At 37.3% G+C, this 72,089-nt stretch overlaps 2 protein-coding genes across 2 annotated transcripts in view; one reads left to right on the top strand and one right to left on the bottom strand.

Moving 5' to 3' along the window:
• The window catches only part of LOC139689118 (protein obstructor-E-like), a 48,426-nt gene extending 31,608 nt beyond the window's left edge, over positions 1-16,818 (top strand). Inside the window, exons 2-4 of the mRNA XM_071586288.1 lie at positions 11,218-11,442; positions 13,154-13,342; positions 15,055-16,818. Coding sequence (XP_071442389.1) covers positions 11,218-11,442; positions 13,154-13,342; positions 15,055-15,440 — 800 coding nt within the window. The 3' untranslated portion in view covers positions 15,441-16,818. The remainder of the gene's footprint in view (positions 1-11,217; positions 11,443-13,153; positions 13,343-15,054) is intronic.
• Positions 16,819-21,756: 4,938 nt separating this feature from the next.
• LOC139700555 (protein obstructor-E-like) lies at positions 21,757-66,661 on the bottom strand. Its single transcript, XM_071599087.1, has 5 exons — positions 66,552-66,661; positions 29,704-29,925; positions 28,707-28,901; positions 27,718-27,925; positions 21,757-22,188 (listed from the first exon to the last, which is right to left on the bottom strand). Exons 1-5 carry the CDS (start codon positions 66,640-66,642, stop codon positions 22,167-22,169), a joined length of 738 nt encoding a protein of 245 aa, XP_071455188.1. The 5' UTR covers positions 66,643-66,661; the 3' UTR covers positions 21,757-22,166.
• Positions 66,662-72,089: the final 5,428 nt, after the last annotated feature.

The raw sequence follows: 72,089 nt of genomic DNA, 5'->3' as shown, positions 1-72,089 counted from the left end.
TCCATTCACGTCCGCCCCTCCTCCGTCCGTCCCGCTAAACCCCCCTTGCCCCCTTCAACCCCTCGGGAGCGAATCCCCGCGCCTTCCACCCCCCCCCGCCTCTCTCGCGCCAGTTTCCACTTTTCGGAGCCCTCGTTTCTCCAGAATCGACGACTCCCAAGTTGAGCCCGTTTTAGTGTTGGTGGCTGCGTACGAGTGGGAAAGTGCGTGCTAGTGATCATCACGCTTCAGCCGCGAATCCGACCTTTCGAATCGGGGTCAACGAATTTCATTCCAATTCGACAGAATGTGCATAAAAATAAAACCACGGGTAATCAAACTGAAGGTTGATTTGACAGAGGTGTGAGGGACCGGGAGTGACATTCAAGGAAGGCCTGGTGGAGAAATTCACTCTTTCTCCTGATGAATTTAAAATTTCTGTATTAAAATTTGTACAAATGTACGCTACATTAAAAGCGAGCGAGTATACATGATTTATAAAAAGTACAAGCATCTCATTTTTCACAACACCCTGAAAGCCAACGATAGGGCACGTGGCGGAGGGTGTTAGGATACGAACCATGTATGAATTAAATTGCCATTCGCAAATAAATATAAATATACATTTACAGTTGCAAAAATACACTGACGGACACAACTACATGCATAGATACATCATTTAATGATGTGAGAGTTTGAGCAAAACTGTTTAATTCTTTTTTTAATTAAAATTTTAGGGGTGATTAAGTTTGATTTTCTTACGGCAGTGTAACGTTTGAGGTACAAACGAATTTTTTAAATCTCCCTGTGGTGATATCTATCACTATAATTTCACACCGATTTCAATCCGCCAGGTAACATGGGACATTGATACCTCGCGCCCTGTACCGTTTTTGAGTATATAGCTCTCTACAGATCAGAAATATGGAACTTTGGAAAAGAGGATCAGCGAAGAATAGAAGATTTAAAAAAATGGTACTTGAGGAAATTGCTGAAGATTAAATGGACGGTTAAAGTGAGGAACGAGGAAGTAGTATTTAGAATAGCGGAAGAGAAAAGTAACATATGAAAAACTACGGCGAAGAAGAGCCAAATGGATTGGACACACCCTGAGGTACAATGTATTAGTTACGAGCAGAGAAAATTGAAGAGAAGATACCGAGAGTAAGACTAAATAACAAGTACATCAAATTAAAATCAAGTTAAAATTAAATTTAAAAGGGCGTAAAACAGAGGAGCTGTCAGGGGGCAATGGCAAATAAACACTGCATAGAGAAGAACGGAGGACTTCAGTAAATCAATCTTAGCATAGAAATACTGATGAACGATGATGACCTGTTTACCGGTACCTTAACAGTTTCTACAAACAAGTATAGTGAATTTTCTCTGAAATAATTCCGATTACTTTCATAGCATTAAGTGAAATCTATGGAAAACAATTCGACATTAAGAGGAATTAGGCGAGTGCGCGCCAGGTTAAGGACGAGATACCCTTTAAGGCTTTTCCTAATAATCTTGACCCCCCACGGGCAAAAATTGAAACAGTGCGTGGTGCCTTCGCACGGGTAATGGCACGATCATCGGCCGGGGGTTGTTCCCCTCACGACTCGGAACGGGCGGCGGTGAAGGGAAGCCGTCGGGAGGTGCTTGAGGGACGATTTCGACAGGAATGCGGGTCGCAAGTCAAACGATCGCGGGGGGCGGGGGAGGGGGTCTTGGGACTTTGATATCGTCAATGTCGGAGTGAGAGGGTGGAGAAGGGCGAAAGGCCTCTTTACCTCTCCAATCTCAGCGAAGAGAAATTATCGTTCCCCTTAAGTTTCCCGAAATGCAGGTCATCGTCATTAGCCTTCGGTCTAAAGATCGATAACTTCGGCTTCGTACTTTTTCTACCCAATGCGCTGCTGAGCATGACCCATTAAATCCCCTGAAATCTTTTCCCGTGTAAAAATATTAAGTAGAAGGCATATTTTTGAGATATCAAATTTTGTCATCCTATTTGTAAGAGCTAGAATCTCATGAATGCGTTAGACTATGGGTAGCGGACAAGAGGCTGGGGGAACATGTGCACGCAAACCGTGCCGTCAAAGCATATTCACTTTGCCCTCCCTTTAAATTTCCATTTTCTTCAAACTCCTCTCTTCTTACCCTTTTCCTTGTTCCTTCCTCTTAAGAATGACTTTTCAAAAGTATTTTTCCACCTTCTATTCTCTCTGGTATTCCAAATTACATGTATCATCCTTTCAATCTCTTGAGAACCACTTTAATAGCTTTAGTTTTGCGTACGTGTAGTTTTTATGAATCAAATGTAGGTGGTAGTTGATATGATGATAATGTTTTTGATTATAGTTACTTTAAGTAAAATCAGTGCATTTAAAACTGAATGCAATTCATAATTTCAGCAAATGTAAATTCAAATAAACTGCGGGAAGTGTCACGACAGTAACTTTTAACGCAGTCATACGCGAATGCTCATTTTTATGCATAAAATCATTCGCCTTGTAGGTGGCGGTCACGTGCGGCGTGCCATTTAACTCAAATAGGTAACTTTTGCTATCCTGATGTGGATTAATTAGTTAGAATTACGCCAGTCGACGTAGCAATGCATAATCCACTACGGTGACGGTAGGACCTGAAACGACGGACCCTGTCGAACTGAAATGGAGACTTGAATGGGTGTAATGTGGTGATTGCAGATTGGCCAATGGTGCTCCCGTATGGGCTGAGCGAGGTTTCCTCGTCAAATGAGACTTGGCTGACGCGACGTCATCGGTAGCAATTCGCGCGCCCGCAGCGACACCTCGAGACCTCAATCTGTCCTTCTGCAGAGTGACTGCCAATCCCCCTCTCTCCTTACACGCCGCACCTCCTGCTGCCCCACTGTATGTACCTACCATCCTACCCCACTCACGAACCCTTCCCCCCGCAAGTCTCACTATCGCAGCCTTCGTCCATCCTCCGGCAAAGTAGTGGCCGAAGGAGAAGGAGCGATACGCAGAAACTGTGCATACACGTACACATCTGGAGAAAGCATACCGTCTCCCGCACCAAAGACGGCCGTTTTCCGTTGATCAGGAGAAATAAGGAAAGCAGTGACTCGAAGTCGAATTAGTGGAAAGGGCTTTTATTTTTAGCGAAGTGAAGTATTCCGAGGTCCGAGGGTTCCACATGCCACTATTCTCTACGAGCCATCAAAAGACATTAGGGCCAGAGACATGAATCATACGCAGAGACATCCATGGGTGCTTATTAATGCGTGATGTTGCCTCTCAGAAGAAGGCTAATTTTTTATCACTTTTTTTATTACGCTTCCTCGCTGGCTCAAGTGAGCATCGGCCCGGCAAGTCGGAAGATCCGGTGTTCAAGTCCCGGTCAAGAAAATATTTTTGCGCTGGTAGTCTGCTCGATTCTGCCTTCCCCAACTATACTTTGTACGTCTTTTATATACAGGTATGTTCCTATACCTTTTCCTTACATTTATTTCCATGTGAATATGTGAATAATATTTGTTTGCCAAATGATAGGTTTTCGTGTTTCAATGTATGTGTGTGTGTGTATATACACATATATATATATATATATATATATATATATATATATATATATATATATATATATATATATATATATATATATATATATATACACACACACATAAATATATGCGTATATTTAGGAGAACGATTATAAGAAATTACCAAGATAAATTATGACCAAAATGGCTCATATGAATGTACCAATCATGCAACCAATCACGGGTTTAAAATATAAATTGAAAAAAAGGGATCTATATAAAATGATTGCATCGCGAACTTTTCCGTTTAAAAGTAACTCCTCAAAGCTCAGTAAACAGTACAATATTGTCGTCTTTTCCAAAATAATGCTTATAATTTTTACTATCTACATTCTACCGATGAAATTAAAATTTATCTGGCATTAGTAATTGCCTCTAATAATTAACACTATTTCCGCCGCGAATCGGGAAAAAAGAATCCTCTAAAAAATATTACTTTCAAAACAGGATGGCTTCTTAATTTTTTCGGTAATCCATTTTCTCGTCACTGTAATTTGATTTATTCAATGAGTGACAAGAATCATAGAAGAAAATGTCAACTATCCTGAATTTTTATGATACCTTCAAAATGAAATATTAGTTAATATTGAGTCCTTCTGAACATCTGTCCCGAGAGGGTAAAAGTAATTCAATTAGAAATTGGCAAAGAGAAACTTTTAACAACGCTGACACAAAATGCTGCTACCCCAAATGATGTAGGTATTCTTTTATCGTCAATCTATATGCTAAATAAACGAGATAAGAGGAGAAATTATACCTTTCATCTCACCAACGTATGACCATATCAAAATCCTTTGACACCGCTGAAAGTCTTGGAAAAATTTAATATATTTCCTAAATGAATCATGTTTCCTTCCATTATGTATGTTTCTACTCAAGCGCAGTGTATTTCAATGATTTTTCCTGAAATACCACGATTAAATAATGCATTTAATGTTTAAAGTTATACAAATTCAATTCTTCACATTTTACACCATTGCCAAAAATTCTTATCCTCAAAACAGGAATTCTTAATAATTTGTGAATGAAATGCTTCACTGTTATCACTTGTGAGGCAGTTTTCATATTCTTGCAACCATCCAATCGAATACAATCATGGATCTAAAATGTTTCTCTGATTTCAACGGAAGAGCAAGCTAAAGTAAAATGACGTTTTCCCTTCAACAACGGTGACAAATCTGGCTTCACCACAATACCACTTCACCAAAAGCAAACTCTCATTCTAAGTGCCAAAATGCTGAAAGACAGCAAATAGTTCTCTTCAATAAATATTATTGTTGGTAGGATATACTGCCTGAAGGGGTAGAATCCCCCCCCCCAATTATGCTAACGGCTTTGAGTTTTCAATGCCATTACAAATGAGAATGCTTCTAAAATAAAGGAAAAATATTTTCCGAGGGTTTCGTTCTCGGTGAGTCCGATGGGTTTTGCGTTTGACTTATATAAAATACAGTCACAATGTTTTAAAAGTCAGCGTCGAAAGTAGGAAAACAACTCAAAAGTTGTGATTGCGTTGAAACTACGAGCGTAAATTAAGCGTCATTTAAAGAAAAATACGTTCACAACAGGAAATATTAAATAGGAGTTCAAGAAACAAATTGAATTTCCCTAATGGAATTGAATACATTGTGTTATATGTAGAAATCATTGGCAAAGAGTGGGACCAATCTGCAAGAACAACATTTCAAACAAAAATTTATTTCATTCAAGATAATTCGCCGTGGAGTCTCCTGTTCATTTACAATGTACTTCCAAAAAACTGTCAGTAACTTTTCATTGGTGGTAATAGAGCGATCGGAAATTGCCACAGTGGACAATCCAAGACTTTTGAAATACTACCTTGATCAAAAATTTCCCGGAATTTATTCAGAAAATTAAAAATACAAGTTTATTCATCTAAATCTATATTGTCCCCTTCAAAGTAATCCCCATCGACTGCAACACACTTATGCCAGCGCTTGATCCAATCCTCGAAACATTTTTTATATTCGGTTTTCGGTATGTCCATCAGTGCTTCCTGCGATTTTTCCATTACTTCCTCTCGGCTGCTAAAACGCGTTCCCCGTAATGGTTTTTTAACTCGATTGAACAGAAAGAAGTCACAGGGAGCCAAATCAGGTGAATTCGGTGGCTGTTGGATGGTATTTGTTGCATTTTTCGTCAAAAAATTACGAATAATGATAGCACTGTGCGACGGTGCGTTATCATGGTGCAAAATCCACGAGTTTTCTGCCCACATTTCTGGTCTCTTTCGGCGAATTGCTTCACGCAAACGTCTCATAACGCCCAAATAATACTCTTTGTTTACTGTCTGGCCTTCTGGCAAAAATTCATGATGCACTACACCGTTGTAATCCATGAAAACCGTCAGCATTGCCTTCTTTTTTGACTGAAAACGACGTGGTTTTTTTGGTCTCGGCTCATTTGGTGAACGCCATTCACTTGCCTGATGTCTGGATTGCGTGTCGTACTCATAAACCCACGTCTCGTCTCCAGTAATGATCCTTTTGATGAATGTGGGATCGGATTCAGCCTCGCAAATCATGTCTTTTGCGACGTCAACACGGTCTCTTTTTGCATGAAATTGAGGTCTTTACTTTGCTGCTACACGACGGAAACCCAAATCATTAACCACAATGTCTTGGGCGGATCCATAGGCAATGTTCAAGTCCTCCGCTATTTCTCTGATGGTTAATTTGCGGTTATTGACCAACATTTCTTTTACTTTATCAATTTTTTCACCGACTTTCGATGTCGATGGTCTGCCACTGCGTTCATCATCTTCGATTGACTCACGACCACTTCTGAACCGCTCGTGCCACTGGTAAACGACCGTTTTTTTTAGAGAATCGTTGCCGAAACACTTTTCCAACATTTCCAACGTCCGTGCGCCACTAAATCCGTTTTTTACGCAAAATTTTATACAAGTTCGTTGTTGCAAATTTAAATCCATTTCTGCAATTGTAAAAAATCGCCAACACACACAGAGATAGATGTACTCTTGGCTACGTAACTTTTGCAAATGTCAAGTTATGACACTAAGATTTAAAGGGAATATCAACAACAGATGTACCAATTTAACAAAAAAAACAGAACTCAAATCGGAACGATGGGAGCGCCACACGGTGGTTATTCCGGGAACGTTTTGATCAAGGTAGTAGATGGAATCGGTTCTCGGACAGACGAGCGATATCAATTACTGAGACAATCGGTTAAACAGTTGATTAGCTCATTTTTAGGAGATCAGTTAGCCAGTTATGCATTAATTTTTAATTAAGAAAAATACTTCATGGCATACTGAAAAACCATAATTCACTCAAGATAACTTCAAATTAAATTTCACCCGTTCTGACCGTCCCATCAACCAGAAACTAGCCATAGTTTATAATATTACCAGAAAAAGCTAGTCGCTACTTGAATTTATTTTTTATGAAATTTAACTCAATGGTTATTGGATTAAATATGCATATTAAATACATATAATAGGTTATATCAATTCTCTACACAAACCCTGTCCACATGACTTGCTTATGACTTAAAATTAATTCCTTTTTTGGTTTACTAGTATAATGATTCAAGTTGCATGATGCTTTGAGTATTTAAGAGCCAAGTTATGCGGGGCTTAAGATTGGTGGCCGATATTGAGAACCCGAATGCATCACAAACCCTGACTTGACTGATAGACTATGCTTTTTGGTTGTCCTAGAGATAGCTCTTGGAGCCGAAGTGATTTTAACGTGCAATCTCCACTTTTGAATAGTTTTAAGAAGGACTTAAAAATAAACCATATACTCGTAGTTATTGCCGCAATAAAATTAATAAATCTCAAACCTCCGTTTCACCATCATCATAAATGGCACCTATTTGTTCTGCTCATTTGATTTCATCGCCAGCAATCGATCACCACGCTCGAAGCGAACTTGAGGCATTCGATTTTCTCTCAACTGTCAATTCGAATCCGCATCCTTTCGTCGAGAAAGCTGTTTATCGCAGAGCAAGAGGAAAAAGACTTCGATGCTATAAATAGATAGAACGGTGGTGCTCCACGAAGGCGCATAAATCACCAAGAGGAGAGGAACCCCACGGCCGTCGATGGAGGAAGAGGAGGTGGTGGTGCCCTTCTCCCTCCCACCCCCTCAGGAAGGGTGGGTAAGATGGGCGGGATACTGGAATAGGGGGGGGAAGGGATGCAAAGGGAGGAGTGCGTGTTTGGAGGTGAAAGAGCCAAGGCTGATCTCTGGCACTATATAGGGAGAGGGGTTGTAGGTTGAGGAAAGAGTCGAGGTGGGTAGGGGGAAGTGGAGGAATAGGGTGGGGTTGGCGGGAAGTGAAGGAGGAGGGGCAGAGGCACCCGAGATGACTCCTATCGGATGCATGAAGGCGATTGCGACACGCGGCCGTGTCGAAAGAGAATCCGATGAGGTGGATGGGAGACGGGGGTGGCCTATGCGGTGGGGCGGAGGAGGAGGAGGATATAGACAGAGAGGCCCCTAGTAGAGGAGGAGGGAAGGGGCGTGGGAAACGCTGTCGGCGAGAGAGAGAGACGTTTTGGTCGTGTGAGAATGAACCACCAAGAGGTAGAGAGAGAGAGAGAGAGTGAGTTTCCTTTCATTTTTCACTCTCTCTCTCTCCCCCACGACAAGAGTAAAATCTCGCAGTTGAGTCTAAAGCTTGCTTCGCATTGGTTCCCAACCAATCGCTCCCTTTCGGTTCCGCTACGTGCTTTGAGATTCGAAATCCGGAGATGTTTTCCTCCTCCACCCAAACACCACTTCCCGCTTCCCACGGGTTGTCACTACGTGTTCCCAAACTCGATGATTCGTGTTCCATGAGGTTTGGAATTCGGGAGACGGTTGCTTTCCACGCGGAAGATGCCGCCGAATCTACTTCGACGATAGGAAACGATGGTGTATATTATTACAAGAAATCCATTCGAATGACAGCCTAAAATAAAAAAGAATTCCTGTCAGTTACAGGCCAATTTCTAAGTGTAAATGCTCGTTCTCACATCCTTCGTTTCCCTTAACGCGTGTCTGTTTGATTGAAAAATTCTTATCAATAAATTATTGTATGACCTGTACGGAATAGAAAGTTTCGATATCGCCATGACAAAAATTAAAAAATCATAATATTGATAAAAAGCTCACTAATTATCATCTTTGACATGACATCACTTATTAAAACTCGATATTTTCTCAGCAAAACGTTGCACGACTAATAATGGGCTAAGTTGAGAAAAGTAAATCAAAGAGGTATAACTAAATCAAGTACACGAAGAGAAATCATCAGTCTTTTGACGTTTGGACGAACTACTGTCTTTTTTACGACCTAAGATTCTCTGAACATAATAGTTGTCTCTTTTTCATGAACGTCTTCTTAGCTTAAATAACTTAAGTTACTCCTCGCATGATGTCAGTTGAACTTCTTCCATCCTGAGTTTATTGGGTGTTCAGCCAGATTTCACTTGCTCTAGTTTCACTCCTTGGATTGTGGTGTAAAAAAGTAAACTCATCATGAATAATGGTATTGTGTCTTCGTGTATCCAATGCAGCAAAGGAGTCAAACTTACGCTTGATTGGTAAACGGTAGAATCCTGCTATATTTCACTGAGACATCATTTTCAAAGTTTTATCGACTGTAATTACGCGCTACTTCTTACTCGATCGCTTTAACTACTTATGGACTTGGGCCCTTCAAAAACAGTTTTTGCCCACCTCATGCACATTTCCCTAGCCCCATTCAAATGGATCAAATTGAAAAATACGTATACTTTATGAAATCATTTCTTGAAAACTTTTCCCACGTCATCAGATCACACTATGACAACTCACAAACAGCGTCCATTCCATTATCGTAAAATTCCATAATAATTATTCCATAATCCTACCTTTTTGAAATCGTTTCATCCATGAATATTTATGGAAAGATCCATCTAACAAATTATTTGACTTTATTAAGCAAGTTAAGCGACTTATTGAGTCTAGTTCTATAATTCTATTTGATTATCCACTCAACATGTCTCTCCGCCATTTCCATACTTCTGCGTTCGTCCAAAAAATCTTTTTGGTATTTTATTTTTGACTACTTCCAGCCTTTCTATATTTTGTCCATTACATCGCATTAGCTCAAACTATACTGCTGATTTAAAAACTTATCACATCCATGGAATAAGAAGTTAAATTAATGGCACAAACTTAGCAGTTTTTTAAACAATCACTTTAGGCTAAGGGAGAAAATATCAGTGCTATAAATTGAGTAGTTTCAGGCGTGATGTGGTGGAATTCGACCAAAATAAAGAACAAAATTTTCCACTAGATAAGTTCAATAGCACGACCCGGTTTCGATAAATTACATAATTTTATCTTCACACTTTATTATCAGTGCTATGTTACATTTCAAAGGAGTAAAACTTGGAAAAAGAATAATGATCAACGCAATACGATTAATGAAAATATATTATTGTATCACTCTGAGTCTCAAGGAGATGTAATGATAGTTGCTCGCGAATTTTTCCGGATGAGGGAGAAGAATTTTATTCTCTTTACGCTGATGACGTGATGCGCGTGGGATTCACGTGGCCTACCGATGAAGACGCGTCGCATCGGTACTCCGTCAATTTATGCGATATCAGATGTGAGTCAACGCGAAGAGCCTTTTTGAGTGAAAGGAAATGCCGGGGAGTGCGAGGATGGCATGGGCTTTTAAGTTGGAGGGTGGGAGTTGGGAAGGGGCATTGGAATCCTGGCACCTGGCTGGAGTGAGGAGTGACAAAGAATGTCGCTGGTACAATGAAGTGCGATGACACCACCAATGCAAACAACCCAGGTTTCGACACGCGATAAAAAAAATCAGCACGAAGACGCGGCAAAAGCATACATGTGTGTGTGTATATATGTATATATATGTATATATATATATATATATATATATATTATATGTATATATATATACATATATATATATATACACACACACACACACATATATATATATATATATATATATATATATATATATATATATATATATATATATATATATATATATATATATATATATGATTTATATATATATATTTGATTTGATATATATATATACTATATATATATATATATATTTGATTGGAGAAATGAAATGGTGAAGAATGTGTTAAAGTAGAAGAGAGAATGTAGTGACAGAGGTCGTATTTTAACGGATTATCACAGTAAAAGGGCGTCTGAATTGAACAGTAAGCATGAGGACGGTCTTAAAAATAAAGAGAACATGGACAAAAGAGAGGGAGTAAAAATATTAATAGGTATACCTTTGAGGCCGGTCTGGTTAAATCCAAATATAAGCTAAGGTGAACGTTTACTTAAATTGGAGATTACTACAAATCTGATTTTATCAAAATATTTAAGATTGCTCATTAGAGAGAGTAAATTTTGTAACCTTAGCAAAACAGTCTGTCAGCTACTGATCTCTTTAACGGTCGGTATTGGACTTAAACATACTTAATTTAATTTAAGCTTAATTTTAACGAGTCATTCTAAAACCTAGTATGAGCGTCTTTTTTTCCTTTTATGTGACCCCTTAATGTTATTTCTGGCAGAAAAACTCCCCGAAGCATTTGACTTACCATAATTTTATTTTAACCCGCTGTCTTTCTTCTCTCCTTGCCACAGTGTCCGCACAGAAGAGGGAGGAACCTGAGGTCGACCCGTGCAAGGTCAAGGGTCGTCTGTCTCCGGACACCACCTACTGCGACAGGTACTGGGAGTGTGTCAGCGGTCAGCCTGAGCTCTACGACTGCCCCAACGGCCTCGTGTTCGCCGGGAAGCACAGGGGTGTGACGGAGGGATGCGACTACCCTTGGAGGGCAAACTACTGCGAGGGAAAGCAGTTCGCAAGTGAGTTTCGGGGCGGAACTTCTCACTCCATCTCATTCGGGGTTCGGTACTATCAGACTTGAGTGGTCGGAGTTTGGCAATGCCCCCACTACATACCATTCCCCTCTTCTCTCCCGACCCAAAACACCCCGCTGCTGATGACCTCAGGGCTTCACAAAAGCGGGACGAGGGGTCATAAAGGATTAAGAGGGCCCGTTTGAATTAAATTCATCCAAATTTTGTTTCGATTTTAATATTATTGTGGTCTCTTCTTCGTCTCTGGTGTATTGAAGTTTTCAACGCAAACTCTGTACTATTACGGAACGTTTATAGGTTTCTCTTTTGTTAGATTATCGTTAACCATCACTGAGCAACGACACGTCAGCACAGTAGTGGATCTAGAAATTCTCTAAGGAGTGGGCCAAATTTTGGAAATTTTGAGAAATAATTTCATAATTTTTTTCTCTACGAAGAAAGTTGACAAATTATGTTAATTTTGAAACTAGTCCAGCTAGTTTTGATACCACAGCGCACCCTTTAAAGGATAAATGTATGCAAGAGGGACGATATGTTATTTAAAAAGTAATGTCGGGAGTATAAGTAATTTGTACTTTCAATTTTATTTAAGCCAAAACTATTTCACAAATGGGGAGGGGAGATTGTCCCGATTGAATTCTCTTATGACCCGACTAAGGACGATAAACGTTTGAGAATAAAATAAATTGGCATAAAGAAGACGATAAACATAATGAGCAAACTGTAGAAACTCTGCAATCGGATCTAGTTTGCCATCAGTAGCCGAAGAATGTGGTGTAGGTGGTCAATATTTTGTAATAACTTTGGCATGAATTACAGTTTAAGTATTCTTAGATTTTATTGAAAAGATTATTTCGATTGAGGTTAAAATATATCATATAAAAAGGTGACTTCTCAAAACAATTTTTTCTTTAGTATTATATCGTTCAATGCTTAAGTTTTTGGGTAAACACTGAATGTACACCTCTCCATTTCTTTACTTCGCCTAACAAGGCAGAACCTGGCAACCAGTACTACAAAAAGCATTTCTTCTATTCCTCAAACTTTCTCCCATTTGTTTCATCTAACAATATTATCCTTTTCCTACGCCTTCCTTTCATTCTCAACCTTCTCCCCACTTATCACAGTCGTCAACATTCCATCGCAATTTGAAATGCTCTGCATCCACCTTTCCTGCCTCTTTTGGATTTCTCCCAATAATCCTCTCTTCCCTCCCATCATGCCTTGTGCCTCTTTGCTTACTTTTATCTCTGTCCTTTTTATCTTTTCCATCCTTTTCTATGCCCTCATCTCCTTTAAATATACGCTAACTATCTTGTTCCAACGACCAAGTTTCCGCGACGTGCAAAACATCGCTCAAAATCAAAGTTTTTACGATCTGTCCTTAACATTCTAACTCAACGTTCATGTCATCAACTCCCTCTTTCTTGTGAAAGCTTCTTTGCTTAACTAAATTCCTCATCTTCTTATCCGCTGCTACTTTTATCTTCTTGGATTCAAAACGTTCAAAGATGGATAAACTCTTCTTTCTGCTGTAGTTTTTGACCTAAAAATTTTAAACCTTTAGACTTTTAGCCATCATACGATGTAGTGATACGCTCATTTTTTAAGACTCTTTCACGAATGGGTTACAGTTTTGTCATGATATACACTTTCTGGTCGTGGTTAACGATATCCCCCCTCTCCGTTCAATCAGATGGACCCATCTCCACGGAGCATTGCGACTGGCTGTACGGCATCTTCGGGCATGAGACCTCTTGCACACGCTACTGGACATGCTGGAACGGTACCGCTACCGAACAGCTTTGCATTGGAGGACTCCTGTACAACGAGAACACCCACTCCTGCGATTGGCCCGAGAACGTGGACGGATGCCAGAAGCACCGTGAGTCTGTGGTTTATGACGCGACGCGACTGCGTCTCGCGGGGGGGTGGGGGTTGTGTGTGAAGGGGGAGAGGTTTATGTCTCCTCCCCCGAAGGTTGCAGGACCTCGATGATGACTGCCATGAAAATGAATTATGTATCCTCAATGTGTTTTCTCAATGGAATGGCTTGAGCTCGACTTCTATCGCTTTTTGTTTTGCCATTGTTTTGTGCGCCTGGGAATGGTGAGCTCACCCGGGGAGGGGGAACAAGTTAAGAGGCATAAATAACCGTTATAAATTCCTATGTAGTTGCGGTTTGCAGGAATGATCTTAACCTTGAGGATTTAAAAACCTCAAGAATTCAAGTGAAGAACGATTGTTTGCAGACAAGGTTTGGTGTTGTGAGCATTATATCTTTCGAGTCCTCCAAATGTACAAATTATTATTGATATTTATTTATTTATTTAACAGATTTTTACTGAGGTGATATTGAGATAATAGTAGTCCCTTCTTTCCCCTAACTCCTATACGTACATATAGTAAAGACAATTATAAAAAAACACCCAAGCCCTAGGTGGTAGAAAACCCACTTAGGCGGGAACAGAACCCACGACCTCTGAGTTGGTAGGCGAGGGAGTCAATCCGTTGCCACCGGGGCCAGAAAGAATGGTTAAAAAGACAATAAGAATGATTAAAATGGAATTTCCCAATGGCTCTTCTAGTGATCAATCTTTGACTGTCATAGAGTAATTCATTCCATTACTTTTTTAACAGAGGAAGTCATTCGAACAATGAATCAATTTGATTTTCCTTTTAAATAAAATTTTAGAGATCATTTAGTTTAGCAAGAAATGGTTTTGACATACCGCAAGTCTGATAATTTATGATTTTCAAGCCTCGCAACATATTCGATTAATAACCATAAACCTAAAATGAAATTACGAAGTAATCAGTGGAAAATATAATCTGATGACCTTTAATAGTTTTCAAACCCATAGTATGGTTTTAAAATAAAGTACAATTGAAAATAAAATGGCATAACCCCTTGAGAATAAATTTAAGCACGTATGTTTTGTGCTCTTGTCGAGTTTTTTAATTTAGCGCACGTCCCATAAATCTATCTCCAAATTTAAAAAAAACTTACACAAATGAGTGTGGCAATAACATCTATATGCGAAACATAATCGTTCAAAAACTTTAAAGTGGAAAGCCAAATTAACAAATTTCAAGTGAAAAATCTTCAGATATTATAATACGTGATGCCTAGCAACGTTGTCTACAATATAAAATTATTAGTGATGCTTTCTTTTGCCGGATAAATGTTGTACTAAATGTGTAATACGTCTCATAAAATTATATCGTGTTTACGAGTGATTAAATACAAAATTTCACGATTACCACCACAAAATGTCGTTTTGTGTCGTAACTTTAAAATTAATTTGTTTAGGTGGTATTTGTGGACGTTTGTCTTGAAATAAATACGTTGATCATGAAGCACCATCAAAATAACGAAGATATATATATATAGTTTTATAAACTATTTCACAAAATTTAATTCACGAGTAAGCATAATAATTTTGCTTTCAATACTTGACCGAACAAATGGAATGGAGCCGTGAAGGCATTAATTTCCCTCGCTTCAATTGGTGTTGCAGTCACTTTTTCATATAACTCTTAAGTGGTCCAGAACGGATTGTAACCGTGCTTAAAAAACTTTTTTCCCGGACACAGCTCTCTGCAACGACGACGCAAACGGTAACGTTCCACTCGGCAAGTCCTGCAACCGCTACTGGCAGTGCCAAGGAGGATACCCTCGCCTTCAGAGGTGCCCGGCCACCCTCGTCTTCGACAAGCGTTCCCTGAGGTGCGTCGTGCCACCCACCGAAGACTGCGAGGTTCCCACCACGCCCCCTCCCGAGGAGGAGGAGGAGGCCCCAAGGGGACGCGGCCAACAGCAGGGCGGCGGAAGGTTCGACGACGAAGAAGAGAACATCCCCCGACCCGGACAGGCTCCTGGCCCCAGGAGGCCCCAAGGAGGCGGCGGCGGTGGCTTCCAGGTCCCCCAGGGTGCCGTCCCACTGCCCCTGAGGCCCAAGCAGAACTCCGGAAGGAACTGAAGGCCTCTTCCATATTTCCCTTAATCAATCGATCAACAACACTCGCCCCCCCCTTCCAACATAAAAAAAGCCCAATCTCCCTTTCCACTCCCGCCCAAAAAACACAAACCATCCCATTGAGACATCGCTTAGATATCATCCATCCTCATCCGAGAAGTATAAGGCAAAATGAAAAAAAAAAACAAATTCATCCCGCATGGTGCACGCTAAATCCCGAAGCACTGGACTCTTTTGATGAAGATGAAGTTGGAGGGGATAATGTGTGCGTGAGGAACGCGTGTACTTTTAAAAAAAATGAAAATGGACTCGGTTCTAAAGGACACGAAACCTGAGGGTTTTATTATTTTTTTGTTGCCGCTCCGTTCTGTAAGGTATATTCAACAGCCCTTAGTCTTTTAAACATCCCTATCCCACTACAAACCCTTAGACGTCCCTTTATCATCTTTTGTGGACGCGGGAGCTCTCGTCTCTTATACTGTTTAGATTTTTGCCCCGTTAGCTCGTGAAATTCCATGGTGCAGGCCAGTTAAAGTTGTCAATTTACATAAATTTTCGTGCCTTAAATGTCGGCATCGCTTCAAAATTATTCTGAAGAATAAAATTAGGGCGATTCGGCGCTCAAATTATTACGTATCAGTCTTGATATTGCTCTGAAAGAATTTGTCGTTCATTGATTTCGTTATGCTGCACAATTGAGCCGTGAGATGACGCTGACAAACCTTCTCTTTCGTTTGAGGACCAATTGGAAAGAGGACATTATCAACGAGATACAGTAATTTTCAAGATGTAAACATTCACGTCCCAGACATCTCTGGGCATATTGTGCATTCGAAATGAAAGAGCTCCCGTGGATCACCCCACCTTCCCATGTAAATAGTTTTCAATGTTTCCCACGTAAAAAATGTCATTTTCGCGCATCTATAGTCGATTCGTTTCTTTACCTTATATTCTATCTTCCTTATAACAGGCAATTTTGTCTGCCATTTTATTTTTTTTGAACGGAAACAATGAACACTTTCCTGAGAGATTTATCGCATTACTTGATAACTTATCAATTATGTTAGTTGCAATTCCACACGGTATTTTTTTATTATTCCCGATAAATTTTTAACCTTCAGCAAACGACAAGGCGTTCTTTTTTTACATTGCATTGTCTACCGGAGGTTTAAACACGTGTCCTAAAGGGATTAAGACATTTCGGCAATGAAAGTCGAAGAACTCAATCGAAATTACGTCGAGCAAAAAATAAAATCAGATGTGGCAAAAGCTCGCCTTGTCGTATTGAACTCGTTAAAATTCATCGTGAAATATTTTTTTAATGTTTTACCATCCCAGAAACTACAATTCTGTAATTTAAAAGATTAAAAAAATAAATCTATTAATTGTTTTATTTATCCAGTTTGAATTGCATAAGCTGCTCATGGTGCTTGATATTATTTATTGTCCTTATGTTCTCAATATTGCGTAAGCATATCATTAAGTTGGTCTCAGCAGTGGTAGAATTTGAGGGCAATAAACGGTTCACCTTTCATTGTACACTGCCAGTATTTGGCAAGAGAAATGTTTTATTTCTGAATGAAAATTTACCAAGAGCAAAAGAAATTAGTTCAGGTCGAAAAATAGGTATTTCAAAATTAATAGTTATTTTTTTGTAATTTTCTACAAGCTACCCCTTTCGAATACGTCAGAACAACGGCAGGGATTCAGTTAGCGATACCTGGAGTTGTTAATAAGCTCTTAGCTTACAAGAAAAAGTCTAATGGCAGTGTTCAGTGAAGTTATAATGAACTGGCATATTATCTGGATTTGTATGGTATCGAATATTTTTTATGCTACTGTGTTTTTTTCAATTATTGATCGATTTGAAGTTAATGAGATGTTTGTGAATTAAAATTATGTCAGGATTTTGAGAATTTCGACTGAATCGCACATTTTTTTTAATATAGCAAAAATTAATCATTGTTTCATTTCTGTAGATATGGCTATGTTAAGATTTAATTTAAATTCATTGTATGACTGGATTAATTCCCATTCCATCAATATTTTGACCAGAACTGAGTCCAATTTTGTCCGCATTAGGAGTATCTAAGGACGATAATATATTGGAGACTGTGTTGTCATGTGTTGTGTTAATACAATGGTTGTTCATGTATGTACCATAAAAATAAAAATTTTCAATATAAAACCTTAAATAATTAAGAAAAGGATCAGCAAGTGTGCACACCTTATGTTTTTCTATAATACGTCACCTAATTAGACGAATGATGACAGCGCAAACACCAGTAAGTGACAGCAATGTTATACTTTAACCAATGGATGACAACTTGTCCCAACAAATAGAGTTTGCATTCATATAATTTCTTTGGACCATGGCGCCAGGAGAATCATCCTCTTCTGCGATCCCTGACGGCGATATCCAGAAGCAGAACATTATTACCTTTCTTTTATAGATTAGAACATCCTTATTCTAAAGGTGAGGGATGTATGTAGGTTTAATAATAAATGGGTCTATTATTCATTTAGCCGATTCAGTGAGAATTTTTAATCCTGTAATATGGATGATCGAAGAATTTCGTGTTTACAACCGTAAATAACCTTTCCACAACAGTTTTATTAAGTTAACCTCTCCCAAAAAATGCAATTTCAATCAAGAAAATCTTTCACATGACTGCTTTAACTCTAGTTGATCTCGGTATTTTTAAGTGGTACTATAGACAATTTTATTAAAATAGATCTTACTTTTCAAAATATAATTTTTTCATGATATTCTACCGATAAAGGTAGGGTTTCGTTGGACTCACGCTACTCAGCAGTACAGTCATAATTCTCTTGCCTCTCCGGACAAAACACAACCCGACATCAAACACTATATTAAGCCCTACTTCAATTTCGTATAACTCTTTCCTCCCCTTAATAAGTCCAACTTGCCTATACTATTCCTACCCCTTCCTCGTTTACGTAACGCTCTCCCTTCTACCACAGTCTTCAACACCCATTTGTCAGTCAAAATTATCTGCATCCATTTTTCGTGCCTTCGATTTCTCTCAAAAATCATCTCTCACCATGCCTGGTGTCCAATTAATCATGTGCGTTTTCTCTTCTGTCCGTTTCATCTTCTCCATCCTTAACTGCAAACTCACAACTCAAAAGTCTCCAATTGTATTGTCTTGTTTCAATTACCATTTTTCCGAACCGTAAAAAAACACAATTAATATGAAAGTTTTGCAGAACCTTTGCATAGCATTATTATTCAAAGTCTCTGCCATTTATTTCTTTCTCCTTGGGCCGATCTTTCTTTTTCTTAAATTGTCTTGGTAATACTTTCATTTTATTCTGTCGATCTTGGAGTCACTTTGACAAAGTAACTTATTTGATCTCAAGGAATTGATTTAGAAGAAATAGTATTTTTTAAATTTAAAGCCCCGATCGAAAATATTCAAAGCCTAAGGTAAGTAATTACAATTAGATAAATAGTATATATATATATATATATATATATATATATATACATACGATGGTATAAACAAAGGAGTTTACCTCAACCCAGTGGACTGCTGCTGATCGAAAAATACCGCAATGACCAAATTGTACCAAAAGATGGCGTATTAAAAGGTGTTGCAGTAGTGAAAGAAGTTTTAAAAATCACGTTCAAAATTTCTCATTTGATCTCACATGTTCCTTTTGATTACAATAAATTGTAGATAATCGTAATGGAAATTTTCATTTCCAAATTTTTGGATAAAGAAGAAAGCAATTTAATTTTTAAAAAGTAATTAAAAAGCAATTTAATTCTCACCGCTACTTTCAATCTCAAGACGAAAACAATTTTGAATCACAAATTTTCTGTTTCGCAGTTATTCGTGGCACCCTTTGATGTACTTGAAATTAATCAGACTTTTCATAAAGCTACTTACTACAAACAATATCTTACCTTTGGTTGCAAAAACTTACCTCATTCATTGAATTCAACCTCTCCATACTCACGTCAATAATTATATCGTTTTTGATCTGCACGAAACGCAATTCCTCAATGCATTCTATTTTATAGAAATTCAACTGAAAAAATGCATTTATATACGATGCATTATTCAGGTTTCATGGTAATATTAAGTGATAACATAGACAGCCCTAATCAATATATCACTCCATATCAACACTACATGCCTCTAAGGCTTTTTTAAATATTTTTTGGGGTTCATATGTCTCAGGGCAGAACAAATTAATAAACTCAGGAAGCCGCACTCTCCCCAATCCAACATCGTCATTGGTGTTGAAAGCTGGTGACTTCACCGTATTAGTTATCTGTCGGATATAAATGAGTATTTGAGCTCTCTGTTGTAGGCTCGTTAGAATCGTGGTCTATAAGTTTAGAAAAAAAACGAATCATAATGAAATTTACTCTCACGCATTCTTTAATATGATTCTATTGTACACGTTAGTTTCCAGGCTTGATTATGAATTTCAATTTTGATGGAGAAACTCCATCGTTTATATCATCGCTTAATAAAGGAGTACCTACAGCTATATGCATTGCTACGTATTATTGACAGTTCTTTCTTGACAACGTTTATATATAACATCACTTTAAACCCCAAGGTGGGAAATTTTCAATAAAAATTAATAAGATAATTATCTCCTGGGAGATATTTATTTTTCAATTATTTATGAAAGGAAAATCATGAGACATGAATATTTCTGTTCAATGTTCTGAACATAATCCTCTAGAATTAGAAATGCTTTCATTACACTGTTTGCAATTAATCATATTTTAAGTATTTTAAACATGTTATTTATATCACTTCATGCATGAATGGGGAATTTTTTGAGGGCTTCTAAGGTGGGCTTGTAGGTGATTTGACTAATTACGTCACCACACGCGTTATCCAAAGAAAATAAGAAGTAAAATAGTGGGAGTGAATCTAAGTAATCATTAAAAAAATGATGTTTTCATTACCAGTATTTAAAATAACAAGGACTATAACTTACCTCGTGTGAGCTGTAATTTTTCTTTTCGTTTCAATGACTGAATTGAGTCGATAACAACACCAAAGGATAGTGAGACGACATTGGGTACAAATTCTCAGTAAATATGGACAAAGCATACGCGTCATGATCCCCCATTCCACACACACACCCACACAGGAAACTAACAACTCTGTTATAACCAATGTATCCAAAATAGAGGGACACAAATAAGGAGAACCAACAACATTTGTGAGAGCTTTCCACTTTCTAAACCGGAAGTGCTGGTTATGAGATTCGCGCCATTCACACCGTTGCGTAATCGTACAAACGCTGAAAAAATAATTCGTTGGATGTTTTAACATGGAAAGTGAGAACGGAAGCTGCATTAGGCGAGAAAGGTTTGGGAAAAAAAATTTAAAGTTATTGAAAGTTGACGCATGATCAAAACATGCAGCCCCACGCCATATATCTGAAGTAGTCTAGCAATAATGCTAGCGTTGGATTAGGTACTAGGAGGGATTGACGGAAACGGTGGATATCTTCTTAGCTAATGAACGAGCAACTTCTGAGAATATTTTTTACCATTTGGTATGGATGGGTAATTAGAGCTATATAGTCATGAAGGGAAAGTTCAAGAGAAACCTTGATTCTGAGATTCACTTGTTTGTAAAGTGGTATATTTAGGTGCATAGGTTGCATGCATTGATGAAGAACTGAAGATTTTCCGAAAGTTCAAGGTAATTTAGGCATTCAGAATACCAACGCGTAACATTCAGCAATGTAACCGAAAAATCACAGTAATCAAACCAAAGGTTGATTTGACAGGTGTGAGTAAAGCTCACCTTATACTTATGTTCTTGGGAATGCGAAATTTCCCTGTCACGGCTGTGATTACTCAGGAACAGCTTGGGTAAGCTGAGGGTGCCCAGAGGCGTCATACGGGAGTCGAATCTGGACCCTCCGGTGGTTTATACAACGCGTTTTACCCACTAGTCTATTACACCCCTTAATATTGCATAGTTACTGCTATAGATATCCTTAAAGTCATATTAGCAAATAACGACAACTCTGGCTAATGAGAAAAATTAAACCATTATTCCATCTGTCGTAATAAAATTCTAATGCCAGACCATTTCAAACAGAAAGACAATTCTGAGGCCATCATAAATACTAAATCTCTAGCATAACACAAATTAAACATTCAACCATGCCCTCTGTTGGGCTTTGGTATTTTGAGGCCATCAGAAATACTAAATCTCTAGCATAACACAATCAAACATTCAACCATGCCCTCTGTTGGACATTAGCATTTTTTTCAGGAAAAAGAAATAGTCTCAATGAACCATTTATTTCGGAAGTTTTTTTAGATTTTTATTTAAGTTTTCACGTCCAAACGCCAGAACAAAATGATTGTCAATTAGTGCTAGTTTCAATCATGGTACAACTTAGTTCTTGTGGTGGATAAAAAATCAAAAACAAATGAAATCTTGAATGCGTAATATTAAATTGCGTTCGGATACAAATTTTGTGTCTGAATTTCATAAATTTCCGTCCAACTCAGAGTATAGTTCTATATCATGCGATTTAACATTTTTTTTATAAATTGCAAACCGACCATGGCTGGCAATATGGTGATCAAATCCCTGCAGCAGTCTTGGGAACAGTGTTGAATTATATTACTCTGATTCAAAATATGATGCTCAAATTTTGAACATTTCTTTTTGCCCTCAGACAAAGAAGAAACATTTACCGCCGTGTTCTTCACTTTTTCACGAAGTTTCCGCTGGAAAAGAAAGAGATCACAGTCATTAAATATTGATTTATTAAAAAAACAACAAGAATATGTCATGTAATTTAGGCAAAATATATGTTAATAGTATAATTTCTCAATCATTTTCTTCACAGAGTTTTTATGTACTTGCATGTAAGACCTGGTCTTTTGAGTCAAGAGGATGAGAGAAAATTGGAGGATCTTGAGTGGCGGGTGTTTGGAGAAGATTGAATAAAATAAGTTGAACAGAGGAAAGAAGACAAACGCCGAAGATTTTAATACGGTTGGCGAAGAGAGGAAGTTGCTCGAGGCGAAAACCGAAAAAGGCATACAAAGCGGTTGGAGAGAAAAAAAATGAAATGTAATGGGATACTAATGGATGTGTTAGAAAAACGCATGTTCAATTCGCAAAATAGAAGAAGGGGGAAAATATTGGCTTTTAAGCAGCATGAGGTAAGTCTAAGTTGGAAATTATTATGACGGAAATAAGACAGGAAAAGTATGAGGAAGTTCTCGTGTCATGTAATCAAGAGGTGTAATACTCTTTCTATTAATTAATATTAAATATATTATGATACCATAATATTTTAAGCTATTAACAACTAACTACACTAAGAGAAGTTTGAATATGCTCAATACAATGGACCGCAAAAAATACTAGAAACCCAGAGAAATTTTCATTACGTTTATTGGGACACATTTAAAGAAATCGGGTAGCAATTCCGAACAAGTTACTCATTATAGATTCTTTCGTCACAGAGGACGGATTTTTTAACTATCACATAGGTACCTTTCTTAATGTTCCTTGAAATTATTCGTCTCGAGACTTGTAAAAGTCCATCCCATTATTCTTTATATAATGCCATGTTACCTTACGCATGTTCAATCCTATTAAGTAACTTCATACAACTCAACACTTCAACTAGCAGCAGTTTTTAGATCATTTCTTCGTTTAAATATTTTGATTTGACATGCAAATAATTTGCATAATATTTAACGATGAACTAATAACATAACAAGCAAAAAACTATGAAACAAACAAATTTGTTTGTTTCTCTCAGAAGAACCACGGACAAACACTGATAAATGTATGAAAAAAATGTCATCAAATAGTATTTTGGGGATAAAAATGAAGGGATAAAATTAAACGCAAATAATAGGTTTACTTAACCCATAAAAAGCGGTCACTGTGTAGATAATTTGTTGCAAGAAGAAAGAAATAAATACGATAGGAATAACAAATGAACCCTTTCCTCTCTTTAGGGAGTACTCTTCTGCCATATTATGAATTTTGTTTATTTAATGTCAATATTTCACTAATTTTTTTGTTATAAACCTGATTATGACTTCTGGAGCAAGAGAATGGCTAAGGTAAAACATTGATATTTAGGTCGTGGACTGGAAAAGGTGGAACAGTTTGCCTATCTAGGAAGCGTTTTGAACCTACGAGGATCAAATAAATAGAAACATAAGAAGATATATTACAAAAGGAAGTAAAGCTTTAAAAGGAATGAGGGTGTTGATGGCATGGACATTTGAGTAAATGTACTAGGAAAAGATTGGTGAAAACTTTGGTAAGGAGCGTGGTTTTTTTAAGGTTCGGAAACTTGGTCTTTGAAGCAAGATGATGGACGTACATTAAAAGCTATTGAGATTAGGGTGCGGAGAAGAATGTAAGAAGAAAAATGGACAAAAAAGGAAAACGAAAGAGAAAAAGCATAGAGGCATGGTGAAAGGGGAGGAGAAAGGTTTGTCGAGAGAAATCCAAAGGAGGCAGGAAAGATGGATGCAGAATATTCTGAAGGTGGGTGAATGTTGAATACTGTGTTAGAGGAAATATTGTTAGGCAAACGAACTAGGGAGAAGAAGAGAATATGTGCGCTGCCTGACATGGAGAAGAAAAGAAATATAAGGGGTAGAAGAAACGTTTATTATTACAGAGAGGGGTGTCAGATATGTCCCTTGTTAAGCGATGCTAAGAAATATAGTTTAATGTTGAATACTGTGTTAGAGGAAATATTGTTAGGCAAACGAACTAGGGAGAAGAAGAGAATATGTGCGCTGCCTGACATGGAGAAGAAAAGAAATATAAGGGGTAGAAGAAACGTTTATTATTACAGAGAGGGGTGTCAGATATGTCCCTTGTTAAGCGATGCTAAGAAATATAGTTTTCAGTCTGTGCCCATCCAAAACCTACCCCAAAAAGTAAAGCTGCCAAATGTTAATACAGCCAAATGCTCTCTTTTAATTTGAGTTTCATCAACAAACCATAAAAAAATAATCAAGAAAAAGCGAACAGAAGTTAAACATATTTCACCATCACTTAACTTTGTATTTTCAATACTTTGAATTCGATACAGGATGACGACCTTATTCCTAAAAAATACATGATACATCTTTTATATCAGGTGCATAACGGAAATAAATTTTCTGTTGGTAAAATTTATTTTCATTAAGCATGAAAGCTGTTCGGTTTTCAATTTTTCTTTTAACTCTATCACGTTCACAGAAATTTACTTTTATTAACTTACTATTATAATATGTTATATGTCTTGTTGCTCAGTAAGTATACAACTGAAAATAATTGAATGGTAAGTCATGGAACCTAAATATCAATAATTTTTGATTCATCATCATATGTTTGAGTATAAAACTTGAATATGACCGAAAGTTGTTCTCTACTGCTGGCTCACACGAAAATCAAAGAATATAAAAACTCTCTTCTATTTTGTCCCTAACATACAATTGCATTAACAACAACAAAAATATATATAAGACATTGTATTTCACGTAATTTCATGCCGCAGTTTGCTCAAATACGAGTTCATAGTAGAGAACATTGTCGAAGAATTATCCCAGCTTTAAATATTTATAATGTTTTATGACCATTGATATTTCAATATTTTTGCGAATACAAATGTCAGCATTGAGCAGTTTTTCCTGCCATATATGAATGCACTTTTTCTGGACTTAGTCTTAATATATAAAATACGTATAATTCGAATATAATGGTAAAAATAGGTAAAAATGAAAATTGGCACAAATTCAATCCGCAGAAAAAGAAAATTTCGGAAAACGTGAAAGATAATACGTACATAGTCAGTTCATCCATATCCAAGTAGTCTTAAACACTTAATAAGATATTTTTGCAATTCTGTACAAATAAAACAGTTCAATTTAATTTTCTCTTAACATCTTGATTATGAAAAGGATTTCAGTTTACGTTTCATCATAAATTATGAAAATACATACTCGATTCCAAAAGGGATCGAGATGTTGCGGTGGCTATCGTACTGACTTCCCACCCATAGGGCTAGGATTCAAATCCCACTGGTTGAATATTTTTCAGAGGTATCTTGATCCCTACTTGAGGTACTTTGTGGAGGGCACTTTGAGTGAGTTCGCCACCCGTCGGATGGGACGTTAAACTGCGGACCCCTTGGTGCCTTTCGTATGGAGTAAGCTAATACCGACGCCGCGTTTCTCTCCACCCTTCATCCTTTCCTGTCCATCCTTAATGGTACAAATGACCTCAGCTGTCATTCGCCTCCCCTAAAATACTACTACTCGATTTCAAAGTAAATCACTAAATAAGTGAACAGTATTTTTTACAAAAAAAATAAATGTATTATTTTGTTTGTTTTTGTGAAAGAATACAAATTTTACTTATTCAGTGATCATAAATTTTCACGAAGTAGAGCCTGACTGAAACAATTGCATTCAAATGTTTAATGACAACTATTAAGTGTCTCGGTCCCAGACCAAGTTTCACAATAGAAATAATTAATAAAAGTATGTCCAAATTTAATGCTTTGACACCACATCTATAGCAATGGCAATTCATTTGGCCTATTTTGTACCACAATGATCTCCATACCCATAAAAAAGGAGAGAAATGAGCCTCGATTTCTCTCAAAAAAAAGTTATCCGAGGAGTTTACATTTTTCGAAATTTAGGTTTGAATTAGTGGGCCCGAAGAGTCTAGCAAAAAAAGTATTTTTAGTCATTTACTGTATGTACTTTATCTCTACTGCATATACTGTATGTTTGTATTTTAGTTAAGGATAAAAAATGCAATGGAACTATAATTGTTAACTAACAATGTATTGTTAAAGTTATATGATTTTTCCTTGCTCTATAATGTTTTTTCTTTCTCATAGATATCTAATTCAATTCCGATGAGATCTCTTAATTTCATGATCCTTATCAGCAGGCTAAAATAATGACATGATTGTTGATTTGTACTCAAATGTATACACATATTACACTTCCATATATACAATCACATAAATTTAGTGATATCCTGAAAAAAGTAGAGAATTACATTAGTTAAAGAAGTTTTACAAGTAGGAGGGAAGTGATGGAAGGGACGTTGAGAAATAATTCTAAGAAAAGACTCTTTAAAACTTTTATATGGAGCCTGGTTTTGTACGGCGCGGAAACTAGAAGCAAGATGATAGTCGTAGATTGGAGGCTTTTGAAATATGGTGTTTAGAAAGATGAAAAAATGGATAGAAAGGAAAAGACTGATAGAGTGGAGAACGTTAGGAAAACGAGGTAAGGGTAGGAATAGAAAAGGCATGTTGGACGGAATGAAGGAAGGTAGGAAGTATGCCGATTTGAAGGTGGGTTTATTTTAGTATTGATCTTGGGCTGTGTTTAACTAGAATTAACACGGAAATGTATTGTTTTACCGTTATATGGCCTGTACCCGTCCAAATCCTAAATCGGTTGAACAAAAATGGTACGGTGGTACTCAAAATATTCTCCTTTATTAGGCTAAGATTTTTTTATGTCATACTTTTCAACACATTGTAACAATGTTTCATTATACTATTGGCAAGTGGCGGCCTAAAAGACACGTTGTTTTTGCATGCCGTTTTATGATTACCGACAGACTTCTTAGCATATAACAAAAATTATCGAAAATTTGTTGAGCGTTTGACTTTTTGATTTCAGCTTTTGAACGTCCTAGCTACAGTTATAAAAGTATTGTGGAAAATAAACTCACTTTGTCGAAATCAGAGAGGTATTTGAGGCAAAGTGAGATAAATTTTCAGCTCAATACATGCATAATTAGTGTTAAACGTAGTAAAAATGCAAAAAGCAGTTTGGGAGAAAAAGTATCCATATTCAATATAAATATTGTTAGTAGTAGTTATTAGGTTATCAATTAACTATCTGAGGTTATTATCGACAACAGGGTTAGTGGATATTTTGGAAGGAGAAGGGTTTTCAGGGAATGGGGAAAGAGTGAGCGTAGAGAAACATGGAATTGACATCAGCCCACTCTATTTAGCGAATACTACCTTCTGACTTCCCTTGGCCCGTTTTTCAAAGCTATTCAGTCGAATGACAAGTTCTCTGAAAGCAGTTCTCAGTTTGCCATAAAAGCTTAAAATTTTGCACGCTTTGTAATGAAAAAAATTAATGACAGAAGTACTAATTTTTAGCATTGAAAGTCCCCGCATTTAAGAATCACATGGAAAGGTAAACTTCGAGAAATGGGCCTAAGAGTATAAGTATATGTATCTTCCTCACCACTTGGGCACGTTCTCGGGGTCGTCGCAGGTAAGAGTCTCAGCATCGAAGAGCTTGCCTTCGCCGCAAGTGATGAGCCTGGGGTGTCCATTGACGCAGGTGATCAGCTTGGAGCAGTCGCCGGGGACGGGGAATCGGGGGTACGGCCAGAATCGGGCGGCCGGGGAGTGAGCTGGCACCTTCTCTGGGCAGCGGAATCCGATGATGGCTGTAAGGGGTGAAAGAAGGACATTATGACAGTCATCATTGATGAAAAAGTCACTCCAATGTTGAATTTCAGCGTCAATATATTCATTTTTGGATATTATTAAGAAGTGCTATTGCATAGAGCATACATTACATCACACCCACACTGCTAAGAACTTGTGAAATTATTTAAATTTAACTTTTTAACCAAGTAACATAGATTAATTACACTGAGTGAATTAAGAAGACTAGGTGGCTTAAGCATCGAAAAACTTTGACATGAAAACACATTATAGTTAATTGAATTAGTTATTATTTCATATCTGAGTTTCTAAGTCTTCAATAAATGCATGATTTAGCAATTTATTAAATTAATTTCATGCATGGATCAACATTTGCCCGATAAGGAGAGGAAATAATCATTTATCCTGTAGAATAGATATATCAAAATCGAGAAAACATTTTTTGAATTAAAATTGGAAATTATTTTCATGTTTAAGACTTTAAACTGTCATGTAAAATATTTCCAGAAGGACGTGGACATGCAGTCAACCTATAAAAACAATAACGGTTTTTTCTTCGTGATTCACTTAAGGAAATTCATTGAAATTTTTCTAACGATTGGAGGCTGTTCCGGTTCTTCTCTGTTTAATTAAGGGGTTTTTAAAACTCCGGATATTGTGAAACAAAATGATATTACTGCAAATACAATTATAAAAAATTCATATTAGCCAATGTCTAATCCTATGATTTATAATGGACTTCTTCATCTCTGTGTGTCGAGCGTGTCCGTCGGGACTAACCCTCGGGGTTGCAGGTCTCGAGCATCTCATCGGGCCAGTTGCAGCCGTGGATGCGGTGGTCGTACACTAGCCCCGGCTCGCATGGTGTCTGGTATGGGACGCCGTGGGCGCACTTGATGTAGTTGCTGCTGCAAGCTGCGCTCTCTGGGTAAACTCCAAACTTGAACTCGCATCCGGGAGCGTTGATGGGAACGACTGGACGGGAGAGAAAGAGCGGAGTCGTTGAAAGAAAAACATCTCGTCACAACTAAACGCATTTTGCATCACAACAATCATCCCATCATGAAAATATTTTTCCCTTGTCAAGACGTTGACAACTTTGTAAAAGTAATTTGTGATTTGCTAAGTTGGACAGAGTACACTGAGCTTCTTACGGCCTTTATAAAATCACTATATTAAATAATTTTTCCATAAGCCGTAAAAGGTTTTTTTTCACCACACTAAAACAAAAAAAGGGGAAAGAATATTAAGATTGGTGTGTTGATTTACTGGGAAATCGAATCCCTCGCCTGGGATCAGACAAACATTCAAAATTTTAGGACGATCACATTTACATAGGAGTTTCCCGAATTGATTCACAAATGAATTAATCCAATTGCCAGGGTCCGTATTCGGGTTGTTAAGTTGTAACGCAGAGTGCCTGCTGCAATTATTAGACAGATAAAGAAAGGTAAAATTTTAAAGATAAATTATTACCAATAGTTTATTCTTTGAGCTACAAGCTTTTTGAGATCATAGTAACAACATTTGTGTTATATTTATGCAAAAAAAATATATTTAAATGATATACTGACTTCTACGATTACTTAACCATAACCATTTATGAGAAAAAATTAACTTTTTCAATGCTATTCTAGATTTTATACATACTTATGACATTATCATGTCCAAGCTGAAATTTTGAGAAAAATCCATCCTAATTCGTTAACAACCGAGTACTACATCACGAAATGGGCAACGTAAATCACCTCCCGTACGAATATATAACAATTCTTACGCTCAGCCAGCCTGTCCCCGCATTCGACGGCCCAGTGGTAGTTGCAGTGGTCGTGGACATTGCCCTTGCCGTCGAAGAGGAGACCGTTCTCACAGACGCCGATGCTGGCGGTGCCGTTCTCACAGCGGATAAAGTGGTCACAGAGCTGCGGGTGAGGGTACGCCTGCTCGCCGAAGGGCTCTGGGCAGTGCTGGGCCATGGAGCAGGCCACCAGGAAGGCGACTGGAAGGGTTAAAATATCAACGTGAATTCAAGGGCTGGCACACAATGTCGTTCTTGCAAGAGCCGTAAAACTGAGAAATATAATTAGTTAGGGGCAATGGGAGACAGATTACAATAAACTCGGTAAATTTATGGACAAAGTATAAGGTTACAGGCAAAGGTTTGTATAAAAAAGTTATTTCGGAAGTTTTCGTAGGGTTTTATTGAAATTTGTTAATTTAAGATCAATTCTGCTATGAGGATAACTTTTAGATATACGATAAAACCTATGTCGACAATACATGTAATACAAGTAATCATGTGGGACATTAACGAAGTTTCTTTTATTTTAACTATGGAATTCCACGACGCTAAGTTAAATTCCATTTAGATGATGCATTAGTTATATATACAATATTATTAACTGTATTAGTTACTTATAATACTTTGTTTTTTGTTGATTAAACGTTATTTTTTCTTACTCTTAACCTTACTTACAACAACGTAATCTGCCTATATACAGCCGCGAGAGAAATTTACGTAGGCAAATATGTTTTGGTAAGAAATAAATGAAAAACCTTAAGAGAGAGAAAATGAAGATCTAAATACGATCTTGTAGTATCAAGGGAACAAATATAAATCGCTGAAAATGAAATTTTGATTACATAAGCATACATTTTCAGACTCATCCTTTTAGATAAAGAATAAATGAAAATATATAAAATATTAGTAATACTTTGACGACCAAACTACCAATGATGGAAAAAACAGAAAAACCAACGCCATATTTATTCTCAACACCTAATACATCACCCATTGATTTCCGTAATTTACTGTAAATTCCATATTTAAAAGTTGGAGCACAAGATAATATCATTAGATTTCTGACTCCATATCTTGTACCAGACTTGTTTTCTAAATTTTCATTGAATCTTTTTCACGGTGTCCATTACTCTATGAGGAAGAGTTTCGTAGATACGTGACCACAAAAATATTGGTTACTGTTCTTGAATGTCTACTTTGAATAGATTGCAAATTGAATACACTAGATCTTGAATTTAAATTAAAATGAGAAAAGAAAGTTAAGTATTTTTCTCATTTTAGAACGCATAAACAAAAGGTAAGATATGAGAGGAATACTGAAAGAAGAGAGAGAACTAATTGTCTGATTTACGTAAACCTCTAGTTAAATGAATGAGTTCGGAAATATTGAACTAACTGCATGATCAAATAAAATAGTCGAGATTTTGGTTAGCTATAATTATAGCATTATTAATTAAATCCTTGTTGGGTTGGATGAGAAATAAAATTGGAGGGCAAGTTAAGTTAAAAAGTTAGCATCGGTAAATTAACGTTAGCACTAATCACCAAAATATATACACTAGTTTTATACATTTTTCCAAGATTTTGCAGTAGAAAGTCACAAAATTGTCCATAAAAAATATGTATCCTAAACTTTGTACCAAAAGACACAGAAATAACAGGGCAATCGTGTATCATTTGGGCGCTAGAAAAAGTTTTACTCTTGGGATAAATTCAAAATTAATTTTATTTACTGCTGCATATTTTCCTCTTTTAGTCAACGCGTACTAATTAAATAAAGTAGAAAAAGATCATATTTAGGTGGTATGAGTCTGATAATAAATATAATTCTATGATAGTGAGGCCATATATTTATTAAAAGAGTCTAAATAATAGATGCATTCTTTTCCGTTGAAATGTAACTATGATTTCACCTATCCTTAATGTTTCTGGTAGAGTTATTTCTTTGGTGTCATTTGCAGACGAAAGTTTGAAATAATCTGTCAATTTGGCGCTTGAGAACTGAATTCTTCCTTCATATTCAGGTCTATGAATATTCTACGAAAAAGTTAATCTTACAAATCATACTTAAAACATATCCATTAAAGGGCCTACATACACACATTACACTTCATATTCCGTGAGGACAATATTTTTTGCCAATTCAGATCATTACGGTGATTAAGAGCACATTCACCCAAGAATTTTATCAATATTTTATTCTTCTAGAGCAACACTATTAAAAAAATTAATTTCGCTAGAATTTTGCGGTCAACTCACCACTAGGGGCGAATTCCGACCGAGATACGCAGCCCTGATTCTGAATTCCATTTGTTTAATTAATTATAAACCGATCAAAAAGTAGTTCCCTGGCCTTCCGTTTGGCGCCACTGACTTAGCAAACGGCCCAGCTCTCCTTTGAGCCTCGCGGAATGTGAAAGGGCCGAGATCGGCGGCCTCCAAGCCTCCTCCTCCGTCTTGTGAAAGGACAAGCCAGCAACGCGCCTTCGCCTTCCGCCATTCTCTCCTGCCATTCCCGTCCCTAATACCCGTCGGCCATTCGAGAGATTTCTGCACCTTTCCGTATTTACCTCGTTTCCTTTTTTTTCCCCTTGACTTCTGTTTCCCGCATGAGCGACTGATAGACTTTTCTTCTTTTTATGCGTTGCTCAATCTCCCGCACTCGAATGTTGCAGGCGTTGAAATCACAGGCTGTGCACAGTTGACAATTGAAATTTTTCGGGCGAGCGATTGAGACGAAAAGTTAATATAATGATAACTTTCCTTTTGCTTGCATGTGGAAGCTGAAAAGTGATGACTTGGAAGATGTCTAGGTTGGACAGCGTAGCTCAGAGTGGCACACACATTTGTACTCCGCGTGTATATTATCGGAACACTCATCGCCCATAGCGTGCAAATATGCATATCTTGCAATAGGAAAGGTATATGGAGATTTAGCAGTTGTCACGGATGCATTTAAATGAAAAACACCTTGAGTCTAGCATGCTTATTCTTCCAACGATAACTACTCAAGTTGTTTCGTAGACTGGATGATATGCTAAGTGGGTAGAAACAGATGTATAAATAATGACCTAAACTTCAGTTTGATGTGATGTTGCTTTATAAAAGCAATTTATCATTCAATAGTTTGCTATGAGTTAGGCTTTATTTCAATCTAAGTATGCATTCATGCCACTCTTTCGTTTGCTATTAAGAGTACAAAATGAAAGTGTCGCATGGATTTGCAATGCTTATTCATGAATATAAATGGTATAAACCGGTAAATGCTTCATCCATATTGACAACTAGGTGAAATATAGAGTCCAATATCTTCAAAGAGTCAGAGCTGAGGTCCACAAATACAATCTTGCCCAATCGAGGACCCATAGATTTCCAGTTTTACTTAATCAAATTCATGAATAATGCACGTTTCAATTTAAGTAATACGAGAAGTAACATTGCCAAATCTCCACTTTATCAAAAAAACATTGATTTTTAAAGGAAATTATTGCAATACCAAATTAATTTTGCAAGATTAGTGTAGTAAAATATAGTGGGTACAAGATATATAGCTAGCTTCAATCAGGAAGCGTACCTTGAGCAAAATCGAAGTTGGGTAGAGATTTTTATTGAAACTTGGATCGCTCTATTTGGATGCGTTCCAAAAAATGTCAAGCCTGAAGTGACCCCTTTTTCTATTCAAAATAAACACTTATTATGCTATAATTTTTCTTTCTTCCAGTTCATTTCTTTTTTTCTTAATTATTGGCAGATAATAGATAAATAATCTCTTTTTATCGATTATGATGAGGTATGGGGGACTCTGGCTCTTATACAATTTTCGACGAGTCCTTTTTTTCCTATCATAGTTTCAACAAAACGTATTTGAACGACGAATGAACTCTCCTTTCGCAAACTTTCAAAATGGAGAAACAATGCTATTATTGTTCACCCAACTAACGAGGCATTTGATTTAAGGTAATAGTTTATCCGTTTTACCAAACATACTGTACACACTACATAGAGATAGCCATTTTTGATTCTCATTTAGGCTTTTTTTCTAATTCTCTGAGCTGAATGAATGAATGCGCTCCGAGTCGCCCACGTACATTTCATCACGCTCGGTCTCCACGCGAGTTGAAAATGAAAGTAGGATCTTAGCAATCCCTCCTTATGTCTCTAGTCCTTTCTCTCTCTCTCTCCCGTTCTCTCTATCTCATGCCGTCTCTCCTGCTCCCCTCTTTCCCTGACGAGAAAAGAATTCTACGCTTTTAAAATATTCATTTTCACATGCAGTTCTTGGGGACGTGGAATGTTTACTAAGGTTAACTCCCAAGTTTTCTCCTGAGCAAACGTCTCTTGCTTAGTAGTCGAAAGTGGAAGTCGTGCCAACTCGCCCGGGCGCAGGCTTTTTAATGCTCGCGGGCGTGGCTGGCATGTCTAACGTGCTTCATTGTCGAGTCCTCGGTGCATTTGAGCAAATACGGGCTTCAGTTGACACACAGGAAAAGAATCCTGAACGTCACTAACAATGTCATTTGACCTTTACTATCCTCGAAGATGTCATCGCTAAATTCTTCAAATAATGTGGATCGGGAATTCGCTGTAAATTAACTGTGATTTATCCGAGAAATTGTATAATTAATGGATAAAAGGATGACATTTTCCCTTATATTAGAGCCAAGGTTTGAAATTATATTGTGAAGTGATAGAAACTAGTACATTTTTTTATGTTTTTAGCAAAATTTTCAACAGAATAGGAGAAGCATGAAGAATCAATTTAAGGTAACTTGCGTTAACGTCAGTAAATATTCCACGTCCTCAAAAAATGAATGTGAAAATGAATATTCTTAAAGCGTAGTATTATTTTTCGCCAAGGAAATCGTTTTAATAGCAGAAATGCTAAGTAATTTCAGTTCTCTTAATGATCCTGCAGTTCCACGAATTCCACGAATGGTCAAAAACCATTTCCTTTCTTCTTATGACCTCCTTAAAGCACAGCATTCAAACGGGTCGTGGGTAATCTTAATAGTAAGTAAATCAACATCCATGACAGAACAATACAAAATAATCTAAAATCACTTCAAAAGACATTACTTGAAATTTCGTTCGATTTTTATATGCCTGATACTTATTTGTATGAAAAGAGTAGTAAAACTTAATAGGTATCCTTCTCTGCGTTTAATAAATAAGCAAGAGGACTGTATGATCCGTCATTCTTCGTGGAAATAATTATCCCGGTCGACGAAATCAGACAAGACCGTCCCTTCTGTCAAATTATGCAGCAGTTAAATCCATTGAAATACGTGGTGGTTACGGGGAAATTAATTTTGGAGAAATTATGTTTCACTTAATTGTTTATATGCAGTTTTCTTTACCATATTTGTTGGGAACTGAGCATGTATCGGGATGTTACTAAAGGAGTTGAAATACATTTTAGAATTGGAATACATGGCTATCAAAACGCTTTCCTGTTCACTCGGGCTATTATTGCATGGCGTTGGCACATAATACGACATGATTTCATTAAACTTTGGAGCTCAAAGTAGTAATTAATAAAAAATAAAAGAAAATGAAGACAAGAAATCATCACTCATAAAACTTCCGCATTTAATCATACACCACATGTATTTTTTCTCCATGCATGACATCATTGCAGGAAATAAGATAGAACTTAAATTTTATCATGTCCAATGAGCAATGAAATAAATGTTAAAATAATTAAAATGAACATTTTTAGGGATTTTTTCATTAACTGCTATTTTATATATATATATACATATATATATATATATATATATATATATATTTATATATTCATATATATTAAGAAATATATATACATTGAAAAAATATATATATATTTATTCATTTACATTTTTATAAATATATATATATATATATATATATATATATATATATATATATATATATACATATATTTACATTCGTGATCTGCTTGATCCCACCTCTCCTGTGTTTGTCTTTTATGTGTGTTCCTATCCCTTTTCCTTATATCTGTTTCTATTTAAATATATATATATATATATATATATATATATATATATATATATATATATATATATACATATGTAAACATGTATGATGATTAAAACATCTTCGTTCCAGTAGTCATACTTAGCATTTAAAAGTCATAAAAGAAATTTAACATTCTTGCACAGTAAAAAAGATTGTTTTTTTTAAACATGATCACCGTTTGTGAGAAAATCGAAATGTTAATAATTACAATAAAGCATTAAAGCGCAAGCAAAGATAATCTTCTTCCAGAAGAAACTAATACCGACAGTATTTCTTATTTGAACATCCAAGTAGGACTTATCAAAGCCTCGGCACGGAAGTTCACTAACAACAAAAGCGGTTACGCTATCAGAGCATCAGACAAAAGAAATCCAGAAACGATTGAAACATAATCCCGCTAAAGTATAACACAAGTAAAATGGACAGTCCGTGCAACAAGTTAAATTTATCAAGTAGTCTGATAGGGACAATTTGATATGATTTTTGGTTAATCGAAATGCCATAAGGGTGATAAAAAAAACTACCAAGACGAAGATGTGGAAATCCACAATTGGAAGAGTGGAGAAATAGGTTTAATAATGAAAATTCAATCGGTGGATGAAGTTGAAAACTATTTTTCTATTCTATTTTCTATATACTTATATATATATATATAAATATATACATATATATATACTTATATACATATACATATATATATATATATATATATACATATGCATATATATATATATATATATATATATACACATATATATACATATATATATACATATATATACTTATATATATATACATATATATATATATATGTATATATAAATATGTATATATATATATATTATATATATATACATATATATATATATGTATATATATATATATATATACCTCGTTTCTTTTTCCCGTTTGATTTTTCTTTATCTCTCCTTGTCTATTGAAGCAATACCCGATCGAGTAGAATTAGGCATGCCTTTCCGTTGCTCCAGATAGACACATATCGACAGCACAACTTTTCCTTTTCTCGTCCTCTACAGTCGGAGTCTAGGAAAAAAAACTGCTTTCTTGCTGGTTTTTTCGGGCACAGCGGACCGTAAAGAGGAAATGGAACGACACGATTCTACTTGGTGAGGAAAAAGAAGGGCGAAATCCGAATCCGAAACCCCTAATATTCCGCACACCCAATTTTTTCGCGCCGTTCTCATATTCTAACCCTAATAATAACTGAGGATGTGGTTTTCCTTTCAAAATAACATGCCTTAATGCCCAAGTGTCGCACTACACTTTTTGCGAAGAGAGTTGACACAGAAAATTCACGGAGACCAAACTGATAAGTTAACTCAAACGCTTACCACTCCTATGGAAAAGTCGGATGCGATGTGAATGCCCAATTCTTCAGCAATTGGAATATTTAATAACAATATTTGAATTCGACGAGAAGGTCCATTAAATACAGTCGATTTGAATCGAGAAAATTGTGGAGATGAAGGGTACGAAGAGGGAATCAGCAAATATGCCTTAACCTTGGAACGGTAGGAGAAGAGGGAGAAATAATCAATTACCTGAAACAAAATTCACCAATGCCAATAAGGGCTTAGTAGTATTCACCACAGAGAGAGAGAGAGAGAATAATCATGGATCTAACTAAAAGATGAAAAAAAATTACACAAGAAATATTTCAGCAAAATATTTTCGGAAGAAATCCAAAGGAAGCAAGAAATTATAATTGAAAATTGCAATACATTTTGATTGGCGGTGAAATGCTGAACGTTGTGATGGAGGGAAAGACATTGAGCAAGCGAGGTTTGGGGTAGGAAAAGGATAGGCATGTTGGGCGGAATGAAGGGAGGTCTAATATAAGGGAAATTGAAGAACAATTTATTACAGTGTAAGGTGTCAGGTTGTGTCTCTTTTAGCGAGGCTAAGAACTGTAGCAGTGTACCGTCTGCGCCCATCTAAATCCATTCATAAGGAACTTACAGCGAGATGTCAGGCATATGCAAATTCGAAAAAATTCAATTTGTTGCTTAATCTACCAAATGACGACAGTAAAAAATGGTGGCAGGGATGCATTACATACTCTAATGGCAGTGAAGGACTGCCTCCAGAAGAATGATGGATTAATATAGCAAAAATACATGTCGTTCTTACGAAAAAACTGATATCATGTTCGCTATTATAAAATAAATGCAATAGCTTTATCATAGAAGCACCTACCTACCTTTGCTTCAATGATAATAATCAATTTTTGAAAAAAAAAATTCGAAAACGCAAAGTTTCAGAAACTGACCTTTTAAAACTAGTCCATTATAAATTTTAGAGAGCATTTCAAAGATTAATAAGAACCTCTTAGAGTGCTTAAAACCTGTATATTCACTTCATATCTGTTTGCAAAATACGCACGAATAGGTGTTACGTTACTCTAACCAATCTTCGTTGTTAATACATGAATTAAAGCTAGCACTAAAATACGTCCTCGAATCTCATGTAAAATTCCTAAGTAATAATTATATCGGGAAATAATTTTGCTAACCAAATGCCTATTGGTTTAAGGCACCCGTAATTAGGCGGGTATATATAGCGCGATTTTTATTCGATAATATTCAGATAATGAATTTTTATAAATCAATATTTATGATTTTTCATATCTTCCTCGTGGAGAGTGGTTGCATTTAAGTGTAAGAGCTACATGGCCCAAAGGATAATTATGATCTGAGGGTAATTAAGAGAGCTACGGGGAGAAATTGTGTAAAGATAACCGGATTTGATATTGCCACGTCGATGGCATCACGGTGTCTCTACGTACAATATCTTGAAATGTAGAACAGAAAACTGCCGAAGAAACCCGTCGTCTCATGTAACTGAACTCGGCGGAATCTTGATTTTGGAAGACTGTGCAATAAGCGTCTGACTGATCCCCCCGGGGGTATTTTGCTTGGAAGCAAAGAGGTGGATTTTAAAATTATCTCATTTAATCAATTAAAACTAGGGATTGTGTTTAAGAAGGTTTTTACACAATGAATTTTGACATGTCATCTATTTTACCAACCCCAACATTCAACTCTAAATGAGCATTTGTGAGAGTGAAATTCACCACGCGTTGAAACCTTACGGCATTCATACATGCTAGCTCTTTCACTGCGATTTTCAGAAATTTAGCGAAAATTACTGAACACAGATACCAATTTTGCACTGTTGGGTGTCCAGAGTCGACTACCGGATTTTGAAACTGGGTCATTCCGGTTTTAAACCAAACGCGCCGCCCACAAAAACTACCATTAAGTCACTTGGCAAATGAAAAATATAAATTGTTTGTACATCGATTGAAATATATACAGTTTAAAAAAATTAATTGATGAGATAACCTAGCTATGATGAAAAATTTAACGTGCCAAAATTTAATTTGACCAAGTGGACCGAGTCTGCAGACAATCTCAAGAACTGGGGCTCATAAATTTGTATCGGAGTAGAATTTGAGAGGAATAACCCTCTTTCATATTGGAGCACTTACGATGATTTCCAGTCCAAATATCCCTTCCCCTTTCACCCCTACCGCCAATTTCCCCCCCTCCCCAAAACCCCGTTCTCCGTTTCCGTGACTCCAGATTGCTCCGAGCGCCATCTCTGCCTCCCAATTCTCCATCCCTCCCTCCCCCCCTCAGTTAACCCCTTCTCCTATCCACGCAAAACCCATATTTTCTCCCATCCCTCACTTTCCCTGCCAACATACCCCTACCTCCCTTCACCGCAGCACCGACCACCCAGCAACTCCTCCCCAAGCGGCCCTCCGCAATCTCTCAAAGACACCCGCCACGTCCCCTTATCCTGTCGCCCACAATGCAGCGCGGCACCCAGTGCCCCAGTAACTGAACCGTTCGATTCACCACCCGACGTCTTCTCCGAACCGGTTTCTCGCTTATTACGATACGTGCTCAAACGTATTAGCACTCGCACAATGGTCTGGGAGCACGCCCAATCGTTCAGCGTCAGCGTCTACAGCCTCCATTCCTTCAACTCCCCCCCCCCCAAAGATCCCGTACCCACCGTCTCGCTCTTTCATTCTGTTGGGTTCCGATCCACTTCTCCGTGTACGTACATTGAGTTACGATGAGATCGTGGGTGGGATGGCCGTGCCTACACGTCAAGAATCCTACCGGCTTCCTTCAGGTCTTTAACCTCCGTCCGTCTATTTTCATAGAATATGTCAACCGGCAAATCTTCTTAAAAAGCTGTACCTTTTTGGGTTGTCAGTGGGGTGTTGAGTGACGAAAGAAAAGTTTGCAAACATGCTGGTCTAGGCACTTCAGTGTGTTCGGATATTGGTTTTAGTTCTTGGCGGAGCTTATAAGAGTATAGAAGTCGTTGGTACTAAAAAATAAAATCGGCGTTGCGAGGCAGAAAGATTGGCAGAATTAGTGATGAAATATCTGCAACAACAGTATTTTCACGAGAAATTTTATACAAAGAGAAATCTCCAATTCTTTTCTTTACATAAATCGCTATGCTTAAGAACTTTCATGGCCATTAACTGTTAAAACGGCAATGCATAATGATTCTTTCAACTCCTTTATAATCGCTTTGTTGTCTGTTTGCGTCTCCAAAATAAACAAATCGTTCATCCATTGTTGCCGTCAACGCATAATTTCACAAGTGTACTTTGAATATTTATATATATATTTTTCCGATCCATAGTGTCTCCCATTTATTTATTTTCTTCATTTCCGTGATGATATTAGAGTTGTTTCTCTTAAATGAAACCTATTTTTCATTTGGTTGTCGATTCTCCCATTCGCGGCCGTGGTAACAATGTCAACAGTTATAGCATTGAAAATAAACAAGATGGCGTGTTTCATTGGCGGAATTTCCTATTTTCGAAGCTTTTGCTAAAGTTACCATGAATTCTAAATAATTTTCATTCTTGTGTGACAAAATTACATTCAAGTTCTGGATTTCAGCGATGGGCTACGAGGGAATAGCCTGAAATTATTATATACTTGTACGTAATTACCACCTGCTCTATTTCTACAAGACGTCCATTTAACTTAAGGCAGATATGATATTAGTTTTGAGCAAAACATTTTAATTTTTTTTCTGAAAATGTGACATCTTTCTTTCTCATTTCATTTACAGAGTCCACTTAAAAAAAGGAGTACTCATTGAAGGTGAAAAATATGTGCATTAATAAAAAAATAACCGTTTAAAGTTTATTCTGACAACAGAATTGACCCTAGACCTCTACAATTACGAGAGGTGATCTAAGTGGTGGTATTCAGCCTCAACTATTAGTACGGTGAAATTAAATATGGGAAACGTTGACAGATGCGTCCATTAGCTGCACAAGAATTTTAAATTTACTCCGTATTTTCTTCCTTTTCTCAACCAGATAAATGTTCACGCCTTCGCGTTAGTGTGGTAATACATTGACTAGTTAAAAAAATACGTCATTTCCATAAAGGTCACGTATGGCAGGTAAGATGGATGTGCTTCGTACATCACCTCCAGATACTCTTGACCAATAACAATCCCTTCCAGAAGATGAACGCGTCCTTGTAGTAACTACTATTAAAATGTTCCACGCTGAGCTAAGTGGACGTCGCCTAGAACTTTCGCCATGGGCCGTTGCAACTCATTTCCCCAGATCGCGACCTTGCAATAAATCTCAGACACCTTGCCCATTTTGCTCTTAATCCTCCCAAGTTCGGTTGAAATCCCTACATTGTGAGTATATGGAGTGTCTAAATACTCCTTAAGTCCTGAAGCATCTTAACCTGGCTTTCAGGAAACTGTGATTTTATGGAATCACATCTACTTCTTCATCATAAAGGTAAAGATTTAACCTTCAATTTCTCCCTTGCATCCCATTAATTAGATACATTGGACGTAATACTATAGATCCTAATGCCTATTCCCGTTAAAATCCTCCGGTTATAGAGACTGAATTACTAAACATAATTATATTATCATATAATATAACTATATTATCATATTAGCAAATATAACAGATTGTTCAATCGTCGAAGGAGGTAGTACGATATAGAAGTTGTACCTATAGCACTGGGTATTGAGGTAAATCCCTGTTACACAACATTTACCTGAAATCTTCTAATCTTCTTTTCTCTACTGTTTCTCTATGGTCCAACTCAGTTGGCGGGAATAATAGTTCAGCGCCCGAAAATTACGGACAATTTGATTCGTCTCTAATTATGTTTTGTTACCTCCTATGTTCTAAAGTTATCATAAGCATACAAGCATGCTTCTGATTTGCAGCACACCTTAACACTTACAAAATATTACATTAGTCTACACCAAAAGGCAAAGAAAAAATATGATCAAAAGATAAACTGGAATTAATGGCAAGAGTTCATATCATCTTCAAATTTGCTGCTTTGTATCAGATTCACTGGAAATATAGAAAGAGTAAGAAAATAACAGTAGGCAAAATATGGATGATGAAAAAGTTTTTATATCACTAAATCAGGCACATGATATTAGATTAAGCATAAGAGAGCAGGTCTTACATATTATTATATTCATTTCATTTTTTCATATTCATTTAAAAAATTAAAATATGGTGCTTACATGTGTAAGGACGGCTGATACATGAACGATGGGAGTGGCTACAAATGTATGATTGGAGGCCAAGTGACAAGTTAGCTTGGAGAGCTACTGCCAACCAATTCTTAAATTGATTAACCATTATGTTGATTATAATTGGTATGTCATGAAAGCTTTTACGAAGTGTTTAAAATGACCATCTGAATGCACTAAATTCATCTACATGGTGCATTAATCCCCTTGTAACATTAAGAACTATGACTTTAATAACACATTGCTCATATAATAAAATCTTACTTCTTAGCCAAATTCCAAAGAAACTGCGGGAGATGCCGCAACAGTAACTTTTAACGGAGTCATCCGCTAATGTGCATTTTAATGCAACAATTTCAGAGCGTAAAAATCATTCGCCTTGACTGGGACTCGAACCCAGATGGGTTCGAGTCCCAGTCAAGGCGAATTTGTCAAAGGGAAAACACCATACGTGTTTAAAGTTGGCTTTAACCTCGTGGACAGTGGCGCCTCGCGCACGACTACGAATGCATGTGACATTGTATGTACGGTATTTCGTCATAACATCTAGTTCCTTTAAAAGCCCCAAAATTTCAGAGTTTAAGAGGACGCCTCGGTAGCTTAAGTGGCTAAAGCACTCGACCGGATATTGAGGGATCTGGGTTCGAGTCCCAGTCAAGGCGAATGATTTTTACGCTCTGAAATTCTTACTTCTTAGTTTTATTTAGTCTACCCATTGGGAGGGAGGGGCAAATAATAACTGTACAAATGAGACTTGACTAAATAAAATGAAATGACAGCCATATTCTATTGATACTCCAAATTGACTTTGATTGGAATGAAAGTGCACAAACACCGCTCAAAAAAACGACGGGATACGAATTTATAGGGAGATTTACCGGATTAAAAACATCGATACGATATTCACTCCCGACCATTCGTGAGTATTTCGCGATATATCAATTGTATTCGGATGACGAATCGAAATCAAAACCTCTGGGGACATATGAGTGCTCCTATTTCTTCATCACCACCACTCTTTGATAACTTCCGTGTTTCCTAAAGGGGGGTGAGGAGTGAGAAGAAGAGAGAGGGGAATACATAATTTTTGATTCGATCCCACCTTCTCAAGACAATCCAACTTCGCATTCACCCTGCCCTCCGATTCGCAGCGCACGCGCTCACACCGGGACTACCCTCTCCCCACCCCCTCCAGAGCCCAGCGCCATTCACCCACACCCTCCCGCATCTGTCGAGGGACGACGCCCTCGATCAGTTGGCGACCACGCCCAAAGAGCCATTTACACGCCGTCTCTTTTTAAGTACTCGCTCTGGGTGAAGGTGGAAACCGTGCTTGCTCCGCGTGCTTGCACCCCGTAGAGAAGCTGGTTGAAGTGAGCAGACGGTGACGCGGAATCTGCGTTGCCGAGGGCAACCCACAGCGAAACGTGATTGTTTCAATATTTTTGTTACAGTGCTAGAAAATAAATTGATTGCAACTCTTACTACACTTGAATCCATTAAAAATTAAGCTTTTGTCAACATATGGTACGAATAAATAAATATTGTCACTTTTTAGCAAACAGCCCTCGTAATTGGGCACAACATGAGGAGCGATAACTCGCCAAAGAAAATATTTGAAGAAATAAAAAGAAGTACAGAGGAAAGTTTTATGGGTATAAATCTTGACAGCTCGTGATGAAGGACGTCAGAATATGGGGAGATGATGAAATGGAAGGAATGGTAGAAAACGGGATAACTCGGGATGATATTTCAAACAAATCACCGGGTATTCTTAATACAGCTTATTTTAATATTAATAGTGTTGGTTATAATTGTGTATGTCAAGACAAGTATCATAAATTATTTGAAATTACAATTTTATTCCACAAATTATACATGCAGCTCCTTAAAATAACGTTCCCATCCTCTCTGTGGCATACTGTTAACTCAAGAACGTGTAATGCATAAAATTAAATTCTATATCTTAATTAAGTTGGCTCTTCACGTAAACGGACAAAGAACAGCGGAAGGACTAATGCCTGATTAAATGAAATAAGATCATAAAATATTTTAGGAAAATTTCGATTATAACAAAAACATTAGTTCGAGTAGTTTTTTGCTGGAATTCACGGAGAATTTAACGGCTGGAGTGATTTCATCACAATTCGCTATCTCCTCATCTTAATCCTCCTCATCTTAACACTCCTCAGCCCATCAGCTTAGTGCATTTTTGGTCACTCTGGGGTGTTTTTGCCTGACCCTTTCCATTCTCGCGAGAACCCTCTTTTGGAGCTGTGAAGAGGGGGGAGGTTATTAGAGGAGAGATACATCTATCCCTTATTTGATGAACGTGTTGTTTCAACCCTTGTGACATCTGCATCTAATCTACATGGAACCAAGCAAGCCAACTTTAGGGTAACTAAAAGGGTGATTAAACACCAGGCATACAACGTGAGAAAAATAATTTGTTCTTTATCTTTAGTTAAAATAAATATGCAAAATAATTCTTATAATGTAGATGATGATAACTACAGGTACATTTGCCATGAAATTCAATTAATACACTACCGCATCTAAGTCATGTATACTTCTGATTACACGTCTATTTCTGATTAAAGAACCGGCCATCTCTACTACTCTCTATCAGTTATAAATGAAAACCCACTGACTATACCTATCGCAAATTGGAGAGTAAGATATTTTAAAAAGCGAGAGTGAAATAGCAGAAATGCATGGTACACGTAAAAACAATCTGTTTGCAAACTACAATAAGCGAATGTGGTAAACTGCTTGCAATTTACCTTCTGTCGCCAGGATTTATTCATTCGTTTAATTTAACGGATTTTAACCACTTTACTACCAGTAATAGTTGACCTAAGGGGTAAATAATGATGATTATCTTTTTTTACTTTTTCAAATACTGCTTGATACCAAGGTACCTAATTGTTATGATTCGTGTTACTGACTTAGGCAGTCTCTCTCTTTTCATTACCATTCAAAGCCTTCGCATAGAATATTAGAAAACGGAAATCAAATTGTAGTGAATCTTTCCTCACACTGCCCTTGAACATATTCACTGTAGTGGCAGAAAGACTCGCAAAAAAAGTAGTGCAAAGAAACGGGAAGTTCTTGCAATACGTGGAGGTTAATACATATGCTCGTTACGGACCATCCGAAACCCACCTTTAAGACGTTGGGCCTCTTGAATGAATGAAGGGGTAAGATAATGAAATTTTATAATTTTTGTTGGTGAATAGGTCACTCATAAAACATATATTTGAGATGCATCTTATCTGATGAGAAAATATAGCAAAACGATTCCTTGTGCCTCATAATACGAGCAATAGTTTCAGTGTATTTCACATAAACCTTTCTTCAGAAATGGCTCGCTGTGAGTTGTGCAACCGGTGCTATGAACGGGTGCGTCAAGCACGTAGAACTTTGTTGAATACTATAATTTTTCTCACGTAACCCAAACCCAATTTTGTATGAAAATAATAGAAACTGATTTGTTACACGATGCTTACCTTCACATTCACCATAAGTCAAACTGCTAACATTTTGGGACCTATTCTGATGTGACCCAACCTTAAAAAAAAACAGATTAAAACAAAAAAGATTGATATAAACAGCTTAGCGGTTAGAGTTTGAAAGTGTGCATCAAGTTGTTTGAAAAATATGGCTAGATCTATGAAAATGACGTAGAAATAATTATTTCATGATGATTTCTCTTACATCTGCATAATTCCATCTCCCAATCAAATTCACTTTCAAAAGGATAAACAAATTCGTAGTTCGAATGAATGAGGCAATAATATTACGTGTTAACGTGTTGCTCATGATAGGTATGTCCTTCAATGCACACTTGGAGAACTCAAAATTCCGTACTCATACTCTTTACCACACAATCACATAGCAGTTTTTTCCTAAATGAACTGGCTGACCACATATTAGTAGAAATACGTGAAGAATGAAAAGGAAAGCCTAGGGAGAATTATAAATCGACACACGATAAATCTCACGTCAAAATACAGCTGATTAATCTCGCTTGCCATTGCTCAAACATACTGTGCAATTATTTCATGAATTCTCTTCGTTACACACCAGTAACTGGAGCGAGTAATGACGACTATATATCTCGGAATCCATCAGAAAACATATCTCGCTAGACGTACCTCAACTCGTTTCAAATAGCCATAGCATAACATTTCTTACAATATCTATTTCCTTTTTTTCAACTTCTTAATATTATTCTCAAAATATGATCACGATATTATTTTTAAACTTCATTTCACTTCGAAATACATCATTTCTTTAAACTGTACCTATCGTAATAAAGCATGTGCACTTTAGCATGTAAAACTGTCTTTAGAAATCTTTTTTTTCTAGATAAAATAAACTTCGTACTATTCCTGTCGCTCTTGACGTGTCTAGTTATTCCTATGTTTTCAATGATTAATGACTGATTTTTAAAAAAAGTAACATGATCCAGAATTATAACAGCAGTGTCAAACATTAAGAATAAATTAAAATATTTATTCTTTTCAATTACATATAGAGGTAAGAGTAAACGAGATAATTATTTGGATATTTGAAAAATTTACATAATGCATTACAAGCCTCTATATTTCTATATGGCACTGCAATTACATTTCGGTGTCTCCTTATAATCAATATCATTATTTCTAAACTTCCTCTGTAATTATTATTTACGTATTCATAAATGACGAGGGGTTAGCTGGAAGAAGGGAATATCTAGCCTCATTCTTACTAGAACAAAAACGATGATTTTTAATGCTTGATTTTTTTAGTTGAAACCTTAGCTAGCTAATCAAGAAAATGTTGTGACATCATTAAATTTATTTCCTAATTCCGATACCATGCTCACGAGTGACTCAAGAGACAAGAGGGTGGAATTGAAATAAAGTTAGTAGTATTTCCTTTCATTTTCATGCCACCGTAGCGGAGTACTTGGACTGTTTTTTTTTAATCCATTAAGAGGTCGGGCGCCCGCTTCCTGGCCTGACCCTTTATTTTTTGCGACGTGGATTTGAGACAAAAACGATAGTAATGAAGTTAAGTGATGGAATTACAGAATATGTAAGACGCAAACAATCGAATGAATAATGTTGAAGGGTTCACAGCGGGAGTCGAATGGAAAACAAATCGACAAATTACATTTGAAAACCATCAAGGCCAATAGTAGAAAACGCCATCTGCAGTCAATGCGGTACTATTTGTCCTGGGGCACGGAGAAACACGCGTCAGGAGATCGCTGATTAGCGCAGAATCGGCCATGACACAATGCCCTCGATCCTACATAATCGTCCAAACGAAAAGGATTGACTTTATTTACTTTCGAAAATTTGTGTTTGGGTGTCAAAATCATGAGTTTTCTTGGAGTTACGATATTCATAACTGAAGGGGATGAAAAAATTACGCTTCCTTAGGCTATGGTTATCCCTTCGCAGTCCCCAAGAAGCCTAACACGTAATCCTCCCCGGGCTGGGCGGGCAGTGGGTCTGCGTCCTGCGGGCGGTCATCGATCAAATTTGAAGAAAGATAGGGAAATTTCCTTTCGCTCGAGGCAAAAAAGAGAGGTAAAAATGAGACGAGATGAGGGTGAGGATGGGGTCGGAAAGACTGGGCACTATCTTCGGCATGAATGAAGGGAAACGAGATAGGTGGGTCCTAAGTTGACTGGCAAGGGGTGTACAACCCCTAATCGATAGACTTCCGCCTGCTCACGAAAATGTGAAAGGAAATCCCGAAACTAAGGAATTATACATGGCGATGAATTAAAAACCAGAATGTCAATTCCCAAAAACAACAGTAGAAAAATTATTTATTTTATCTTTTATTGCGATTATTGTCAAAGAAATGGTCGCAAAGGTCGGTTTTGATAGGAGTTGTTAGGATTCACCCTCATGGCTAAACCATTTTGCAAGTGATATTTGCTGCTCAAGAGAAGCAGTTTTTCCCCTCCTGCAAATTTTTCGGTGTATGCATGTGTGTGTGTATATATATATATATATATATATATATATATATATATATATATATATATATATATATATATATATACACACACACATTCAAACACAAAATCCCGCCAAACGGCGAATAAATACCCATTCACATGGAACAGATGTAAGGAAGAGGGATAGGAACACAGTACGAACACAGTAGAGGTGGGGATGGCGGAATTAAGCAGATCACTAGCGTAAAAATATTTCCTAGACCGGGACTTGAACTCCGGATCTTTCCACTTGCCAGACGGATGCTCTAACCTCTTGAGCTATCCAGGAAACGCAATGTACACTGAAATCTGCAATGTTTTAAGCAACCGAGTGCCCCGAATTTTTAGCCAGATGATTGCTAACCTACTATCCTTTACGTATCCTGGATAGCTCAAGTGGTTAGAGCATCCGCCCGGTAAGTGGAAAGATCCGGTGTTCGAGTCCCGGTCAAGGAAATATTTTACTCTTGTGGTCCGTTCGATTCCGAATTCCCCACCTCTACTGTGTTCATCCTTAATATATGGTCCTATCCGTTTTCCTTATATGTATTTCCATGTGAATGAGCATTTGTTCACCGTATAGCGGGATTTCGTATTTGAATGTGTGTGTATATATATATATATATATATATATATATATATATATATATATAAACCATAAACACAGTAATTAAACCAAAGGTCGGTTTGGTAGGTGATGGTTGAGTTCACCCAGTACTTAGCCCAATGCAGCGTGTGAAATTCACACATCAGGGTAGGGGGGCCAGTTCCTTCCCCTGTGGCGGTTATGGTTTCCCAGGAAGACCTGGTACCCGAAGCCGGTAGAGTTGCAGCTTTGCCTGAAAAAGGTTTGCCCGGGAATCGAACCCGGGCCCTCCGGTCAGTAGTCCAACCCTCTACCCCTGTACTACCGCGACCCACATGTATGTAACTGTAATTTACTTAGCTCTAAGCTATACAAATTGTGAACTTTCAGGAAAAACATTGATTTAATGTTTCACCTTCAATAAGGTGTTCCTAAATAATTCGAGACACTAATTAGCACAGTCTGGAGCGTCCCACAAGTGAAAACACCACATGTCGACCTCATTCTCTGAGGCCAAACTGAAAAAATTCGGTCCGTCGCAGATGTGAATGTCACCTTCAGATAGATGCCACTGTTTTGGTGTGACCCTCTCTCATGAGGTTCGTCACCTCACGTGAGGTATGCGACTGTGACGTCAGCAGCCTTCCAGGACATCACGTATGCGGTGTCACATGTCACGTGTGTGTATTTGGATGGTGCACTTCCAAGCACAAGCACACTTCATATTCGGGAACTTCGTTCGTCTTGGGATATGTTCACCGACACAATGTTTGAGGTGAGCAGAAGAGGCAAGGAGTCAGAGAATAAATCCTCCAGGACTAAAATGATATGCAGGTCAATTGAATGGTTCCAATGGATTACTACCACTGATGGAATGAGTGGGGCAATTAAATCTACACAATATCCCGTAAACTGTCACACAGGGGTCGTAATTTTAGCTCATAAACAAAAATTGGCGTGAAAAAAACATGCCTATATATATATATATATATATATATATATATATATATATACTATATATATATTCATACATATATATATAGTATGAGTCATTACTTCTACATCTTCAGAGGAAGACGGATTGTTTCCGTCGAAATATCAAGAAAATACGTGTGAGTGTTCTCTTTTTTTGTGTTTCTATATTATGTGTTACTGTGTATTGTACTATATATATATATATATATATATATATATATATATATATATATATATATATATATATATATATATATATATTTATATATATAAAATAAGTTATTGTTGCAATTGATTAATTCATAACATTTTAGCAATTAAATTAATTTAATTTTGTCAAGCTCTTGGGTTCGATCATGTCATGATTGCGCATCGTAGGAAGTAGGGGAGTACTTGTGACGGACATTTTATCCCGGTTGGTCGAATCTACCATCATAATTTGGTTTCATAATAACCCTCTCGACGTCACAAGAAAAACAGCTCTGCTGCCAACATTCTGAAGTTTTTAAAGCCTTGCCTGATGTCTTCGAGAACCAAGGAGCTTCCAGTTTTATTCCTAATAACATACTCGTGACTCTTCATCTCATCTTGTAGGAATTTCAAACATCTACCGGATTTTCTCTTAATGTTATTCAATTTCTTAATTCTTCAATGAATCCCAAATCATGCCGCGTATTCTATTTGTGTTCTAATTAAAGATAAGTAACAATACTCTCTTATCACCTTTAAATTGAATTTTCCTACGACACGTCTAAAGAAACCTAGCTTTTTTTTTAAGGATAACATACATATTCCTCTAATGTGTGTGTACCACGGTTTGGTGCCAGTGCAACACCCAAGTATTTGACCTGTTCTGAGATGTTTGATTTGGTTTTATGTATTTTTAATAATAATAATATTATAATATTTATAATTTACGTCTTGTCCTAACTAAATTGTCTCACGCATATCCCTCATAACACAAATATCTGGTTCCTAAAAAGAGTGGCACGCTATCTACCTGTGTCAACATTATTTCCACCCGCCAGAAGTCATCATTAAATGAGGCGATAAATGATTTTAAACATTTGGTTACTAATCAAAAAACGGAGGCATTCATTTAGGCTGAGTTGAAGTGGTGATATAGTCGTTGCTAGAGACACTGGCTCTTTTTTGGTAGGATGATTGACCAGAGTAGAGGAAATTTCATTGAATGATGGGAGATGGCAACAAATTCAGGGGCAGTAATGAACCTAGAAATTGCAAAAAGGGTTGCACAACTGCAAATGGAATATTCTCATTGCACCACTCAGCTAAATGATGGCATTAAAACCAATATTTAAATCACCACTGAGACTTGAACTCCAGTGACGGAAGTCAGTTGCCATAACGTTACGACCAACTTACGTTTATTACGTATGTAAGGCACTACGTTTCCCATTTCACTAGCTTTAACGCTGAATCCTAGATTATTATATTTATAGGTAATCTACCGGTTAATGTAGGTCTCCGATGGACACATGGTACCAATAATTCTCTTATGTCTTCTAACAAAAACATAACAGATAGATAGATCCTAAGATAAAGAAGATATAATATGATATTATTCGAAAGTTTTTCTAAAGTGATTTTGTGACTTCCAGTGAGTGACAATTCGTGCTTTGTGAAATATTTCGTGAGACTTGAGAAAAAATAAGATTGGAGCCAATTGAATGAATATAATGATGATTGGATGGGGTAGGAAACCGGACCAAAAACTTTTTTTCTTGTTTTTAAGAGTAGTCTAACCTTCAAGGTGGGTTTTTTGGTGGATCAGCTTACTTAGACGTGGCTACCTTTTTAAGCCCCATCTATCACACTTTTACTAAGTACTCTGCAAGCACAAAACCATGCATTACAATAAGTCATTCCACACATCAAAACTTCCTGTCCCCCTGCATTCCGTCAAATGTCCCCGGTATTAAATCACAGGTTAAAACCCCTCAATTATCTTTTGCATGGCAACTGATGCAGAATTCTATTTTTTTAATACCGCAAAGAGAACCCTAACATTGAACCCTAGAACTGACTTGAGACAGCTCAGAAATTTGGAACCGACAAGCATAGACTTGAGTCCAAGACCAAAGAAAAACTAAAACTTATTCTTATCTTCCCCCTGATGAATTTTTCTTTCTGTATTACAAAAACGTCCGGCTATGGGTACTTTGTGTAAATATAAATACCATCGTTATCAATCCAAAGGATGGTTTGATGAATGAATACAGTGCTCTCATCTACTTCTAAGCCCTACACGACGTGTGATATTAATACGTCAATAGGGCAATAAGGGGGCCAGTTTCTTATTTCCATTGCCACCCGTAGTCTCCCAGAAAGATCTAGTACCCGTAAAATCAGATGGTTTATGGGTAGTTAGCTTAAGGTACACAGAGGCGTCACCCAAAATCGAAGCCGGATCCTCCGCTGGGAAGGTGAAAGCTCTGCCTAGGCTACCACACCTTTATGGAAAGTACGGCGAAGAATATTTTCAACGAGTAAATTTTGGATAGGTTATTTTTCAAAAGAGTTGCACTGTGACCTCAGGGTGCCTCATTACTTTCTGACGAGAGGAACCAAAGATAAGTTTCCTATAAATAAACTATTTTTTTGACAACAATTAAAAACCGATGAGCCGTTTGCGGCAGAAGGATAGGTTGTGTATATATCTATTTAGGGGCAGAAAAGATGGATGCAGAGCATTTTGATTGGCAATGCGAGTATGACCCGAAGACTGTTAATGAGAGGAGAGGGGATCGAGATGGTGCGGGGGCTAACGTACTGGCTTCCCACCCTGAGGGCGCGGGTTCAAATCCCGGCGGTGTTGAATATTTTTCAGAGGTATCTCGATCCCTACTTGAGGTGCTTTGTGGAGGGCACTTTGAGGGAGTACGCCGTCCGTCGGATGGGACGTTAAACTGCGGACCCCTTGGCGCCTTTCGTAAAGAGTAGGCTAATGCCGACGCCGGGTTTCTCTCCACCCTTCATCCTTTCCTGTCCTTCCCCTATGGCGCAAATGACCTTAGCTGTCGGTCGCCTCCCCTCAAAACTACTACTATGAGAGGAGAACGTTTGGCTAACGAGGTAAGGGGAGGAAAAGGATGGATAGATAGACAAATAGATAACAGTCGTTTTTATTTCGGGGCAAGATTGAGACTATGGAGACTCTTCTACCACCTAACCCCACGTAACAGATTTGCAATATTAGGCATGCTAGGATAGGCATGTAAGACGGAGTGAATGGTTACAGAATGTATGATGAATTGAAGAACATTTTAATGCACCGTGAGGTCAGGTCAGTTGAGTAAATGTCTATCAAAATCCTACCATAATCGGTAGACTCCCAATAATTATAAGACTAATGCTCATTTTACTTAACTAGTAATTGAGATATGTATGCTGAATCCTATTGAGTGAATGAGAAAATGACCAAAACAGGCTAAATCATGTATGTTATAATTGAAAAACTTTTCCTTAAGAGCTATTTACCAGCTGTTTGTGTTGGTTAACGTAACCACAAGGACAGCTAAAGACTTTGCCTGCAAATGGCACCTTATGAAACATCTGGTGGTATACGCACAGATACAAATATTTAGCATTCGGTGAGATAGCCGGATATGAATACAGCCCAGGGAGACGGAGGCATTTTATGAGAGTTTGGGGTAGTTTTGGGCGTAGCGACCGACGAAAGGGAAAGGTCGAAGTCATTTGTATGAGCGGTGAACGGAAAGAATGTTGAAAAGCAATTATGAATTCAATATTTTTTTGCGCTGTTACTTGCAAATAAGACCAATACGATTGCGATACCGTTATAATATCTCTGAGGGTAAGCTGCTGGCCTCAAATGGATTCAAATGTCCTTCCATCAGTTTTTTGCTTCCATCATCATTATTGCAATCCTAAGATTGGTTTACTGCAGTCCTCCATTCTACTCCATTCAATGTCAGTTCCCTCAATCCTTGATACCCTCTCTATTTTACATCCTTCTTAATATGTCCTATGTAAATGTCTTTTGGTCTTCCTCGTGGAATCTTACATCCTATTTTTCCTTCTATTATATTCCTAATCAACATATTATGCGTCAGTTTGCCCAATCAATCTATTAATTCTCTGCCGTAGAATTCTCCATATAGTCCTATCCTCTTCTGCTCTTTTTCAGGTATATACTTCCTAACCTTCCTGTATATACTTCCTCGTTCCTTACTTTGCCTGTCCATTTAATCTTCAGCGAGGGAAGAGGTTGCATCCTTGTCTTACTCCTTAGTTTATTTTGGCTTTTATTAATCTTCCATTTTTAGTTTGCATTGTTGTAACCTGATTCTTGAAGAGGTAATGGATATTTCTTCTGCCGTTGTAGTCCAATCCAAGCGCTTCTAGTATCTTGAACATCTTGTTCCATTCGGCGTTGTCGAAGGACTTCTCCAAGTCCACGAATACGACATTTAATGGATTATTTATGTGTCTCATTTTTTCGGTCAGAACTCTCTAGCTGAGAATTGCCTCTCTTGCTCCTCAGTTTTTCCTGAATCCGAGTTGTTTTTCTTAGAGGTTTCCTTCTATCCTTCCTTCTATTCTTCGCCTAAATATCTGAGCACGGAGTTTTGATGCTTGGGTCACCAGGCTCAACGTCCTGTGCTCTTCGCATTTATCTGTTTACGGTTTTTTCGGTATTGCAATCATTATACTTTTCTTTAAGTCTTCTGGTATCATTCCGCTATCTTTGATTATTCGATATATATATATATATATATATATATATATATATATATATATATATATACATACATACATATATATATATATAAATATATACATATACATCCATACACATATATATATTTATATACATATATTTCATATTTATATATATATACATAAAATGTATAACACTTAGCATTAGTGGACAGAGACAAAAACACAGAAACACACAAAAGAGTTCTCTCCCTCTCTTCCTTGATGAAGGTGGCTACGACCACCGAAAATTCGAAAGTTAGTGAGTATCTTTTTCGTGTGTTTCTGTGTTTTTGTCTGTGTCCACTATTGCTAAGTGTTATACATTATTATTCACGTCCGTTAGGCTTTCGGAAAGTGTTATATATATATATATATATATATATATATATATATATATATATATATATATATATATATTATATATATGTTTATATATGTATTTTATATATGTTTATGTTTATGTTTATATATATATATATATATATATATATATATATATATATATATGTGTGTGTGTGTGTGTGTGTGTGTGTGTGTGTGATGTTTGTGTTTGAAGAAAAATGCGCATGTTATAATGTGTGTTTGGACATTTGCGAGGGATGAAAAGTATTAAAATTTGCAAACATAATTGAAAAACCGAAAATTTAAAGTGTATGTGAACAAATACTTGCAACATGTAGAGGCAATAGCTCGTGAAGACGAATGAGGGGACACAGAATTTAGTACTGAGTGATTTCTAACACATCAAATAACAATCGATATCATTAAACGGTAAGATGTCCTTGCAGATTATGGCTAAACGCCGCGATAAAATTATATGCAAGAAAACAATATTTGTACTTACCCCTGACTTTTCTTCAAGCAAAATACGAAGTTAACTTAGATCAAATTCCAAAAAAACTGTGGGAGATGCCGCAACAGTGACTATTAACGGAGTCATTCGCTAATGTGCATTTCAATGCAACGATTTCAGAGTCTAAAAATCATTCGCCTTGACTGGGATTCGAACCCGGATCGATTTTCAGAGTTTAAGAGGACGCCTCGATAGTTTAACTGACTAAAGCACTCGACCGGACATTGAGGGATCCGGGTTCGAATCCCGGTCATGGCGAATGATTTTTACACTCTGAAATTGTTGCATTGTAAGATCAAGTTACACCAAACTACATCACTGGGATACCACTCTTGTGCTACTGATGACATAGTTTCCTGTGGTCGAATGACTAAAAAAAACACTAATGTATTCTTCTAAATACAGGCTTGAGAGGAAAGGAATTTTGTCGTTACGCCAGTCCCACGCGGATGAATCCAATGTAGCTATAAATACGTACTAAAACGTCGAGAAAAACATGCAAAATACGTATCAAGGTATAATTGACGTGAAATTCATAAAATTGGACAATTTACTTCACGGAACCATCATTATATAATTTTTCATCTAGTTAATTACGGTAACGGAGTTTTTTCAACAGTTATTTTTTTAATGCAACTAATTATCTTGTTCCCATTTGCAAGTGGTGATTTACTTGAATGATTCCCTCGTCAAGGCTGAATATGTTTGATAATTATTCACTGAATCAGGTCATGCACCTTGTCCACGTGTATTGAGAGATTTAAGGCACCATCAGAAACAACTCTGTGGAGTTCACATTGGTGAGATCTTTTTTATGTTAACTATACGGGGCTCAGCTTTCTCCTAGACCTGGCTAAAATAAAAAATTAATCCTTTTCGTTTAATGCCTAATGAGGATTCTTAATATTAAACGTGAAATTACTTCCCAACTATCAAATAGCCCGTAGCTTAGTCACAGACCCTGCAGCTCCCCCTACCTGAGTGCAACCTACTGAGAGATTAACGGCCGTATGATTCAGTACCTGGTGATGACGTTGGCCGTCGAAACCCGAGTGGTGTCTAAATAAAACACTGAGGCATTAGAAATGCATAGTTTTTCCACATAAAATGAATAGATCCCATATAGTCATGCCTCAAAAAACCAACTAAATAAAGCCATAATTTTAATTTCATAATCGTCTCTCATAATCATGAACATTTTGATATTTTAGCGCTTCGTTGCACAAAAATCATTTCATTTTTTATTATTTCCTGATAAAAAATCTTTTATAGTGGTTACTTTGATGAAATGAGGGAATAAGTCACCTGAATTCGGTGCTAGTTCATTTAGTAAGAGCATAGAATAATTTTCAGTTTATATTTCACAGGCTGCTAATTTAATTTTCGAGTCAAACTAAATACGCCAGACCAGTATAAAAAATTGTATACGTCAAAAAGTGAAAGATGTAGGTGCATTGGAAAAAATGATCGTCGTTCCTCTCGCATCCCATATTATTTGGAAATCTGAAGTGATTGTTCCTATTAGGCAACATCTGGAGGAAAGGATATGAAAGAAGTCAGTGCAGCAAAAAGAGTCATGGAATTTTTACAAGCTAAAATAGGATACACAAGAAAGACAAATGGATGTTAGTATCTTCCGAGCTCTATGAAAAGCTCTTTGAAAGTGTGGAGACCAAGGTTAATTTTGCTAGGCAGTAGACGTTCACCGGTTCCACCCTACACACACCTTTGCGGCGGATTGCCGGATATTACGTGTATGTATATAGCTTTATCGAGATTAGTTGGCAAATTTTACGAGGTAAGGAATAAAATTACCCATCAGGTATCCATTCCTACCAATGATCGAGTCTAATTTTTATACAAACTACGGAAATTACGAATGTAAAAAAGGTGAATTACGAAAATGAACACGATATATGTCAATAAAAGGGCGAAGACACAGTTAACGTTTGGTCATTGTTGGAAAAAACCAAGAGAAGGCAGGTCGTCTTATTCTTCGATCATTTATTACAATTCGGTATTGATATTTTTCATTTAGCAATATCACCAACCCTAAATTACGAACGTTATCGAAGCATTATATTTTTGATATTTACGACTTACCGATTAAATTGGATATTTCTTCATATATTTCACATAATAAGAATCATTTTTTACCTTGCTACGAGTTTTCTTGAAGAAATGACGTAATCCAGCTTCTTAAATAGGACGGGATCTTTGAACATGACAACAGCTGTTAAATTTTTGGCATCGTTGGAAAAAATCAAGCATCTCTTTACCGTTTTGTTATTGTGTCCTGCAGTTTGATGGAGTCATTTCCGTGAATTATTGATCACGTTCGAGAACGAAGGGGGTAGAAAGCGCTGTAGGAATGAATGAAGAAAGTAAAAGGAAGGGCAAGGAAGTGGAAAGGTGTAATCAAGAGGGTGTTTAGAGTGAAAGTTTGCGGCTCGTTGGTGTGCTTGCTTCATCTTGTCGTTCAGAGTAATCGAAGGGAGAGAATTGACAGAGGTGCGTGACGTCAGTTGGATTAGCACGAGGATTGCGTTGCAGTTACTACAGTTACTATTTGAACGAATTTATATTTAAGTTGGATAGATTTTGATATACGAGGGTGGTCTGAAAAGTTTCCGACCTCAGAAAATTTCAGAAAAAATCTCTTGTATCTTTGTTAGGTCAGAAAACTTTCAGACAACCATCGTATATTTTGCCCATCCAAGTCGGGAACCTTAAATGAGTCAGTTTAATAGTTTTATGGCAGGAAAATTCGTCAGCAAGTTGACGCTCGTGTTTTTCTTTTCGTCTGTCTTTATAAAACTCATTTTTTTGCAGAGATTGAATCGATGAAAACTTAAAAATTCAAATAGTTCTCTATGCAGACAGTTTTAAGATGAAGTGTGACATCATTCCGCAAGATATTTTGTCAAAAATATTCGTAGCACATTAGTCTCCATGAAAAATATTTTCAGTGATTAAATAAATACGAGCATTGTGTCAAGTATTCATTTAAAATTCAACGACTCTCCGTGAAGCTTGGTCATTCATTGATTAGTAGAATCACTTGAAACCGATTCACGGGTTCCTTCAAGAGAAATAAAAATTTTGAATGATTTTCATCGAGCATTCAAAACATAATGAGATAAAAGAATATCAAAGAAGATTTAAATGAAGAATTATATGAAGAATAAGAGTCTCTATGACGTGAAAAGTTTAGATAAATATTTCTACAAAATATTTTTAAAAAACTTTCGGAGAAAGAGTAAAAGTTTATTACTTTTAAAATTATGGAAGAAGAAAGGAATATGTAAGAATAAATCCAAAGAGGTCGGAATAAGTAGGTGAAAGAAACATTGAGAGGCAATGGGATACTGATGGCCGTGACGGACGAGCAAAAAAGGTGTATGGAGAGAATAGGCTTTTTGTAAGGCACGAAGGTAGGTAAAATGTATGAAGAATTGAAAAAAGGAAATATTACTTGGCAAAGAATAGTGAGTCCGTGATACAGTAGAATTCCTGTGGAAGAGACATACAATTTGACGTTGTTAGGTCCCAGTGAACCGACTACCTAGATTTGACATTTTTCATTTAGAATAGCGCTAATGCACTAACCTTATTATAGTAGATGATAAAACACCGATCTCATCTAAGTGTATTTTTAGTTTTAAATGTATTTTTTTAATAAATTATTATATTCTAAATAGACATCATGTCCCTAATGTGAGGGATGTGACCGAAATAATTAAGGGAATAAATTTCAATGATACAGGAATAAATTATATGAATCTTATACAGATGAAGCAGATTAAAACAAAATACCTATTGCTCTACCTTTTATGCCGTATGGAATGAGAAAAATGATTCTTAACGTCAGAGCATCTTAAAGGCTGTAAACCGAATAATTTGCATTACTCAAATCGGCTTTTTTAAAATAAATAAATTTGATACGTGGCATTGATTGATATTGTTTTCGTTTTACCTAAGAATTTTGAAGTTGCACTTCCCTTTAGGTTTAATGGAAGAATTGGTTGAAAAAAAACAGAGTAAGTATAACAAATCCAAATGTAGGACCGGAAAATGTTAGCAAGAAATAGTTTTGAGAATTTCAAACGGACATTTGTTGACGCATGGCATTGGTGCTTCTTATCTTCCGAAATAACACCAAATCCGATGAGGCCTAAGAAAACTCCCCTTATTTATTTTAAAACATATATTTCATTTGAATTCAATATTTATAATAGCCGTAAGACTAAATTTCATAAGATTCATTCCAATTAGGAGTCGAAAGAAATGGAATTTTAAATAAGTTTCAGCTCATCCGGTCATTCGTTCACCTAGTTCATCACCACCATGGTTCAATTAAGGTTCCAGTTATGAAGAGACCAATTAAAAGTGGATCTAAGGGAGTAATCAAGCTGGTAATAATTATTCCGTCTATTCACCTCATGAAACGGGTTCGTAATTAATCATAAAAAAAGCAAAAAAAGTAAATCCGATAAAAAATAAAGATTGCTATTCATTACTGCGACTATTTAAATAGATAAGTCTCTTAGAGTATTACATGAATCTTGGAAAATAAATATATCATAATTGTACTTAAAGAGTTCATTCCCCAACTTCAAATCAATGAAACAAAGAAGGTTTAACCTTATCATTTATAGAAGCACGTGTAGGCGCTAAGTCGGGATTATTATTTAGGCATATGATTATTTCATGTGTTCTTTTTACCATGAATTACTCAGAGAAAAAATATATTGGAGTTTAAACTGGATAATATGTAAAAGTTTTTAATATTGTATTTATTTTTTCAATCCTGATAGAAATTTTCCACATCTTGATTAATCGCGTACATAAAAATTAATATACATAGTTGAATATTTTTAAAAATTTGATATATTTATTTTTTCGCACCTAAGCTTATGTTTCTCAGTAGTAAAATGTGTGAAATAGATCGTTTCGGTGAAAAAGAACACTCTTCTAAGTCAATAGAAATGGTTATTTACTGATTGATTTATTTCCTAAACTAAATTAAACTTAGCCAGAATATCCACATTTCACACGCATTTCGTAAAAAGTAAAAAATTTTGATGAAAAGCACCCTATTGAAATTTTCTCATAAAACTATGATGGAAAATAACTGCTTCACACATCCAGATCATGCGGATCCTGTTGTAATTTTCTCACGGAGACGCAAACCAATATTTTTCAAAGCGAATGAAAGAAAAACCCAACTCCAGAAGGCCATACGGCACCTCACCGATATGGATATGAATGTACTCTTATAATGACATACTTTAAAGGAAAATGGAATAGTTTACGCGCGGAACAACACATTAGTTTAAACGAGATCATGTTTAATTCCGTTCACATACCTCCTGCTCCAATTTTTTCTTTCTCTCGTAACCTCTGTCAATTTGATTGAACCTTTTCCTAAGCGGTATACCTGTGGATTTACCTCAACCGTGGATCGCGGTACACCAGGGGGGAGAGGATTGGACTGCTGACCGGAGGGTCCCGGGTTCGATTCCCGGGCAAGGCACTCTGGGCACCTGCAGCTCCACCCAAGCTATGTGATTTTTCGCGTACCAGGTCTTCCTGGGAAACCATAACCGGCGCAGGGAAAGGAACTTGTCCCCCTACACTTGCCGTATAGGGCTTAGTACTGGGTGAACTCTAACATCACCTACCAAACCGACCGACCGACGGTTGATTACTGTGTTTATAGTGTTTTCATACCTCATTCGTTTACGCGATTAACCAGTATACACTTGGAGAAAGTATTGAATTGGATTTGATGGGAGAATTAATTCAATGTCCATAATGAATTGTACGAAATTAAATCATTAGTAAATATGCTTATTTCAGCAAATGTGGAGAACATTAGTTAATATTGTTTTTGATTAATTATTATTTTTATTTAATTATTGTTTTTACGCGTTGGTTTATAATTTCGTGCTCAATAATGCAAAGGCAAGGAATGATATCATTTGCACAGTCATTACTTATCTGCTAAAGCCATCGGTATGATTACTCCTGAGGGAACTCCTCAAAGTTACATGTTAATATATTTGTCGTATAAAAGCCTCGGTTAAAAATGTTGCATGTTTTACACCAGTTCCATGTCCCCATTATCACTAATGTTTTGGGTTTTGATTCTTACACCCGCCTCAAGGCTCCAGAGTGACTCTCAAGAACCTGAAAACTCAGACATAAGCCTCCGAGACGATTTTACTTGTCCGATATTCGAGACGCCAGTGAAATAGCCTGAATCAAAAGAAAACCTCCATTCACTGTGACTTTGGCCATTTACATATTTTTTTAAAAAAACATCCTCGTACTATTTATCAAGGAGAAATTTTTACTATGGTGACCACGCTGGTAATCAAACATACACATAATATTCGATTTATATAGGTATCGTGTTCTCAATAATTATGTAGGCGATTATGTCAGCAATTCTTTCGGACTAATCCGGTTTTTTTGCGAGATCTACAACTATGACCTCTCCTGTCATCGTTATTATGCCAGTTTATCATTATTTGATAAATTCCTGCTCACAAAAGTTTGCATCCAAACGATAGGGCTTACTCAACTCACTGATCACCTAAGCAGCTGACCTGTCTCCCTTCAAAAAACGATTCACATGATGTCAGAGAGACCAGCTCCCTAGGGAACCCACCAAAAAAAAAGACCAGCTTTTCAAATGTTTTTCAAATTTTTACGCTTGGGAAAAATAATTACGCACCGTGACGATTCTCGCAATGCTTTCATACAGTATTGCGTAATTGTTTTGGCAAACATTCATTCCTTAATCTAGAATTAATATTTTTACCCATTGTTACCTCATAATGTCACCAAACTATTGTCACCTTCCTTGCTTATGATTTCCTATGCATATTTTTCTTTAACTGGACAAAGAATAAGAGTTTAGAAGAACATCTTGAAGTTGCTTCGTAAGTGTATGTCTTTCTGGTTTGCCATTTAAATGCATAGACATAAGGTTGCTAGATATGCTAGAAACGGCATATTCTTGGAAACATATGAGAATAAAGTGTTTCATTTTATTTTATTGTTACAAAAGTGTGTTATTTCGGAGCTTTAAAAATTATCGTGTGTCAAAAGAAAATTAAAATGAAATTTTAAATTATCTCGTGATACTGCATTTCGGCTTCATTACACCGAATGACGAGCACGTAAATATGCTCTTTTTTGTGACTTCGTGAAGGAAACACGTCTATCTCCGAAAGAAGAAATATTATGCGTTTTGTAGACAGCTGGATTCTTTTACACCGCCCATAAGCGAAGGTGACCTTTAATGCCACCTTTGATTTTACACGCACAAGTTATGGGCTTTTAAGGTGTCCGCATGTATTCCAAAAAGCTTTCCCAAGCAAGGTGAGGTAGGGGAGAGGGGGGGAGCTCAAATAAGACGAAAGTAATTTCAACAATCCCGCCTAGTAATGAAGGAAAAATCAGCTCAATAATGAGATAGTTGAAAGGGAATATAATATCACTTCTTGGAAAGGAAAATATAAGTGAAGGGGAGGTAAGAAAAGGAGATTTTTCTTTGAGTCATTCGTCCGATCATGTCCGAAATTTTTGTTTCGTTAGAATGTTTAAAAAGAAGTTGAAAAGAAATCGATTCGATTTTTTGTAGAAATTGTGGTTCCTTAGTTATAGAAACGTGGAAACGATTCCAGGAAGGTGCCATTCGCTTTCTAGTGTAAACGCCATGAGTGTCGGAATAAATATTAATCGAGGAAGACAAGCTTTCTCAAGGTACACCAATGAATTTCTCCAGAGTTTATATTCCAATGATGCCACAACAACGTAAACTTCTCTTTAAAAAAATGCATATCATTGACTCTTTGTGGCTCTTAAACAAGAAAAATGTTACTTGAATATATCCAATATGAACGCCTTTCGATTTTGTGTTATTCGAGAATATTCCATTTTAATTTTGAAATAAAAGTAGCCATGTGTGTGTGCACGTTTTAAAATTTAAAATAATTCATTAATTTATCAATAACAGATATTGGTTAGGTAACACAATGAAGGGAGTCTAAAACTATGGGCCTTTAAGACCACTCCGGAAATGCTTCCGTTCCTGATAAACTCAGATAATATTATATTTTTGATTTAAGCTAGAATTATTTTCGGAGTAGATACATCTTTTAGATAACATCTCGATTCATTAAAATCGGCCTACTATCCAAATATTAACACGTCTTTTGTAGTTATAGTATCTTATTTTTAAATTTAAAATTTTACACGCTTATTTACATATTATTACCTAAATCATTTGTCGTGATGCATTGATTCGAACGTTTTTCTATAAAATTCAATGTTTATCTCTAGACACGTCCTCGTCGTGGCCGAGAACTTTCTTTACCAATGAAAAAGAATTTCAGCCTCGAAAACCACGTGGCCAAAACATGTGCCCTCAGTTTTTAATGGAAGTAACATGTGCAGAGTAATTTGAATAAATATAAGTCGTCTTCATTGTAGAGTAATATTTACTGAAATCAAAATAGTTTTAATTGAAAAATAATCATTATCTACCTGCCCATTCGGAAAATAAAATTTTTGTTTCCTTCTATAATTTGAAATCCCAAAACTTTATTTAATTATCTTGTTTGAATTTTCTCTAATGTCAATTCTACATTTTCCATAACTTTGAAAAGAGATCAAATTTTGATTTAATTAAGCACAATAAGCTATTCCAGTTGCATTGGTGAAACTCTTCATCAGCTAAGAGACACTCGGAAATCGGAATTCCTATAAGCAATACGGTAATCAGCGAGAACAACGGTACATTTTTAACCAATCCTTTTACCAAAAAAATTTTCCCGTTCGTTTGAGCACTGGAATATGAGAACATCTTAAATTTTTTACCTACCTATACCCACAAAAAATAAGTACCGCTGCCGCAGCGCATCTTACCAACACCAAGGTATCCTTTTATTTCTCCCCAACCCCTTAGACACCTCTATTTTTCCTTCTTCTCTTTCAAATTTTCCATGGAGCATCTTTTTTTATCTCCAAGAAAGCCCCAACCAACACATTCTTATCCCACAGCAATCGAATGCCTACCTCCGCCCTCCTCTTTCCATTCCACCCCCCTCCTCCCTTCCCCTCCTTCCTCCTTTAGCAGTCAATGATTCCTACACAGTCATTACTTTCCTGAAGGACTACCGCTTTTTCACGAAAAAGGACCTTGTACCGTACGAAGGGTAGTCGGCCAGCCAGCTAGGCAGGGCTTGTCTCCAAGGCAACCGATTTCCAGCTCCTCCCCGATCAGGCTCAAGACAGAGAGAGAGAGAGAGCAAAAGAAATGAATTTCGACCACTCCTTGGCAAATAAACGGAAAAAGAGCAAATTATGAATGTGATTTAAGAACGTTGAACATGGAGGGCGACCAGAATTTCCTTTTTATTTATTGGATTTGCCCCGGGGCCGAGTGCGGGGTCTCATGGTCTCTTCGTTTAACTCTTGACGTGGACGTGCGGCTCTGCTGAATCTTAATTAATCTCTGCAAGATAAGCGAAAGTTAACCCGAAGAGATCCCATCTCGGACCGTCTCAAGGGCCTCTCTTAAGTAATTTTGTCCGAGAGAAACCACAACCAACGCTCAATCAAGGTTACGTGTATTCTACACATGGTGACTTTTACTTTCAAACGGTAGAGATCTGGTGACGATTAGGGTTTATTATGCGAATTTTTATATCGAATCTGAACGGTTGAATTACATCCGCCAGCATACGTAATCGATTTTACCCTAAGTCAGTGTTGTTCACGACATTTGTGAGCTGTGAAACATACTTTATAAAGACGTCTTTGTAGATGAGTACACATAAGATTCCAATGTGATTGCTCGCAAAGCTTACGAAGGGTAGTCTCTGCAGAGTAGGTAGACTCACAAATAAAATTTTTCCCCTGGTTAGCGTCAAGGACATCAGCAAGAAAGATTAATGAAAAAAAGTTGTATCTGCTCATTTAGTGACCTCAAAATTTTGATACACGAATCTAGATAACTTTTGGCTAGAAGGTTACCAAGTCAAAATGAACATTATAATGCTATTATTTATTGCTTTTGATAATTAGACCGATTGGTGGTTGTATAGCAAAATCATAGATAAAAACTCTTGAATGAGGTGAAGAAAAAACTTAATTGTATTATTGAGATCCTCACAAATCTTGAATCAGCGATGACAATTGTATTTTTATGGTGTGGCTTGAAATGATTGGCATTAACATGATCGTGCACTTATCTTAAATTATAATGAAATAAGACGTCGTTTATAAGAATATCATACAATTTCTTCATCCATCTTTCTTGTACATAACCAATTCGGGGCCGGAATCAAAAAGAGGCTATTCTTTTGCTTGCCCTTAGTAGAAAACATGTACTCAATATCTTGGTCGACATAGATCACTTACACAACTAAAAAGTAGGCTGACAAATACCATTAAATTAAATTCAAAATGGCATTCACAAGCGGACGAGGAGCTGAAGCTCCGTCGACTGGAATAACCCAAGGACACGACTCCTTTCCACCTCTACATCCTTATAACAACAAATGGTGAGACGGGAATCGGAGCCGGAGAGAGAAAAAACAAACAAACACGACTCACAGACGGATTGAAATTTGCGCCAAAGAGAGACGCGACGAGACAAAAGATGCGGGACAGAAAGTGTGCCGGAGGAAAAGTGACAGGATGAATCTCGGGTACATAGGCCGATGTCGCCTCGATCGTCTTCACTCTCCCGCCGCGGAGGGAGGGGGGAGAAGAAGAGGAGGTGGAGAATGACTAGGCGCCACCGGGGGGTCGAGGGATGCGGGTAGGGGGAGGGAAGGTGGGCGAACGGGCGGGTGGGAAAGGAGGAGGTGGCATCCACGGTGGTGCCGTCCGAGAAAGAAGAAGAAGATGGGCACCAGGACAATTTGTCCCGGACTCACCAGGTGCCGCCCCGACCCCCTTGGACGGACCAAAGGTGCGCGCGGCCCGAGATGTCGACCTGATTCTCCCGGGGCGAAAAATAAGGAGCAAGTACTTACCGAACGAAAGTAATTCCCTGGAGAACGGCATGGCGAGGCGAAGAAATCCTTTCGTCGAAGACTTCTGTGGGGATCTGACGATCTGGTTCATGTGGAGACGGCCAGCGGCGCGCTACCTCTCTCGCTTCGCCACCTTCCTCCCTCCCCCTCCCGTCTCCCTCCCTCCCACCCCACCTCCCGTCTACCTCCTCAAGTACCTCCCCACCCGTGGAGCACAAGGTGTTCCCCCATCTCCTCGTCCGCCTCCCCCTCCGCATCTCCCTCCCTTCCTCGCTCCTTCCCATACTCACCTCCTCCCCCGCCAACACTCCCCTCAGCAATTGTCCTCCCTCCCTCCCTCACAACCCCACCCCCAACCAACCCCTTCTCCTCCCCCCCCTACTGACGCTGGCTGGCATTGTCCGAATGAATCGCCATTTTCTTCTCTCTCTTTTTCTCTCACCACCGCGCTGTCCGAGTGTTGCAGGCGTTAGGCAATCGTTTTAGAGTGGGTGGTTCTCTTACTCTCAACATATCGCTGTGTTCAAGTAACCTAATCCATTATCAATCCGCAGGTGCGTGGGGTCTCGAGGGCTGACCGTTTTTGCCTAGCGAAAAGATCCCCGGTCAAACTCTTGGGTTTTGTTGAGGACGAGATGCCACCGTGCCGGTATTCTATGGGAAAGGGAAGAAAAACAAAAAGCAAGTGGGAGGCAAATGGCGAATGAATGGTCTGACGCGCGTTGGAATCTCTGGGTACGGGTGAAGCCCGGGTGCGTGAGGTCTCGTGGACCGATTCGATTTTGTCGGCCGAAAAGATCACCGGTCTGACTTTGACCCATGGACTAGAGGGCAAAATTTGACCGTGCAGGTATGCAGTGAGAATGAGAGGGGAAAAACAAAAATCAAGTGTGAGACTGGCGCATGAATGATCTGACGCGCGCTGGAGTCTCTTCCTAGGAACTCGCAATACCTCAATAGTCTTGACTTTGCGGAAGCTAGTGCAGCTCGTTTAGCAATCGCTTTCAGTAAACGAGTATTTATATTTTGTGGCATCTGTTAATAATTGAATTCCTGGGTGTACCGTCAAGAGAGGTCATATCTCACCGTTGACACGTTCGAGGAAAATTAGGTGAGTGCTTAACGATAAAATTTCTTCTCACTCGTCGCGACTGTTGTGTTAGCCATCTTCTGCTTTCTTATTTAACTCATAACCTCAATACGAAATTTTTAAAAGTACCAATTTTAACATCAGATTATGCTTCGATATTTTTGTGAATGTAGGCAATTTAGAACGAAGGAGAAATGCCGTAGTATATTCCCAGAAGAGTTCATTCTCTGAGGATGAATTCATCTGGGAAAGAAGTCTAATCATGAAGTTTAAGATAAGGACCGAGAATTAGCTCTATCAAACATTTTGGGGTTATTTCCATTCATCCATTATTATTCCCGTGCAAAATACTCGGTTGCAGAGAAGGATCTTCGCATCCCCTTCTCCACCTTACAACTTTTATTTTTCGCGTCGTTTGAAATGATACGCTTTGTAAAAGTGGGGCAGTAAAACCTGCAACCCACACAGACTCCACTCTGTCTCCCTCGCATTGGGAGAAATATATTATCGAAAACTCCTTCGAGTAACCTCTTCCCTATGTGAGTGGAGTCGTGGATTCGCCTTGGTCGGTATCGCTTAACAAAGTGAAAATTTTCACTTTCGTTCGGAAAGATCACGCGTGACTGCCAGCCTGTCTGCCTACACCTCCGAGCGTTTAGTCTCATGGATGAGTTATGACGCGCGAGCAATAGGCGGAGATCGAATGGAGCGTGATTGTTATAATAACTCCGAACAGATTACTGTAGCTCGCACGGTTTTCCGATCCCGAAGACGAACGTCTTTCCAGCATAACTTTCTCTGCTATCATCATCTCCTTTGACATAAAAAAAATACAAACGCATGCAATATGACCATTACACGCATTGCATAACCGACCATAAAAATCAGAAGTGGAACGCACTCAATTTGATTGGAGTTCTCAGTTCTACGACTGGAGAGGTGATATTTGCTAGTGTATAAATGTAAAATTGGCCGTAGGGGATCGGTTCCCGGCGGTGGCCCACCACGTTCATGACACACCTCTCTTTAACTGGCAGAAGCTTAATTAGTATGTCCTTCGTCATAACCCTAATTGGTCTGATTAGAGTCTGAGTTTAATTGTGTCCATAGTTAAATATGTGGCTGATAAAAATATAATATAAAAAAATTGATAGACGTGTTGGTATTTACAAAATCTATTACGTAAGAAGGAAATCTGTAATTTCTTTGCTCTAATAGAGGAAATGAGTAGGTAAAAAAAGTAGGTGTAAGTGGTAGGTGATATTAATCATATACAGATAAACACAAAACAGATTTTAGAAGGCGAAAGTAGCTTGTTCAAGTATACCTGTATTGCTGTTGGTAACAAAAATTTAGCATTTGTAGTCCCTCTACGATGTTATTTTCTGGCTTGTGAACTATGTAAAACTTGTATGAAAGATTTATCGCAAAATTTCAATTTCTTTTACAACTAAAAATATCATAAAAATACCATATGAAATCAATTATCATGATATATCACTCACTCTCTTTAGTTTAATTATATTTTCAAATATTCGTTTTAATGCTATCAGTTTCTCCGTATTTATGAAATGCCATATGATTGTTTCCATTAAGCGTTTCGAGATTTCTCCTCCCAACGACTTGCCCCAATATTTTTAATTTTTATGTCCTATTTTGATTTCTCCCTCCTTCATTTTCTCTAATCGTTTCCAGAAATTCACTTCACAACCCATATTCCGTTCATTTTTTTTTCAAACTGTTTCGGTGCTTTTTTCTCCAGCCACAGTTGTTGGCTTAGGAAGGAAAATAAGTAGGATGACCTCAATTCAGTATAAATTAAGAGCACTTCTCTCCCATTATTCTTGACTGCTACCTATAGTAATAACCTATGACTATTAATGATTGATGAGGAGATATCCTTAATTCAGACAGAATACCCATTCGTCTCTCCAAACTTCCTTCCGCGATTGCCCATTGGTTTCTTCTTCCTTGTGTCTCTGTGCCCATGCAGCGAGACTCAAGAAACGGGAATCGATGAGTCTCGGCATGAATATTTGTGAAAGGTGAACTTTCTGCTAGCTCGAAAGTTTTCTTAAATTCTTTGGTCAGGATGTGTTAGTTTGGTGAACACAGTTTTAAATTAAAACGTGGAATTATTTGCAAATTTTCCATGAATCTTTGATGCTAAGAATTTAGCTAAAGTTGTGTAGTTCAACCAAAGTAGATTCGTGGAAATAAGTTTTGTAAAAATTCTTAGACAAACTCTTACAATAGCCAAGAGCCAAGAGTTTAAGTGGCACAAAGTGTTTTTGGTCAAGAGTTTGGTGCTGTATCACTGTCTTACCAAACCCGGAAAATATTTGTAATGCAACATAAATCTTTCTGAAAGAAGTAACATGATTTTTCAGCTTCAAAACTTTGAATCCAAATATTTTCGACGATATTCTTGAAAAAATATTACGTCCGTTCCGTTAAAATATGCTATATAATAAATATTAAAATATTAAATATAAAATTTTACGATTAGTTAAAATATATTATATTAACGGTTTGAATGAAACTCTAAAATGATATATCCAGGGCAAAATTATTTTGAGCACAAATTGATAATTGGCATAATTTTAATATTTCATAGTTTCCAAAGAAGCAGATACTTTATGAGTCCTTGGTAATTGATTCATTGTTTTGCTTTTTCTCCACTAAAATTGTACTTCGATTGAATAATTTCCACAGTAATATTTCTATTATTATATATAACCTAAAATGAATTATCTTTCTGATCGAATGTCAATCGCACTCGATCACAATACCCCAGTATCCTCTCAAACAAACCATTTCTCTTATCGGTCTCATTTGACTAAAATTCTCTTTCATCTTTCACCATACCGTCCGATCAAGGTAGTTCCAACAGACCACAGCCTAACTTGGAATGTTTAAAATGACGGCTGCAAACTCTTCAAAAGTAAAATAAAAAGATGTGGCCAATATCTGGTCCGTGATGCATAAAAAGTATCTCCCGGAAGTGCCAGAATATCTTTTAGCCGTGGTGAATGTATCCCGGAAGTGTCAGTCAGTTTTAATTATTCGGTCGTGACTTACTTTTTTATGGAAATTACTCAGATCGTATGAGCAAATTTTATAAAAATAAACGCATTTCTTGTGAATCTCAAGGACCAAGTTTTGCTAAAGATTTTACGCTGGGCTTGTTTACATAAACATAACTTTGTTTATATTATACTATTAAAGAGTCATTATCGCCCATGTCTTGTTTAAGAGTCACGTTTGTCTATGAAGTTATTCTTGTTGCCATATCCGAATGTCTTCAAAATTAGATTTTATAGCTAGTTGAACCTAATTTTCATTCAATGTAACAGTAGTTAGCATTAATTTTTTTTTAAAGCTTCTCTGAAAATTATAGAAACTCAGCTTCTATTCCTCAAAATTAGGAAAAATCCTTTACGGGCGTAGGAAAATCCGCATTTAACGCGGGGTAAGGGAGCAACCGAATGACCGATTCGTCACACTCTCCGGAATATTAAGTTTATTGTACATGCAATCAGCGTGACTTAACTGCTAAATTTGTTCATTTATTCAGCCTAATGGTGCATTTACTCCAAATTGGGAGAGGTTCAACGGCACGTAAAGGTTCAACGGTATATGTTCTTTCTCAAAAAGAAGTGGACCAAATCAGGAAAAAAATCATTTCAGATCAAAGTAAAATTTACTAAAAATCTTCAAAAGAATACTCTTGTGCACCAATTTCACACTGATGCCAACGTCTCGGCCAGTCAGGATACGATTTCTGTAAGGCGTCGACGGGAACCTTATTTAGGCACCTCGTCACGCCCCCTTTGGTGTTATCCACCGTTCCAAAAGGGCTTTTCCAGCTCCTTTTTATTATTCGGAACTAAATAGAGTCAACCGGTTCCAAATTGGGGCTGTAGGGTGGCTGAAGCAGGATCTTCTGCTTGGCCAGGTACTCATGGTCACGAGGAAGGCGGTGTAGGACGGTGCATCATCTTGGTGCAGCCTCCAGTTCGTAAAGATTTCCTTCCTGACGCATTACACTCTTTTCCGTAGCCTTTCGAGGACCTCCACGTAAAGCTTATTGTTCTCTGTATGTACCCGAGTGACAAACTCTCAGTGGATTGCACATTTTGAGTTCAAAAAGACAATGAGCATAGCGATACTCATTTTTGGGAAAAATATAAACGAATTCATATATTTCCTGCGGGCGAGAGGTTTGGCAAGTGTAGCTGTATTTTTCCATCAAGTTTTCATGGGAATCAGGAATATGCGGTGGTTAATGTACTGGCTTCCAAACCCAAGGTCCTGGGTTTGTCTCTCGGAGGTTTCTGGATATTTCGGAGGTTTCGAGTGGGGTTCGCCATCCGTCGGGTGGGACCCCTGGGCGCCTAACTTTTAAGTGTATACTAATGCCTACGCCGGAATCAGCCCACTCTAGC

This window comes from Hetaerina americana, unplaced genomic scaffold (genome assembly GCF_022747635.1).
Source record: "Hetaerina americana unplaced genomic scaffold, ioHetAmer1.1.p SCAF_1, whole genome shotgun sequence".
NCBI classification, from domain to species: Eukaryota; Metazoa; Arthropoda; class Insecta; order Odonata; family Calopterygidae; genus Hetaerina; species Hetaerina americana.
This window is presented reverse-complemented; position numbering and strand designations above follow the sequence as displayed.

What these genes read in the sequence shown, in the direction of transcription:
- LOC139700555 (XM_071599087.1), bottom strand. Translation starts at nt 66,642, where the DNA reads ATGAACCAGATCGTCAGATCCCCACAGAAGTCTTCGACGAAAGGATTT. An exon ending in CAGGGAATTACTTTCGTTCG is followed by an intron (nt 29,926 to 66,551) that starts GTAAGTACTTGC and finishes TAACCCTTCCAG; the next exon opens with TCGCCTTCCTGGTGGCCTGC. An exon ending in CGAGACCTGCAACCCCGAGG is followed by an intron (nt 27,926 to 28,706) that starts GTTAGTCCCGAC and finishes CACCCCTTACAG; the next exon opens with CCATCATCGGATTCCGCTGC.